At 48.3% G+C, this 71761-nt stretch overlaps 6 non-coding genes across 6 annotated transcripts; all 6 read left to right on the forward strand.

Moving 5' to 3' along the window:
- The first annotated feature begins 12806 nt into the window (after positions 1–12806).
- Positions 12807–12879, forward strand: Trnak-cuu (transfer RNA lysine (anticodon CUU)). The gene has a single exon. It is a non-coding gene; the product is annotated as a tRNA-Lys (tRNA).
- A 1419-nt stretch (positions 12880–14298) lies between these two features.
- Trnak-cuu (transfer RNA lysine (anticodon CUU)) lies at positions 14299–14371 on the forward strand. Its single transcript has one exon. It is a non-coding gene; the product is annotated as a tRNA-Lys (tRNA).
- A 1424-nt stretch (positions 14372–15795) lies between these two features.
- Positions 15796–15868, forward strand: Trnak-cuu (transfer RNA lysine (anticodon CUU)). The gene has a single exon. It is a non-coding gene; the product is annotated as a tRNA-Lys (tRNA).
- Positions 15869–39604: 23736 nt separating this feature from the next.
- On the forward strand, positions 39605–39677 carry Trnak-cuu (transfer RNA lysine (anticodon CUU)). Its single transcript has one exon. It is a non-coding gene; the product is annotated as a tRNA-Lys (tRNA).
- Positions 39678–41126: 1449 nt separating this feature from the next.
- On the forward strand, positions 41127–41196 carry Trnak-cuu (transfer RNA lysine (anticodon CUU)). The gene has a single exon. It is a non-coding gene; the product is annotated as a tRNA-Lys (tRNA).
- Positions 41197–47197: 6001 nt separating this feature from the next.
- Trnak-cuu (transfer RNA lysine (anticodon CUU)) lies at positions 47198–47267 on the forward strand. The gene has a single exon. It is a non-coding gene; the product is annotated as a tRNA-Lys (tRNA).
- The last annotated feature ends 24494 nt before the right edge of the window (positions 47268–71761 follow it).

The following is a 71761-nucleotide window of genomic DNA, read 5'->3' on the forward strand; positions in this document are numbered from 1 at the left end:
TGTAGCCAAGCAGTAATGGGTCGCCATAGCTGCAAATATTAGCCGGTAATATGAAGTGTTGTCAGCTGAAGTCTGATGATGCAGGCGACCGTAAGGCCGAAGTAAGCAGACGTACCGCTAGGCCGCGCCTCTTTAGCTCAGTGGTAGAGCTCTGGTGTAGTAAACCAGGGGTGGTAAGTTCCATCCTCAGAGTAGGTAGAGGAATTTTGGAAATCAGTTGCGCGTCGTGGCCGTATAGCAAACATTGCTTTGATGACGAACAATTAGCGACAGGCGTTTTATTAAGAATTACTCTCAGACGTGATTAAGGCGAATGGCGCAGATAAAGCATTTGCCAAAGCGGTACAGCATAAGGTGGGACGAGGCAGTCTGAATTACATTTTATACATGTATTTCTCACATATCTCAGAGCCTCTCGCGGTCGTCATCGTCGTCGTCGTCGTCGTCGTCGTCGTCGTCGTCGTCGTCGCCGCCGCCGCCCCTTCTGCAGAAGTAGCAAATGGCCATCGTAGCAAATGCGGCGAGGGACGCCCTGCCTTCGATTCCGAATGCACAAAGTGTGTGGTATTGTTTCCCAGTCTATACTTGGCCGGTCTCGTAAGAGGTTGAATGTAACGAATGGCTGGGAAAGAGCAAGGGGCAACGGCTGTGCAGAACGAAAACACAATTCCTCAGAGTGTGAGCGTTTCGAGATGAGTCGTATACAAGTTATAGTTGGTCGTCAGTGACCGTGTGCCCTGTCGCCTTTCGGCACGCTAGCGGCACGGACGTCTTGTTTACGTCCTCGCCGAGCAGCTCGCTCGCGGAGTTGTTTACGTGATTCTGCCGTCTTAGCGCGCTATATTTCATTCGACAGAGAATGGCTTATGCCCACCGAAAATCGACACTGAAGATTAGCTTTGCACCTGAATATGCCCGACCAAAGGCACTCAAAATCGAACAGTTTATCAGAGATGAAGTCAAGATTGACTGCAACGATCTTGTTGGCATCCACCTTTCTATAGTGAGCAGTGTGGTATACGTGAAATTGGTCAACGAAGACATATGTGAAAAAATTCTAGATGCAACTCGAAGTGGTCTTAAGTTCCGTCACACTGATGGACACATCGGTGACGTAACTGTGGAACATGCGGGACTTGGACTGCGCACGATACGTGTTTTTGAACTCCCTTTCGAGGTGCCTTCAGAGGTAGTGGTATCTGCATTCCATCCATATGGAAAAGTGATTAGCCACACAGCTGAGAAGTGGGTTCAGTTCACTACATACCCGGTTCTCAATGGAGTACGGCAGATCCGCATAGAACTAACCAAACATGTGCCGTCCTACTTATATATTGGTGGCTGCCGTGCAATTATTATTTATGATGGACAGCCGAAGACATGCTAGGGATGTGGCAAAGAAGGACACCTCCGTTCCCGCTGTCTGCAGCGCAGAATCACACAGTTACCGCCTGGGGACCTGCCGGCCACGACCGCTCCGACGTCGCTACCGCTGACGTTTGTCGAAGCTCTCCATAGCGACCCCCGACCGCGAACACCACTGGCTCCTACTACTGGTACATCGTCGTCTCCGGTACTGCCTCTGGCTGTTGCGGACGGACCGACGCCCTTGCCTTCTCCTCCCGACGTGTGCAGTGGTGAGCAATCTCAAGGACAGAGGATGGCCCTTGACTCCATGATTGTGCCTACCGATGCTTTTGTGCCTGAACATCCGGATCCCCAGGCGTCTTCGGACACTGAAGATCACGTGCGCAAGCAACGGTCGCCGAAGAGACGTCGAAAACGGCGGATCGCCCCGTCTGACACCTGCAGGACGCAGTCTCAAGACGATGAAGATCAAAATTATCAAGTTGTTCCCCCGAAGGACGAATCTGTGGTGGAAGCACCAACTTGCACTCCGTCGGACGTACAACCATCCTTGCATGCACCAGGCGCTGTACCTATGGACGTTGAACAACAGCTGAGCCAGGACAACTCTTCCACCACCGCCATGACACTGCCTTCGGACTCTGCTGGTACTCCACTGGACGCACACCATCCACGCACCCTTGCGTGGTCTGACGATGTAGCCGACGACACTCCAACTAGTGAGACAGCCGCGAATGCCGCTGCTCCAGCCCACGACTCCTAATCGACAGGGTTACAGGATGGGGATGTGCAGCCTACTGGGACAACATTCTTGTTCGCTGCTGCTCTTCGTGCCTCCATGAGCGTCCCTGTAGTCCCAATTCTACGACAAGCTTACAGGATTGGCTCCATCAATGTCAACACCATTGGCACCCCTGTCAAACTACAATTGCTCCGTGATATGTTGAGGGCGTCGGACCTAGATGTTGCCCTTTTGCAGGAAGTTCGCCTGGCGACGTTTCCTAATGTCTATGGCTATGTTTCCTACCTCACGCCGTGTGCCGACGGTGGCAGTGGGACAGCTATTCTTTTAAAGGAAGGCATTGATGTAGATGACGTGATTTACCTACCATCGGCTAGGGGTCTTGCTGTGACTTTCCACGGTGTTCGAGTCATCAATGTTTACGCTCCCTCGGGCACGGCCAAGCGACGGGAGCGGTCGCGATTCTATTCAGAACAGATCGCTCCTTTATTTGTCGGACGCTACGACCATATTGTTCTTGGCGGCGACTTCAATTGTGTGTTATCCCAAAAGGACCAACATCCCCATTTCACCACATGCCAGGAACTCAAGCTGCTTGTGCATGAACTGAAACTCACCGATACTTGGGACCGCGTGCATGGCGATCGGCCTGGGTATACGTACGTCACCAGCCATTCAGCAAGTCGTCTTGACCGTGTCTACGTGTCCCCAGGACTCGTAACTGCCACGCTTGACGCTGAGTTATGGCCTACCGCCTTTTCCGACCATATCGCCTACATTTGCACTGTTTCGCTCCAGAGGCAGAAGGTGTGGCGCGGTCGAGGCCTGTGGAAGCTGAATGTGGCCCATCTCAAGGATCCGGAATGTAGGCAGGTCGTAGAGACGACGTGGAACAACTGTGTGAGACGCCTTCCAGCGTATCCTTCAACACTTCGGTGGTGGATCGACTGCGCCAAGCCTGCTTTACGTCGTTCTATGATGAATTACGGTCGCGATAAAATGTTATGGCACCGACATACCATGGAATACTATTTCACAATTCTCCGGGAACTCTCAAACCTTGCCCCCTCAGTTCAACGACAGGTTGAAATTCAACGTATTAAGGCGAAGATAATTTCTCTTATGCGTCACCGCCTTGAAGGCACAGTAGTACGCGCAAGATGTCACGAATGTGTACCAGGAGAGCTCCCGTCCATGCATCATGTTATCCGAGAGAAGCAGCGGTGTCGTAGAAAGTTGATCAACGCCCTCGACATGCCAGATGGTCGTCGATTGACGTCCCAGAATGACATCGTAAGAGCCTTTGTGGATCACTACAACGAGTTCTATGCAGCAGAGGACCGGAACGTGGCGGTAATGTCTGATGTCCTCCGTTCCTTGACAGATACCCTGGACGAGTCTGCTGCGGAGATTCTCACGGCGACAATTACGGCTGATGACGTCGCCGATGCTCTTCATAAGGGTGCGGCAAACAAAGCCCCAGGTCCAGATGGGTTCCCGCTGGAGTTTTACCACACATTTCATGACATCATGGGCTCACGCTGGACTGCGATGTATGAAGAACTGATGAACCCTGACTTTCCTCTCCCACCCGAATTCGTAGAAGGCTTGCTTATCCCGATCCCCAAGCCATCGGGAGGTCGAGGAGTGGAACATTATCGGCCGCTGACCATGTTAAATTGTGACTTCAAGATTTTTACCCGGATTCTTGGCGCTCGCATTAGGCGCGTCGTCCCTCAAGTTATCTCTCTGGATCAAACGTGCTTTGGAGGTGATAGTAACATTCAGACGGCACTCAGCGATTACCGTGACGTTATAGCCCTGACCATGACCTGTCGCAGTCGTGGTGCCTTAGTGACAGTGGACTTCGACCACGCCTTTGATAGAGTGAGTCATGACTTTCTCGAAAACGTACTCCGACGGATGGCCTTTCCCCACAGGTTTATACACCTCGTCTTGCGGCTTCTCCGAGGTGCCACGTCGCGGGTGCTGGTCAATGGCCGTGTGGCGGGCCCTATTAACGTCATGCGGTCGGTCCGTCAAGGGTGTCCGCTGTCGATGCTGCTTTTCGCCATTGCCCTTGAGCCACTATTACACGGTTTGAGGAGCCGGTTGACAGGCATAACAATGAGGGGGACTTCTTTCATCTGCCGCGCCTATGCAGATGACTTGGTGTTCTTGGTTCTATCGAAGGATGAAGTGCGAGAGGCACTGGCGTGGATCAACCAGTACGGGGCTGCTGCGGGCAGCCGTGTGAACCTGACGAAATCTAGTGCTATGTCCGTCGGTAGAGGCCTTCCAGCTGAGAGTGTGGCACCATTGCCATTAGTGGACAAGCTCAAATGTTTGGGGATCACCTTCACGCGTGATATACAGCGCACGATCTCATTTAACTACAAACGCCTGCTTCAAGCTATCCGCACGAACGTTCGTGGCAACCTCCTGAGAGCATTGGACATGTTACAAAGGGTGGATTTTGTTAACACTCATCTAGTCTCGCGACTACCCCATTTAGCACAGATTTTACCGATGCCAAAGGCAATGGCACACAGACTTCAGGCGGCGTTCGGCTACTTTGTTAGCGCGGGTCTTATCTTCAAAGTCCGCTACGACACGCTGACACTTCCTCCTCGAGATGGCGGCCTCGGCCTTGTCAACGTCCGAGCGAGAGCAGCTGCCCTTTATGTAAGTACGATGGTTAAATCGTGGATCCGCCGCCGAAACGGATTATCGGGAAGCCTGATTGATGAAGTGGCCCCTCCCTCTCGAGTGGCACCCGTTGCAGTAGCCCATATTTCTTCCCCTCTCTCACATATCCGGACCTTTTTCATCGAATACAGTTATGTCCATGCCGACTTGCCTAGTACCAGACCCCCTATGGCACGTGATGTTTACCGAATCATGATGAGAAATCACACTCGTAATGTTGTGGAAAGGCGATATCCTACGATCGCATGGCCCGTGGTATGGCGTTCTGTACACCATATATACCTAGACACGAGCGCACGTGCGACCTGGTATTTGGTCGTTAATGGAAAATACATGACACAACTTCGTCTACATGCCATAAAAATGACAGATTCGCCGCTGTGTCCTCGCTGTCAAACGCTTGATACGGACGAACATCGACTGATGTGTGGATCTTCTGCAGAGGTGTGGCAGCTGATTCAGAAGATGCTTGCCTTTCTTCTACGTACGGCTCCCCATGCCATTACACCGAAATCTCTTCTGTTCCCAGATGAGACATACTTCCCAAGTACGAAGACCAACGCTGTGATCTGGATAAAAGGTCTCTCGATCTCTTATTTGTTCCATGAAGGTGATAAGAGTGTTCTTGATTTTTGGACATTCCTGCAAGATCGCTTTACTTTTCTCATGCACCATCCGCGATACCGTCAGTACTATGCCAACTTTTTGGGTAGTGCCTTCTTCGATCCCCCCTGCAGCTGGGGTGTCCCAGGTATGAGAAGATGACTTCAATGAGAGTGTGTAATACCAGGACTCAGTCCCATGTACCGGAAAATGCAATATTCTTCGTGAAGACGTGCCTGGAACATGCCTGACTGCCTTGGGATTCGGTGTGCGTCTACCCACAAGTTGGCGGGACGCGGATGCTGCTTTGTCTGTTCTGCCAGGAGGGCGTTTTCTTTAATTCCTATAATTCCCTTTCTATTTTATATGTTACTGATGGTAATTCCACATAATTTTTTTTTTCGCCTGGAGGGCGTCCTATGTGATATGAACAAATATATGTAAAATAAATAAATTAATTCACAAAAAAAAAAGATGGTAGAGCACTAGCCCGCTAAAGGCAAAGGTAAAAAAAAAAAAAAAAAAAAATGGATCAGGCGTCGGACTTCGGATCTGAAGATTACAGACTCGAATCCTGTCACGCTCGTGTTTTTCCAATTCTGAAAAAGAAACATACCGTTTTGATGTAGCAATTGAGCAGTACGAAACTGTCTGAATGTTGCTGTTGACAATTTTTTGCTTGGAGTTGCTCTTGAGCTTGAAACACACACAACAAGACAGGTGTTAACTAGCGAAATGGTCGGCAGGGTGGCGTCAGCGCGAGTTTTGACTGGCACTTGCACATCTAAAACAACGTCGGAAAGTAACTCGTTCGGCTTTTGAGTCACATCAAGTATGTGTGTTAATTTTGACGCCACTAGCTCTGCATGTTGTCATGCAATTCCTTTACCTCTCAGAAATGATTATGAAATAAAAGTGAAGTACGTGACGAGTGTGACGTTAGGAAAGCATTAGGCAGCATGGAGAGTTTCTGTATGGGACCACCCAACCCAAACGAGTAGTGTGTGACGTGCTACCTGGCAGCTATTAACCGAGGCAGCCGGGTATCTCAGTCGGTAGAGTGTGAGACTCTTAATCGCAGTGTCGTGGGTTCGAGCCCCACACTGAGACAAACGGAATTTTGTTCCGCTGCAGATGTAAATTACCGTTTTTCTGATTAACGTGATGTAATGTAAATAGCAACTTTAAACTTTGCCTACGTCTCTGTCAGTCGCAAGGAAACTGTATTTGAAGGTGAAGGTGATTTTGTAGACATGTGTGAAAGACATGTTCTGAAATGCAAGTGTTGTTGTTTGGAGAGCACATCGGTTACGTGTCAGATGTGTAGCCAAGCAGTAATGGGTCGCCATAGCTGCAAATATTAGCCGGTAATATGAAGTGTTGTCAGCTGAAGTCTGATGATGCAGGCGACCGTAAGGCCGAAGTAAGCAAACGTACCGCTAGGCCGCGCCTCTTTAGCTAAGTGGTAGAGCTCTGGTGTAGTAAACCAGGGGTGGTAAGCTCCATCCTCAGAGTAGGTAGAGGAATTTTGGAAATCAGTTGCGCGTCGTGGCCGTATAGCAAACATTGCTTTGATGACGAACAATTAGCGACAGGCGTTTTATTAAGAATTACTCTCAGATGTGATTAAGGCGAATGGCGAAGATGAAGCATTTGCCAAAGCGGTACAGCATAAGGTGGGACGAGGCAGTCTGAATTACATTTTATACATGTATTTCTCACATATCTCAGAGCCTCTCGCGCTCGTCGTCGTCGTCGTCGTCGTCGTCGTCGCCGCCGCCGCCCCTTCTGCAGAAGTAGCAAATGGCCATCGTAGCAAATGCGGCGAGGGACGCCCTGCCTTCGATTCCGAATGCACAAAGTGTGTGGTCTTGTTTCCCAGTCTATATTTGGCCGGTCTCGTAAGAGGTTGAATGTAACGAATGGCTGGGAAAAAGCAAGGGGCAACGGCTGTGCAGAACGAAAACACAATTCCTCAGAGTGTGAGCGTTTCGAGATGAGTCGTATACAAGTTACAGTTGGTCGTCAGTGACCGTGTGCCCTAATGGATCAGGCGTCGGACTTCGGATCTGAAGATTACAGACTCGAATCCTGTCACGCTCGTGTTTTTCCAATTCTGAAAAAGAAACATACCGTTTTGATGTAGCAATTGAGCAGTACGAAACCGTCTGAATGTTGCTGTTGACAATTTTTTGCTTGGAGTTGCTCTTGAGCTTGAAACACACACAACAAGACCGGTGTTAACTAGCGAAATGGTCGGCAGGGTGGCGTCACCGCGAGTTTTGACTGGCACTTGCACATCCACAACAACGTCGGAAAGTAACTCGTTCGGCTTTTGAGTCACATCAAGTATGTGTGTTAATTTTGACGCCACTAGCTCTGCATGTTGTCATGCAATTCCTTTACCACTCAGAAATGATTATGAAATAAAAGTGAAGTACGTGACGAGTGTGACGTTAGGAAAGCATTAGGCAGCATGGAGAGATTCTGTACGGGACCACCCAACCCAAACGAGTACTGTGTGACGTGCTACATGGCAGCTATTAACCGAGGCAGCCGGGTAGCTCAGTCGGTAGAGTGTGAGTCTTTTAATCGCAGGGTCGTGGGTTCGAGCCCCACACTGAGACACACGGAATTTTGCTCCGCTGCAGATGTAAATTACCGTTTTTCTGATTAACGTGATGTAATGTAAATAGCAACTTTAAACTTTGCCTACGTCTCTGTCAGTCGCAAGGAAACTGTATTTGAAGGTGAAGGTGATTTTGTAGATATGTGTGAAAGACATGTTCTGAAATGCAAGTGTTGTTGTTTGGAGAGCACATCGGTTACGTGTCAGATGTGTAGCCAAGCAGTAATGGGTCGCCATAGCTGCAAATATTAGCCGGTAATATAAAGTGTTGTCAGCTGAAGTCTGATGATGCAGGCGACCGTAAGGCCGAAGTAAGCAGACGTACCGCTAGGCCGCGCCTCTTTAGCTCAGTGGTAGAGCTCTGGTGTAGTAAACCAGGGGTGGTAAGTTCCATCCTCAGAGTAGGTAGAGGAATTTTGGAAATCAGTTGCGCGTCGTGGCCGTATAGCAAACATTGCTTTGATGACGAACAAATAGCGACAGGCGTTTTATTAAGAATTACTCTCAGACGTGATTAAAGCGAATGGCGCAGATAAAGCATTTGCCAAAGCGGTACAGCATAAGGTGGGACGAGGCAGCCTGAATTACATTTTATACATGTATTTCTCACATATCTTAGAGCCTCTCGCGGTCGTCGTCGTCGTCGTCGTCGTCGTCGTCGTCGTCGTCGTCGCCGCCGCCGCCGCCGCCGCCGCCGCCCCTTCTGCAGAAGTAGCAAATGGCCATCGTAGCAAATGCGGCGAGGGACGCCCTGCCTTCGATTCCGAATGCACAAAGTGTGTGGTCTTGTTTCCCAGTCTATATTTGGCCGGTCTCGTAAGAGGTTGAATGTAACGAATGGCTGGGAAAGAGCAAGGGGCAACGGCTGTGCAGAACGAAAACACAATTCCTCAGAGTGTGAGCGTTTCGAGATGAGTCGTATACAAGTTATAGTTGGTCGTCAGTGACCGTGTGGCCTAATGGATCAGGCGTCGGACTTCGGATCTGAAGATTACAGACTCGAATCCTGTCACGCTCTTGTTTTTCCAATTCTGAAAAAGAAACATACCGTTTTGATGTAGCAATTGAGCAGTACGAAACCGTCTGAATGTTGCTGTTGACAATTTTTTGCTTGGAGTTGCTCTTGAGCTTGAAACACACACAACAAGACCGGTGTTAACTAGCGAAATGGTCGGCAGGGTGGCGTCACCGCGAGTTTTGACTGGCACTTGCACATCCACAACAACGTTGGAAAGTAACTCGTTCGGCTTTTGAGTCACATCAAGTATGTGTGTTAATTTTGACGCCACTAGCTCTGCATGTTGTCATGCAATTCCTTTACCTCTCAGAAATGATTATGAAATAAAAGTGAAGTACGTGACGAGTGTGACGTTAGGAAAGCATTAGGCAGCATGGAGAGATTCTGTACGGGACCACCCAACCCAAACGAGTACTGTGTGACGTGCTACATGGCAGCTATTAACCGAGGCAGCCGGGTAGCTCAGTCGGTAGAGTGTGAGTCTTTTAATCGCAGGGTCGTGGGTTCGAGCCTAACACTGAGACAAACGGAATTTTGTTCCACTGCAGATGTAAATTACCGTTTTTCTGATTAACGTGATGTAATGTAAATAGCAACTTTAAACTTTGCCTACGTCTCTGTCAGTCGCAAGGAAACTGTATTTGAAGGTGAAGGTGATTTTGTAGACATGTGTGAAAGACATGTTCTGAAATGCAAGTGTTGTTGTTTGGAGAGCACATCGGTTACGTGTCAGATGTGTAGCCGAGCAGTAATGGGTCGCCATAGCTGCAAATATTAGCCGGTAATATGAAGTGTTGTTAGCTGAAGTCTGATGATGCAGGCGACCGTAAGGCCGAAGTAAGCAAACGTACCGCTAGGCCGCGCCTCTTTAGCTCAGTGGTAGAGCTCTGGTGTAGTAAACCAGGGGTGGTAAGCTCCATCCTCAGAGTAGGTAGAGGAATTTTGGATATCAGTTGCGCGTCGTGGCCGTATAGCAAACATTGCTTTGATGACGAACAATTAGCGACAGGCGTTTTATTAAGAATTACTCTCAGATGTGATTAAGGCGAATGGCGCAGATAAAGCATTTGCCAAAGCGGTACAGCATAAGGTGGGACGAGGCAGTCTGAATTACATTTTATACATGTATTTCTCACATATCTCAGAGCCTCTCGCGGTCGTCGTCGTCGTCGTCGTCGTCGTCGTCGTCGTCGTCGTCGTCTTTGTCGTCGTCGTCGTCGCCGCCGCCGCCCCTTCTGCAGAAGTAGCAAATGGCCATCGTAGCAAATGCGGCGAGGGACGCCCTGCCTTCGATTCCGAATGCACAAAGTGTGTGGTCTTGTTTCCCAGTCTATATTTGGCCGGTCTCGTAAGAGGTTGAATGTAACGAATGGCTGGGAAAGAGCAAGGGGCAACGGCTGTGCAGAACGAAAACACAATTCCTCAGAGTGTGAGCGTTTCGAGATGAGTCGTATACAAGTTATAGTTGGTCGTCAGTGACCGTGTGCCCTAATGGATCAGGCGTCGGACTTCGGATCTGAAGATTACAGACTCGAATCCTGTCACGCTCGTGTTTTTCCAATTCTGAAAAAGAAACATACCGTTTTGATGTAGCAATTGAGCAGTACGAAACCGTCTGAATGTTGCTGTTGACAATTTTTTGCTTGGAGTTGCTCTTGAGCTTGAAACACACACAACAAGACCGGTGTTAACTAGCGAAATGGTCGGCAGGGTGGCGTCACCGCGAGTTTTGACTGGCACTTGCACATCCAAAACATCGTCGGAAAGTAACTCGTTCGGCTTTTGAGTCACATCAAGTATGTGTGTTAATTTTGACGCCACTAGCTCTGCATGTTGTCATGCAATTCCTTTACCTCTCAGAAATGATTATGAAATAAAAGTGAAGTACGTGACGAGTGTGACGTTAGGAAAGCATTAGGCAGCATGGAGAGATTCTGTACGGGACCACCCAACCCAAACGAGTACTGTGTGACGTGCTACATGGCAGCTATTAACCGAGGCAGCCGGCTAGATCAGTCGGTAGAGTGTGAGACTTTTAATCGCAGGGTCGTGGGTTCGAGCCCCACACTGAAACAAACGGAATTTTGTTCCGCTGCAGATGTAAATTACCGTTTTTCTGATTAACGTGATGTAATGTAAATAGCAACTTTAAACTTTGCCTACGTCTCTGTCAGTCGCAAGGAAACTGTATTTGAAGGTGAAGGTGATTTTGTAGACATGTGTGAAAGACATGTTCTGAAATGCAAGTGTTGTTGTTTGGAGAGCACATCGGTTACGTGTCAGATGTGTAGCCAAGCAGTAATGGGTCGCCATAGCTGCAAATATTAGCCGGTAATATAAAGTGTTGTCAGCTGAAGTCTGATGATGCAGGCGACCGTAAGGCCGAAGTAAGCAAACGTACCGCTAGGCCTCGCCTCTTTAGCTCAGTGGTTGAGCTCTGGTGTAGCAAACCAGGGGTGTTAAGTTCCATCCTCAGAGTAGGTAGAGGAATTTTGGATATCAGTTGCGCGTCGTGGCCGTATAGCAAACATTGCTTTGATGACGAACAATTAGCGACAGGCGTTTTATTAAAAATTACTCTCAGATGTGATTAAGGCGAATGGCGCAGATGAAGCATTTGCCAAAGCGGTACAGCATAAGGTGGGACGAGGCAGTCAGAATTACATTTTATACATGTATTTCTCACATATCTCAGAGCCTCTCGCAGTCGTCGTCGTCGTCGTCGTCGTCGTCGTCGTCGTCGTCGCCGCCGCCGCCCCTTCTGCAGAAGTAGCAAATGGCCATCGTAGCAAATGCGGCGAGGGACGCCCTGCCTTCGATTCCGAATGCACAAAGTGTGTGGTCTTGTTTCACAGTCTATATTTGGCCGGTCTCGTAAGAGGTTGAATGTAACGAATGGGTGGGAAAGAGCAAGGGGCAACGGCTGTGCAGAACGAAAACACAATTCCTCAGAGTGTGAGCGTTTCGAGATGAGTCGTATACAAGTTATAGTTGGTCGTCAGTGACCGTGTGCCCTAATGGATCAGGCGTCGGACTTCGGATCTGAAGATTACAGACTCGAATCCTGACACGCTCGTGTTTTTCCAATTCTGAAAAAGAAACATACCGCTTTGATGTAGCAATTGAGCCGGCCGCGGTGGTCTCGCGGTTATAGGCGCGCAGTCCAGAACCGTGCGACTGCTACGGTCGCAGGTTCGAATCCTGCCTCGGGCATGGATGTGTGTGATGTCCTTAGGTTAGTTAGGTTTAAGTAGTTCTAAGTTCTAGGGGACTAATGACCACAGCAGTTGAGTCCCATAGTGCTCAGAGCCATTTGAACCATTTTGTAGCAATTGAGCAGTACGAAACCGTCTGAATGTTGCTGTTGACAATTTTTGCTTGGAGTTGCTCTTGAGCTTGAAACACACACAACAAGACCGGTGTTAACTAGCGAAATGGTCGGCAGGGTGGCGTGACCGCCAGTTTTGACTGGCACTTGCACATCTAAAACAACGTCGGAAAGTAACTCGTTCGGCTTTTGAGTCACATCAAGTATGTGTGTTAATTTTGACGCCACTAGCTCTGCATGTTGTCATGCAATTCCTTTACCTCTCAGAAATGATTATGAAATAAAAGTGAAGTACGTGACGAGTGTGACGTTAGGAAAGCATTAGGCAGCATTGAGAGATTCTGTATGGGACCACCCAACCTAAACGAGTACTGTGTGACGTGCTACCCGGCAGGTACTCACATAGGCAGCTCGGCTAGCTCAGTCGGTAGAGCATGAGACTCTTAAACTCAGGGTCGTGGGATCGAGCCCCACGCTGGGCGGAACGGATTTTTGTTCCGCTGCAGATGTAAATTACCGTTTTTCTGATTAACGTGATGTAATGAAATAGCAACTTTAAACTTTGCCTACGTCTCTGTCAGTCGCAAGGAAACTGTATTTGAAGGTGAAGGTGATTTTGTAGACATGTGTGAAAGACATGTTCTGAAATGCAAGTGTTGTTGTTTGGAGAGCATATCGGTTACGTGTCAGATGTGTAGCCAAGCAGTAATGGGTCGCCACAGCTGCAAATATTAGCCGGTAATATGAAGTGTTGTCAGCTGAAGTCTGATGATGCAGGCGACCGTAAGGCCGAAGTAAGCAAGAATACCGCTAGGCCGCGCCTCTTTAGCTCAGTGGTAGAGCTCTGGTGTAGTAAACCAAGGGTGGTAAGTTCCATCCTCAGAGTAGGTAGAGGAATTTTGGAAATCAGTTGCGCGTCGTGGCCGTAAAGCAAACATTGCTTTGATGACGAACAATTAGCGACAGGTGTTTTATTAAGAATTACTCTCAGATGTGATTAAGGCGAATGGCGCAGATAAAGCATTTGCCAAAGCGGTACAGCATAAGGTGGGACGAGGCAGTCTGAATTACATTTTATACATGTATTTCACACATATCTCAGAGCCTCGTCGTCGTCGTCGTCGTCGTCGTCGTCGCCGCCGCCCCTTCTGCTGAAGTAGCAAATGGCCAACGTAGCAAATGCGGCGAGGGACGGCCTGCCTTCGATTCCGAATGCACATAGTGTGTGGTCTTGTTTCCCAGTCTATATTTGGCCGGTCTCGTAAGAGGTTGAATGTAACGAATGGGTGGGAAAGAGCAAGGGGCAACGGCTGTGCAGAACGAAAACACAATTCCTCAGAGTGTGAGCGTTTCGAGATGAGTCGTATACAAGTTATAGTTGGTCGTCAGTGACCGTGTGCCCCACTGGATCAGGCGTCGGACTTCGGATCTAAAGATTACAGGTTTGCATGCTGTCACGATCGTGTTTTTCCAATTCTGAAGAAGAAACATACCGTTTTGATGTATCAATTGAGCAGTACGAAACCGTCTGAATGTTGCTGTTGACAATTTTTTGCTTGGAGTTGCTCTTGAGCTTGAAACACACACAACAAGACCGGTGTTAACTAGCGAAACGGTCGGCAGGGTGGCGTCACCGCGAGTTTTGACTGGCACTTCCACATCTAAAACAACTTCGGAAAGTAACTCGTTCGGCTTTTGAGTCATATCAAGTATGAGTGTTAATTTTGACGCCACTAGCTCTGCATGTTGTCGTGCAATTCCTTTACCTCTCAGAAATTATTATGAAATAAAAGTGAAGTACGTGACGAGTGTGACGTTAGGAAAACATTAGGCAGCATGGAGAGATTCTGTATGGGACCACCCAACCCAAACGAGTACTGTGTGACGTGCTACCCGAGGCAGCCCGGCTGGCGCAGTCGGTACAGCATGAAACTCTTAATCTCAAGGTCGTGGGTTCGAACCCAACGCTGGGCGGTACGGAATTTTGTTCCGCTGCAGATGTTAATTACCGTTTTTCTTATTAACGTGATGTAATGGAAATAGCAACTTTAAACTTTACCTACGTCTCTGTCAGTTGCAAGGAAACTGTATTTGAAGGTGAAGGTGATTTTGTAGACATGTGTGAAAGACATGTTCTGAAATGCAAGTGTTGTTGTTTGGAGAGCACATCGGTTACGTGTCAGATGTGTAGCCAAGCAGTAATGGGTCGCCATAGCTGCAAATATTAGTCGGTAATATGAAGTGTTGTCAGCTGAAGTCTGATGATCCAGACGACCGTAAGGACGAAATACGCAAAAGTACCGCTAGGCCGCGCCTCTTTAGCTCAGTGGCAAAGCACTGATCTAGTAAACCAAGGGTCGTGAGTTCCATCCTCAAAGGAGGAAGTCGAATTTTGGAAATCAGTTGCGCGTCGTGGCCGTGTAGCAAACAGTATCTGTGATGACGAACAATTAGCGACAGGCCTTTTATTAAGAATTACTCTCAGATGTGATTAAGGCGAATAGCGCAGATAAAGCCTTTGCCAAAGCGGTACAGCATAAGGTGGGACGAGGCAGTCTGAATTCCATTTCATTGATGTATTTCTCACATATGTCAGAGCCTCTCGCGGTTCTCGTCGTCGTCGTCGTCGTCGTCGTCGCCGCTAATGCAGAAGTAGCAAATGGCCAACGTAGCAAATGCGGCGAGGGACGCCCTGCCTTCGATTCCGAATGCACAAAGTGTGTGGTCTTGTTTCCCAGTCTATATTTGGTCGGTCTCGTAAGAGGTTGAATGTAACGATTGGGTGGGAAAGAGCAAGGGGCAGCGGCTGTGTAGAACGAAAACACAAATCATCAGGGGTGTGAGCGTTTCGAGATGAGTCGTATACAAGTTATACTTCTGCGTCAGTGACCGTGTGGCCTAATGGATAAGGCGTCGGACGTCGGATCTGAAGATTACAGCTTTGAATGTTGTCACGCTCGTGTTTTTCCAGCTCTGAAAAAGAAACATACCGTTTTAATGTAGCAATTGAGCAGTACGAAACCGTCTGAATGTTGCTGTTGACCATTTTCTGCTTGGAGATGCTCTTGAGCTTGAAACACACACAACAAGGCCGGTGTTATCTAGCGAAATGGTCGGCAGAGTGCCGTCACCGCGAGTTTTGACTGGCACTTGCACATCTAAAACAACGTCGGAGAGTAACTCGTTCGGCATTTGAGTCATATCAAGTATGAGTGTTAATTTTGACGCCACTAGCTCTGCATGTTGTCGTGCAATTCCTTTACCTCTCAGAAATTATTATGAAATAAAAGTGAAGTACGTGACGAGTGTGACGTTAGGAAAACATTAGGCAGCATGGAGAGATTCTGTATGGGACCACCCAACCCAAACGAGTACTGTGTGACGTGCTACCCGAGGCAGCCCGGCTGGCGCAGTCGGTACAGCATGAAACTCTTAATCTCAAGGTCGTGGGTTCGAACCCAACGTTGGGCGGTACGGAATTTTGTTCCGCTGCAGATGTTAATTACCGTTTTTCTTATTAACGTGATGTAATGGAAATAGCAACTTTAAACTTTACCTACGTCTCTGTCAGTTGCAAGGAAACTGTATTTGAAGGTGAAGGTGATTTTGTAGACATGTGTGAAAGACATGTTCTGAAATGCAAGTGTTGTTGTTTGGAGAGCACATCGGTTACGTGTCAGATGTGTAGCCAAGCAGTAATGGGTCGCCATAGCTGCAAATATTAGAATATGAAGTGTTGTCAGCTGAAGTCTGATGATCCAGACGACCGTAAGGACGAAATACGCAAAAGTACCGCTAGGCCGCGCCTCTTTAGCTCAGTGGCAAAGCACTGATCTAGTAAACCAAGGGTCGTGAGTTCCATCCTCAAAGGAGGAAGTCGAATTTTGGAAATCAGTTGCGCGTCGTGGCCGTGTAGCAAACAGTATCTGCGATGACGAACAATTAGCGACAGGCCTTTTATTAAGAATTACTCTCAGATGTGATTAAGGCGAATGGCGCAGTTAAAGCCTTTGCCAAAGCGGTACAGCATATTTCTTCGGCGGAACTCGAGAGAGTTGCGCCCTTCGAGGATTGATTTCCGCAATCGTCGAAGCGATAGGTTTAACAGCAGCAGCAGCAGCAGCAGCAGCAGCAGTTCCAGCAGTTCCAGCAGTTTCAGCAGCGCAGGCACCAGTGTCAGCAGCAGCCGCCGCCCCCGCAGCGCGACTCCTGTCGCCGGTGCAGCCCTTCCTGCTCGCCGTTCTCGTCGCCGGCTGACGCAGTCTGCCCCGTTCGTCGTCATCGCCGCCGCCTCCGCCAGCCCGCCGCCGAGCGCGTCCTCCTCCGCCGCCGCAGCAGCAGGGCGGGGCACCGGACCCCGCTCCCCGCCGTCGCAGCAGCAGCCGCCGCCGCCGTCTTTGCCTTCCTGGACTTGTGCAGTGTAGTATAGTGTTCGTCTTCATCTTCGTCTTCGTTGTCTGTCATCGTTAGTGTTTCTTTTTCCCTCATCCCGTTCAGTTGTTTCATTTCACCATGACCACCCCTACCACCACCGCCTCCATCACAGCCATAACTTACACCTCCCCCTCAGCAGCTACCACCACCATTACTTGGTGTGCTCAAACACCCCCCGCCCCCTACATCCCACCCCTCCTCACCCTTCCCTCCTCAGCTCCCTTTGTCACTCCTTCTCCCCCAACCACCTCACTTGACCCCTTCCCTCCACTCCCCCACGCCACTTCATCCGCTCATGCAGCCCCCGCCAGGGTTGTGGCTCGGAGAGCCACCACCCATACCGCAACTTCAGCAGCACCAGCACCAGCACCAGCACCTGCACCCGCACCTGCATCATCTGCAGCACCGGCCCCAGCACCACTGCCGGTACCTGCCTCCCCCCACCATCTCCTGGTTGCTCCTGTACCCCGCCCCTCTTCCCATCCTGTAAAACGTCCAAGTGGCACCCCTGCCCACTCCACTCCCAAGAAATCGCAGCCCCTTCTTCCACCTTCCCCCAAAGATGCCATGGAAGTCTCCCCGCCGGCCCCTTCTACCGCTTCCTCTACCACCCCCTCCTACAGATACCTCCTTTCCCAATGCGGATCCCTCTCTCCTGGAGGCCCGCAACCTCACCTTGCTCCTCTGCCAACACCCGCACCGTCCCACTTTACCCCCACAGGCTGTCCTCCTCCTTCGAGAATCCCGTCGTCTTCAGTGTGCCTTCCTTCACACGTGTGACCGGGACACACTACGACGCCACCGGTAACTCCAGAGACACATCCGGAACTTGCTCGCGGCTAAGAAACGCCGGGACTGGCGACAGACATGCACCTGTCTTAATGCTACCCTACCTCTTAACTCGTCCAAGTACTGGTCTGCCTTCCGCCGCCTTTACCGGATCTAAACCGCCCCCCTTACTATCCTCTCCTCCATAATGACCGTCCCTTTCCTGACAACCTTAGTAAGGCCAACCATTTTGCCTCCTACCTCACGGATATCTTTACCGTCCCTGACGATCCCCAGTTCGATTATTCCCTCTTCCCCGATGTCCACGATCGAACTGACACCTCTGTCCCTCCACTCGCTCCTGGCTTCCAATACTTGGACAACATTACACACACCGAACTCAATACCCCTATCACTACTCAAGACATCCTAGCTATACTCCGCACCAAACGCAACACCGCTCCTGGTCACGACCGTGTTACTTACCGTCACCTCCGTGAAGCTCCCACATCCTTCCTCTCCACCCTGGCCAGACTGTACAATGTGGTCTTGTCCACCGGCTTCTACCCCGACCTGTGGAAAACCTCCTGGATCCTGATGTTCCTCAAACCTGATAAACCACCTTCCGCTGTCTCCTCCTACCGTCCTATAAGCCTTACCTCGGTCTTCAGCAAGGTCCTGGAATCCATTCTTACCCGCCGCATCCACCAGCACCTCCACCAGCACCGCTTCCTTCTCTCAACCCAATGTGGCTTTCGGCCATCCTTCTCTGCCGATGACCTTCTCTTTCACCTCACTCACCTCCTATCAGAACGACTCAACTCCCGTCGCTCTGCCATCTTCCTCTCCCTCGACCTTGAACGCGCATATGACTGTGTATGGCATTCTGGTCTCCTCTTCAAGCTCCAAACCTTTGCCCTTCCCATAAACTACGTCCGTCTGGTCGCCTCTTTCATCTCCCACCGACCTTCCTATGTCACCATCCATAACATGGATTCCTACACCTTCTACCCCTCCGCCGTTGTGCCCCAAGGCTCCGTCCTTTCCCCTCTTCTTTACCTTCTTTATACGGCGGACATGCCTCCGCCTGCACCCCCCCTACACCTTCTCCAGTACGCCGATGACACCGCCTTCCTAGCCCTCGCCCCCACCCTGCAACGCTCCCAGCACCTTCTCCAATCCCATCTTGACAGGTTCACCTCTTGGTGTAACCAGTGGTTGCTCAAGGTCAATCCTTCCAAGACCCAGGCAATCATCGTAGGCAAAACTACCCCTTCCTTCCGTCTCCTTGATTTCTATCTTACCATTTATGGCCATCCTATTAACCTCATCCCCACCCTCAAGTACCTTGGCGTCACCCTTAATCGTCGCCTCTCCTGGACCCCTCATCTCCGGACAATCCAAGCCAAGGCACGCTCCCGCCTCCTCAAGCTCCTCTCTGGCCGCACATGGGGTCTGGACCCGTCCACCGTCCTCCACACCTATAAATTCCTCATCCGTCCTATCCTTTGTTATGCCCATCCCGTCTGGATCTCCGCCCCTCCTACCTTTTACCAATCCCTTCAAATCCTTGAACGCCATGTACTCCGCCTCGCCTATCGCATCCGCCTCCCTTCCCCCACGCGGATCCTCTATGACCTCATCCTCTTCCCACACCTCCTCCTTTTCCTCGAATGGATACGGATCCTCTACACCTCCCACAACCTTGATCCTCCCCACCCGCTTGTCTCTCCCATCCTTTCCCACCCCAACCCGCTGCCGCGCCTGTACTCCTGTATCCCACCTGCTCTCCATCTTTACACTCTCCACACCCTCTCCCAAGGTGGCTTCCCCCAACTCACCCTCCCCTCCATCTACCCCTCCTACCAACTTTGAGCCTTGCCTTCCCTCTCCTCTCCTCTCCTTATCCTGTGGGCACCCTCTCTCCCTTCTCTCCCTCCATCCTTCCCTCCCCTCCCCCTCTCCCTTGGCTTCCACACACCACCCCTCCCTCTCCCATCCTCTCCCCATTGGCATCAAACCCTCCCCCATTCCCTCCTACCCTCGCCCCTTCCCTCTGGCAGGTCCCCGGCCTTACTCGTGTGACAAGTGCATCACCAACCGCCGGAGATTGTCGCCGCAGTGATTATGCGTTTTGTCGTCCTGTTAGTGCATCCATGTCTCTTGTTCCGTGCTCCATCGTTCACGTGTGCTACTTTGTATCTCTCCGCTATCTGCTGTGTGACTTGCCTTTAACTTGACTGCTCCACAGTGAACGGCTTCTGTTATTTTACTCTGTTTGTCTACTGTTTTTTAACCTCCATGTCCCTTTGTATCTCTTACTGCTTGTACTATGTTCTTGTCTGTGGCCGAAGAGCGGCTTAGTTACGCCACTGCTGGCCTACCTATGTATAGGTATGAAATAACAATAAAGAAAAAAAAAGTACAGCATAAGGTGGGACGAGGCACTCTGAATTAAATTTTATAAATGTATTTCTCACATATCTCTAAGCCTCTCACGAACGTCGTAGTCGTCGTCGTCGTCGCCGTCGCCGCCGCCGCTGCCGCTTCTGCAGAAGTAGCAAATGGCCATCGTAGCAAATGCGGCGAGGGACGCCCTGCCTTCGATTCCGAATGCACAAAGTGTGTGGTCTTGTTTCCCAGTCTATATTTGGTCGGTCTCGTAAGAGGTTGAATGTAACGAATGGGGGGGAAAGAGCAAGGGGCAGCGGCAGTGTTGAACGAAAACACAATTCCTCAGGGGTGTGAGCGTTTCGAGATGAGTCGTATACAAGTTATAGTTGGTCGTCAGTGACCGTGTGGCCTAATGGAGCAGGCGTCGGACTTCGGATCTGAAGATCCAACCCAAACGAGTACTCTGTGATATGCTACCCGTTAGCTATTCACCGAGGCAGCCGGCTATCTCAGTCGGTGTAGCGTGAGACTCTTAATCGCAGGGTTGTAGGTTCGAGCCCCACGCTGGGCGGAACGAAATTTTGTTTCGCTGCAGATGTAAATTACCGTTTTTCTGGTTAACGTGATGTAATGGAAATAGCAACATTAAACTTTGCCTGCGTCTCTGTCAGTCGCAAGGATATGGTATTTGAAGGTGAAGGTGATTTTGTAGACATGTGTGAAAGACATGTTCTGAAATGCAAGTGTTGTTGTTCGGAGAGCACATCGGTTACGTGTCAGATGTGTAGCCAAGCAGTAATGGGTCGCCATAGCTGCAAATATTAGCCGGTCATATGAAGTGTTGTCAGCTGATGTCTGATGTCTGATGATGCAGACGACCGTAAGGCCGAAGTACGCAAGAGTACCGCTAGGCCGCGCCTCTTTAGCTCAGTGGTAGAGCACTGGTCTAGTAAACCAGGGGTCATAAGTTCAATCCTCAGAGGAGGAAGACGAATTTTGGAAATCAGTTGCGCGTCGTGGCCGTATAGCAAACAGTATCTGTGATGGCGAACAATTAGCGACAGGCGTTTTATTAAGAATTACTCTCAGATGTGATTAAGGCGAATTTCGTAGATAAAGCATTTTTTTGTAAAAAAAATTCTTTATTTCCAATAAAAGAATGTTAATTTTACATCTAGCCCACTGCCTTATTTGATTAGTGGGCCAAGTTAGTTATACAAAGATAATTAGCAGCTAACTCTAAGTCCTATGTAGTAACTAGTTAGTCTGTAAGTGATCAGGAGTAAGCAATGGGCAAACGTTATTGTTAGTCTACTACAAACATGTAATCTTAAGACTAGTTACTAAATCCTACAGCGTTACAGTTGTGTCAGCTAATTAGTATAAACTTACTATAGAGCCTTGCTCATTGAGCTAACCCCAATGAGCGTGCCCCTGACACTGGGCAGGCCAAGATGGTAATCGCTGCAGGTTTCTAATAATAATGTCTAAAAACTAAGTCCTACAACTAACTTATCCTACGGTCAAGTCCGGTGCGTTGTCTGGTTCGGTTAGGCTCCACCCCACTCCCCCAGAATCCTGTGGCGCAGCGGATTCAGACTGAGGAAGTCGGCCTTTCCGCGCCCAGGCGGTTTGGGAGTAGGGTATCGAACTCTATCTTTGTCCTGGTTTATCTCTTTCTTGTACTAATATAGTTCTTTCAGGTAGTCCTTTAAGAGTTTCTGAGATACCGCGTTAGCCACTTTATTGATGATATGGAAAGTGTCGCGATGTCTGATTAGTCTATATGTGTCGTTGTGTGGTAGTTGGTCCCGCAGTACTGAGGCCACATCATTGAAAAGGGGGCACTCGTAGACTACATGGTCAGGAGTACCCTCCGGAACACCACAGTCACACGCAGGTGTCGCCTTTTTACCTAATCGACATAGATATGTCGAGTACTGTCCATGTCCAGTGAGGAAGTGGATGAGTCCCCGGGATGGATCGAAATGTGACATTCCCATCCTTTCCCTGACATCTGGTAGGAGCTCAAAGGTTCGACGCCCTGTTTCTTCGTTTTCCCACGAATGTTGCCATAGCAGCTCCCTTTTTTCCTAATCTCTACTTTATTTTCAGTCCTGATGCCCAGAATTTCCTCTGTTTTTTCCAAATTCCCCTTTTTAGTCCAGTACCAAGAGGCCTGCTCCCGAATTTTGTTATCCAAGGGGCAAAGCCCCATTATAACTAACAGGGCTCCTCCCGGTGTAGTTCTGTATGCCCCCACTGATCTCAGAATCATATTTCTCTGCACTCTCCTCACTGTCATGGCGGGCACCACCCTCGTGAGCCTGTGTGCCCAGGCTCGGGAGCCGTAACCCACTATAGATGTTAGTATACTGTTATGATAAAGTTTGATGAGATGTGGTGGAAGATGAAACCGCTTGTGCCCAATGGAGATGAGGTTGTTGAGTACCTGTAAAGCTCTTTGAGTTACGGTTTCGATGTGTCTACCAAAAGTCCACCTTTCATCAATGATGATACCAAGGTAGTGTGTCTCACGTCGCCGGAGAACTGGTGATCCATCTATCCTAACAGTTGGGTTAGGAGCTAATTGTCCATTTAGAAGAAGGTATGTAGATTTAGCCGGTGAAATTTTCATTTTAGTCTTACGGCACCACAGTTGAAGTGTGTTTATTGTTCTATCGATCTTAGGCTCTATGTCTTCTCGGCTACGGCCGCCGACCAGTAGGAGGAGGTCATCTGCGTAGGCTATCACCTCCAGCACTTCATCACTTTGCTGTAATGTGTCTAGTAAGGGTTCCATGTGGATGTCCCAGAACAGCGGACCCAGTACGGAACCCTGGGGACATCCCTTGGTGATAGTTTTCCTTACTCTTGTGCTAGTAGATGATAGCCATACCTCCCGATCTTCACAATAGCTCCTCAGACAGCCATATAGCGGCCCTGGACACTCCTTCTCCCTTAAGCAGGAGAAGAGCGAAGGCCACTACAGGTTGTCGAAGGCGCCACTTATATCCACCATGATGCCAACAACATACTTGTACGGGGTAGAGCCGCAGACCTCGGCCGCCAGGGCGATTGCGTCAGATGCCGATCGTCTAGGCCTGAAGCCAAACTGCCTGTTGCTCATTCCGCACAGCACTCGGTGTGCAGCCAGTCTATCAGCCAGAAGTCTCTCCAGAATCTTCCCAAGCAGATCAAGCAGGCACATAGGTCTGTAAGATTTAGTTTCTGCTGGGTCTTTGTCAGCTCCTTTCTTTATAATTACCACATTTGCCCTCTTCCATATTCGAGGGAACTTTTTCTGCCTGAGGCATTCGTTATATAAATGAGTTAGAGGGGCGACTATCTGGTGGGCCAGGAATTGCACCACCTCCGCCACAATACCGTCTGGCCCAGGAGCTTTTCCTCTCTTCAGGGAGTTTATATGGGCAGCTACCTCTTCTTCAGAGAATGGGTAGACTGCCATATCATTTTCATATGCATTGTTGTTATTCTCCCGCAGCTGCCGTTGTTTGTCTGTCTCATCTGCAGTATCATCAGGCAACAGGGAGTGGAGAAGGACCTCAGCAGTTTCCTGCCAAGACCCCGTCATCCGGTCCCCATGCTTGACGGTTGAGAGCTCCATCGGAGAACGGATTTTTTCCCGGACAAGCCTGTAGGGAACTCCCCATGGGTCTAGTGCTAATTGGTTCAGAACAAAGTGTTCCCAACTCTTTGTTCTAACTTCCCGTAGATGCTTTTGGAAGTTATCTTTGGCTTCCCAGTAAAGCTGCAGCCATCTTTGTCTTTCTGGCCAGACGACACTGCGCTGGTAGTGCCTCCTGAGCCTTCTGACCGACCGGCGCATCTCCTCTAGTTCAGCAGACCATGGTGACGGAGAGGCCGCCATGGCCCTCCTCCTAGTAGGTACGGCTGCTTTGACTGCTCGAGTTATTACTGAAACCACTTCTTCGGCTCTGTTGTCAACGTCAAGGTCTCTGTGGTCGTCACCTTCTGATAATGGAGGAATGTCGCACTCCCCAGCAAGTCTCTCCCAGTCGGCTCTATTGTAATTATATTGTATTTCCCACCCTATGGCCCAGCGGCTCTCTCCATCTCCTATGTTGAAAGTAATGAGATTATGGTCACTTGTAGTGGCATTCTCCACTACTTTCCATTGCTGGATTAGGTGTGCTGCATTTGGCGGAGCCAGGGTCACATCGATGTTTGTGCCTTGGCCACCTCCCGCCGCATAGGTCGGAGGGTTGCCAGGCTTGTTAGCCACCACAAGCTGCAAGGCCATGATGGCCTCTTCTGCCTTCTCTCCATTGGTATCCCTGGTGCCACTGTACCATAGGGGGGATTTGGCATTCATATCGGCAGTCACAAATGCTTTCCGCCCCCGCAACGCCGTGATAGCTGTGGTGAGGTGTGCTAGGTGTCTTTCAATATCATCACCATATTGGAAGTACATGTTGATCACAATAATAGCTCCTGATTGAGACTGCAGCAGTGGCTGGTTGTGAACTGCGTTAGGACTGTAGCCCTTATCAGTTTGTTTGTAATAATTATTGCCGCTTTTGTGTCTTCTCCTCTGCAGACGACTTGCCAGGTCGCAGCTGTGAAAGCTATCTTCCCGTTTAGGGAGTACGGCTCTTGCAGACAGACCACATCCAGTCTCCTCTCCTCCACTTCCCTTCGTAACTCCTGCATGACAAGTCTGCTGTTATGAGTGTTGAGTTGGCCAATGGTGATTTCCGTCATGTAGTTGTCTATGGAGTGTATGTATGAATTCTGTCATGAGGCCATGTTTTGTTCCAGTCAAATGTGATACATCCATTTGCCAGAACTGCTTGTCGATAAATTTCGTTCAGGTCGAATTTTTCACCACATCTGTCAAAGACTTTCTTTAGTAGGTCACGTAGGGCTCCGAAGTCAGTGGGGAGATTCACTGACTTGAGTTGAATTCTGTCCACAGCCTCCATTACCGAGAAGGTGACTCTCTGTCCATATTCATGTCCCACCCGAACCACATGTCTCAAGGCAGTGGTCAGGGTAGTCGGCTGCTCCAGCCTCGCCCGTTGCATGGTGAGTTCAAGGTTTGGATAGACTCTAACTGGATCGACAGGTGGCAGTCTCACTACAGGATCTTTTGTTGCAGCTGGTTCACTTGAACTAGTTATTTTATTTTCTTGAACTGGTTGTTTCGTTGTTATATTTATTTCTGCTGAGACTGCCACAGTCTCTGGTACAGGATGCTGTTGCCATAGGTCTTTAGTCGGCCTTGTTTCCCTGTTTGGGGAGGAGGGTAGCGTGACTGCCAGAGGCCTAGTTTGTGTCCCTCTATCCGTAGTGGTAGAGTCAGTTTGAGTGCCTACGTCTACAGTTCTGGTTGTGGTGCCCATGTGCGACCTCAAGAAAAGCTTGAAGGCACTCGCCCTCATGGCATCCCTCCTCCTTTTGCTTGGGGATTTTCTTTTGGGCATCCTGTTGGCTTTGGTTTGATCAGCCATAGTCTATTCTTGAAATAAGCCTTTGTTCCAGAAGTCTGTAGGTGGGGCAGCTACGTCCCATGGTACCACAGGGTTTTTTACCCCGTCTCTTGCAGGGGATGCAAACTGCCGCAGCCCTACAGTCCTTCCTGACATGGCAATCCTCGCCACATTTCGAGCAGGCCGACCCCCTGGTACAGTGCCTCAAAACGTGGTCGAGATCTCCACAATTGTGGCAACGCGGTACGACCAGAAAGTCGCGTGTATTTATGGCATGAAAGCCGACGTATAGTTTGCCCATTGCTGTAATTTTTTTCCACATTTGAGCGGAGACCTCAGCAACGTGATGGACCACATCACGGTCCCGAGGCCCAGTTTTGAATCTCAAATTGAAATTTGCTTTGAATTCATCTTCTGTCATATCTTCGAAATTCTGAGCCTTTATAGATTTCTGCAGTTCTTCATTTGTCATAATTGTTGGTACATCATATAAGATGACCAATGGGTTCCTTTTCCTTGGTGGCTCGCATTTGACCACCGAGTTTAGTTTTGCATTGCTTAATAGTTTCTCTTTGTCCTCTTCTGATGCGACTTCAACAATAACAGAGTTACTGCTGGGTTTGACCTTATTTATTTTAATTTTGTCTTTTGCTGGATTGATAGTTGTCGTAAGCAATTCCTGGATTCTTTTTACGCTAGTGTCCTGACCAGGCAGGGTCCTTAGGAAAACTGTTGTGTCTGATCTTTTAGTGACTTTTGCAATGGCATCCTTTGTAGTCTGCGGTTTTGGTGGCGCTTGTGCGACCACCGCCGCCCAGGTCTTTCCGGGTTGTTTTCTTAGTCTTTCATTTTCTGTTGTAAGTTCTTCAACGCGGCCCTCAAGCTTGGCGTTTGCGATAGCCCACGCCGCCAGTTTCATTTTTGATTATAGTCAAAGCCGCTTTGACTAATTTTGCCATTTTTGATGTGTTGCTCAAGGAGCAATGTTATTCTTGTGTGTCTTTGTAAGACATTTTCCTCAATTGCCTGTCCCGACTCGTCCTGAGGATCGGGTTCAGACATCACAGAAGCTCGCGTTGGCGCACTCGAATCACTCGTTTCTGGTGTAGCCATCATGAACGAGTGATAAAAAAGGGGGGTGGGAGCCCGTCTCTTGCCCCGGACCGGCTCCTCTGGCATGGGGGGGGGGGGGGGGGGAAGGGGGGGTACTTCTGCAGCTCGCTCACCGACCTCGCCCCTAGGTCAAGAGCACTCCAGAGCTGCTGGGTTCAGCGCGCCGTTTCCAGCGCACTGGTCCCCCTCGGTGACTCCGTCATCGGCGATTTCACGCGACGCACCCCGGCAATTGCACCCCGCACTCCGGAGAGGCGGATGCACCTCTCGCCCTTCGCCGCCTACTTGCCCGAGTTTCCACCTCTCGGCCAGGGACCCACTCCTACTCAGGTGGCCGGCCGGTCCCCCAGGCGTTCGGCGGTCTGGACCCATCTAACCTGGCCCAGGCGATGTTACCACCACCTGGGTTTGGAAGAACACGCCCCGGATACCCAGGGGCGCGGCGAAGCACACTTGCCGACACGCGCCGCGATCCCACGCCGACAAACGAGATCACCGGCATGCAGAGCACCTGTTGGTCTGTGCCCTGCGAAAAGAAGGGACTGATGTACGGTCCCTCGACAGAGCTCCCCCTGTGCCATGCACCCTTCGCTTTCGCATCGGGTTGGTCGCAGCTCTCCCTTTTGTCGCAAGGCAGAATGCCAAGCTTAACGTCTGGCACCACGGGAAGGCGGAAAGAGCCACTTGGGAAGGAGAGGCTATAAGAGACACATAACTTCCCTTGTGAGGTCGAGCGACCAACCTCACGCAAGACAGATAAAGCATTTGCCAAAGCGGTACAGCATAAGGTGGGACGAGGCAGTCTGAATTACATTTTATAGATGTATTTTTCACATATCTCAGAGCCTCTCGCGGTCGTCGTCGTAATCGTCGTCGTCGTCGTCGTCGTCGTCGTCGTCGTTGTCGTCGCCGCTTCTGCAGAAGTAGCTAATGGCCATCGTAGCAAATGCGGCGAGGGACGCCTGCCTTCGATTCCGAATGCACAAAGTGTGTGGTCTTGTTTCCCAGTCTATATTTGGTCGGTCTCGTAAGAGGTTGAATGTAACGAATGGGTGGGAAAGAGCAAGGGGCAGCGGCTGTGCAGAACGAAAACACAATTCCTCAGGGGTGTGAGCGTTTCGAGATGAGTCGTATACAAGTTGTAGTTGGTCGCCAGTGACCGTGTGGCTTAATGGATCACGTGTCGGACTTCGGATCTGAAGATTACAGGTTCGAATCCTGTCACGTTCGTGTTTTTCCAGTTCTGAAAAAGAAACATACCGTTTTAATGTAGCAATTGAGCAGTACGAAACCGTCTGAATGTTGCTGTTGACCATTTTTTGCTTGGAGTTTCTCTTGAGCTTGAAACACACACAACAAGACCGGTGTTAACTAGCGAAATGGTCGGCAGGGTGCCGTCACCGCAAGTTTTTACTGGCACTTGCACATCTAAAACAACGTCGGAAAGTAACTCGTTCGGCTTTTGAGTCACATCAAGTATGTGTGTTAATTTTGACGCCACTAGCTCTGCATGATGTAATGCAATTCCTTTACCTCTCAGAAATTATTATGAAATAAAAGTGAAGTACGTGACGAGTGTGACGTTAGGAAAACGTTAGGCAGCATGGAGAGATTCTAGAGGCAGCCGGCTAGCTCAGTCGGTAGAGCGTGAGGCTCTTAATCCCAGGGTCGTGGGTTCGAGCCCCACACTGAGACAAACGGAATTCAGTAATCCAGCGGCTGCGCTGGAGGTCGGACGTGCCGTGCTGTGTGCTGTGCTGCGTTAGCTCCGCGTGGTAAGGTTCTGCTCTTGCTGCAACGCGTCGCTGTCTATTGTATTTGTGTAGACATGAAAAAGAATTAAGAGATGTCGCAACCGCAACGAAAAGATACTTTGAAATTCACGTTTGATCGCAACTTTGTCCGACCGAGGTCATTTGATGTTGAACAGTGGTTAGAGGATGATGTTAAAATAGGACTTGATGATATTATCGGCATACATTTCTCGATTATGAACAGTGTGGTTTTCGTGAAACTTGCCAGTCCAGAATTGTGTGAAAGGATAGTTCGATCTTGTGGTGGCATTCTGAAATTTAAACATGCTGATGGAAATGTTGGGGAGGTTACCGTTGCCCATGCTGGTCTAGGTATTCGGACCGTGCGAGTCTTTGAACTTCCCTTTGAAATTACAAGTGACCAGATAAATGCTGTTATTGCTCCATACGGGAAAGTTTTGAGTAATATTGCCGAACGGTGGTCTGCTGCACACAAATTCCCTGTTTTGAATGGTGTGCGCCAATTAAAAGTCGAATTGCAGAAGCACATTCCGTCGTTTATAAACGTCTGCGGATATAGAGCTGTTGTGATGTATGATGACCAACCGAAAACGTGTGCTGTCTGCAATTTACCAGGCCACGTTCGTGCAGAATGTGTTCAAAGGCGAGTGGCGCAACTGCCTGCCGGCGATGCCGTCAGGCCCCCTGCTATGTCAACGCTGCCCGTGACATATGTCGCCGTAGCGCGCGGTTTTGCAAGTGCCACTGCGCCCCCCGAAGTTACTACGATTACCGACCCACAAGCGACCGACCAACCGACCGACTCAGGTGTAGCATCTGTAGACACTCAACCCTCCTGCGAAGACATATTTGCTCCTGCCCTTGTCGCCGTGGAATCGCCCAATGAGGCAATGGATACGGACGAGACCTCAGTCGCTTCGGGTAGTGCTCCTCTGCATCCTGGAGGTTCTTTAGGAGGTATCAAAGCGTATCAAGTGCACAGAAAACGGACTCGCAACCAGCCGTTTCTAGTGGTGCTCCTCCGAATCCTGCAGCTGCCTTAGGCACTGACCACAGCCCGTCAAGTGCAATGAAATCAGACCGGCGTCAATCACTTCGAGTAGTGCTACTTTGCAACCTGAGGCTTCTTCAGGTACCGTCCAAAGTCCACCACGAGACGCATCTCCCAAGAAATCTAAAAAACGGAGGATCGCGCGTCAAGGTGCAGAGCAGACTGCACCACAACTGCGTGAACAGGCGAAGCAAATAGGGGGCAAAATACGTCAATCTGCATCTGAGAACTTGCAGTGCAATCAGCAGTCATCTAACGAAGACCCTGTGTCCTTGGATAGTACCTCAGGTTCTGCCAGTTTGCCCTCCGATGACGTAGCAAGTACCCGAACCGAAGATAAAAATCACCAGCAAACACCTGAATATAGTGCACCACTTAATGACGAACCGATGACAGGGCTGTCGAATCCGTGGGCAGACGATGTCGACGACACTACAAAGGAGGACGAAATTATGGACACCACAGGAACCGTTACAGTCACCACGATGGCCACACCACGGGATGACGTCGTCTTGAATGTCATCGCTGCGACGGATACTGTCCCAGACACGGAGAAGCCGACTGATCCCTTCCCAAGTCATGAATATTTCTAGTCTGAACGGTTTTACTGACTTGTGTCCACATGTCTCTCGGGTCAGATTTCTTAATGTTTTTTTCGAAATGACATGTTGCCAGAGTTTTTCCTAATTACACTCCCGTCTTGGCTAACGTAGTTCCGTTGCAGGCATGTAAGATCGCTACGCTGAACATCAATAAAATTTGTAGCCCATTTAATTTACAAAATTTAAAAGTTTTCCTGTATGCAGCTGATGTGGACATTTTGTTTTTACAAGAAGTAACAAACATCGAACTTGACTTCATACAGGGGTATAATGCTATAGTCAATCCTGGAATTGGATGTGATTTGGGTACCGCATTTCTTTTCAAAGAGGGCGTCGTCATTACAGACGTAACAAAACTGCCTAACGGCAGAGGCATTGCCGGCACGCTTTATAACACCAGGATTATTAATGTCTATGCCCCATCTGGTTCTACCAATCGGTGCCAACGAGCACAGTTTTTTAAGGAGGGAATTGTTCCTTTGTTTGGTGTACACTGCACCCATACCATCCTTGGTGGCGACTTTAACAGTGTCATACATGCCAAAGACCAAACTCCGAACTACAACAAATCGCCGGACCTGGAACGTATCGTCACCGACCTCCGTTTAACTGATTCGTGGGAGCAAAAGCACGGCGCGGCACCCGGCTTTACCCACCTCACTAATCATTCAGCGAGCCGGTTGGATCGAATATATGTCTCGCCCAATCTGAAACACCGCATCCTGCAGTCTGAAGTTTGGCCAACCGTTTTTTCGGACCACGCTGCATATATATGCACATTAAATTTGGAACGACAAGGAACCTGTCGATATAAAGGGCCATGGAAACTTAATGTTTCACACTTAAAAGATCCTGCCTGTCGAGAAGCCTTCTCACCACTTGGAGAGCCTGCGAGACCAAACTCATCTCTTACCACTCGACTTTGGATTGGTGGCTCAAATGCGCCAAACCTCAGATCCGGAGATGTTTCATCAACTACTCCCGGGAGAAGAGCTTTTGGCGGAAAAGAACGATAGAATTTTACTTTCATTGTCTCCGAGAACTCTACCTGCAAGGTGCTACAGCTATTGGGAACCATGGGAGAATTAAAAAAATCCAGGCAAAAATACTGACATTAAGGCGACAACAGCTTGAAGGATACCAAATAAGGTCAAGAGCAGAGACTGTGGCGCAAAAAGAAGCCACTTCGGTATATCATGTGATTCGTGAAACTGAACGAGGATTCCGCAAAATACTGACGGAGCTTAAAACTGATATTGGAACCACCTTGACAATGCACAACGACATAAAAGCAGAAATACTAACCCATTTCGACAACTTGTTTTCACATAAAGAGGTAGACGAAAAAGCACAGGACGATTTACTGACCCACCTGCAAGGACGCGTTGGTAACGCGTACGCGGAAGCTCTAATAGCGAAGGCGACCGAAGACGATGTACACTATGCTGTCTATCAAAGTGCAAAAAATAAATCCCCTGGAGCTGACGGCATACCAGCAGAATTTTATCAAGTCTTCTGGGAACATATAAAACATAGAATTACATGCATCTGTAATGAACTTCTGAACCTCAATAAGGAGATACCGAAAGATTTTCGCGAAGGTATGATAGTGTTAATCGCAAAAAAATCGGCTGGCAAGAAAATTGGAAATTTGAGACCAATCACTCTGCTGAACAGTGACTATAAAATTTTTACGCGGCTCTTAGCCCACAGACTTAAAAATGTAATGGGCAAAGGTAGGAAAATTCAGCAGACGCTGTCCGACTACCGCGACATAATTTCAATAGCAGAAGTATGTCGACTAAAATGTGCCATCGTGTCGTTAGATTTCGATAAAGCCTTCGACAGGATCAGCCACTCCTACCTCCTGAAAACGATAGGCGCAATGGGTTTTCCGCCGAGATTCGTCGACCTCATACGACGTTTGGTAACGAATAACTCCTCCAGAATCATCATAAATGGACAGCCTAGCCGGCCAGTCGAGATCGCATGTTCCGTCAGGCAAGGTTGTCCGTTGTCCATGGCTCTTTTTGCCATGGCCATCGAACCTTTGCTCGCTACCTTGACTCAGCGGTTACAAGGATTGCAAATACGAGGAAACAAAATAATATGTAAACCTTATGCGGACGATGTTGGGTTTCTCGTTATGAATGTAGCGGAAGTCGAGACGGCAATGCACATAATAGAAAAATACGAACGAGCGTCAGCCGCGAGGTTAAACAAAACCAAGTCCGGCATATTCAATATCGGATGTGGCATTGGCATGCGCACACACGGTCACTTACGTGAGCTAACAGCCTTGAAATGTCTCGGCATTGATTTCCGAAAAAATATACGTCAAACTATTGCGGCCAACTATAGACAAGTACTAACTACCATACGAGCTAGTGTACGGACACATAGTATTCGACAATTAAATGAAATTCAGAGAGTGTCTTTAGCGAACGTCTCTATTACTTCCAAAGTCAATTATGGCGCCCAGATACTGCCAATACCCGCCGGCATCGCCAAACAAATTATGTCAGCAATAGGCTATTTTGTGAGCCGTGGCCACATATTTAAAATCCAGTATGACACTCTGACGCTCGCCACTAATAATGGTGGCTTAAACTTAACGAATGTTACTAAAAAGTCGCAGGCTCTGTACATCTCCAATACGTTTCAACAATGGAGACAATCCGGCAGCTGTATCGCCGCGCACTTGCTATCTGAAATAGCTCCAGATGACCTCTCTCCACCAATTAATGTGCAGCACATACCGAGCGGACTTTACCATTTACGATGGTTTTTAATAGAATATAGCTACCTACATTCAAGAATTCCGGAAAAAGACATGACAAACGTAAAAGAAATATATGGCAAATTGATGGGAGAAAAGAAGAACAACAAAATAGAACAAAACTATCCATGTTCTAACTGGAAAGTGATATGGGCAAATATTCATAACCGTAACTTAGCTACTCATCTGAAAGCAACATGGTACTTTCTTGTAAATAGGAAAGTTGCAACAAACTCGAAACTTCATACGATCCACTTAGCGGATTCACCTTTGTGTGCAACGTGTAGTTTAATTGATAACGAAGAACATCGTTTCGTGTGTGACAAGGTTAAAGATATGTGGCTGAATGTCCGACGAAAGCTGGCACTCATCCTTCGAACGTCACCTAACGCTATAACGCCTGCGGACTTTTTGACACCGGATGATGTACCCTTTCCTAACACGAAACGCAACGCAGTCAATTGGCTGAAAGCGGCAACGGTCCATTACCTCTTCACGAAGGAAGAGAAAAGCCAAGAGGATTTTTGGATCTATCTGAAACTGAGCATCACATGTTACTGAAGACTAGTAAATATAAAGAAACATACGCAAATTTTTTAATCAAGACCTTGATGTAAAAGAATTAACAAGAAATATCTGCGGACACAGAAGACAAACGTAAGAGAGTGTTCACCACTACTAACTTACTTTTCAATCGTGGAAAAAAAAATTAATAAATAAATAAATTTCTTTTTTACCGGAATTGCCGTTTTTTGAGTTCAACGTTTATTAATTTATTTTTCAAGAAGCCATTATAAATAGTTGCTTCTCACCGAATATGGTTTGTTTTTTAAGCATTTTCAGAGAGAAGAGGCAGTTTCGGAATGCCCTCTGACGTTTCTTTGTCAAGGACGCCTATTTGCTTTAAGTGTGACAACAAAAAACAGCGATGAAGAAGGAAACAAACTGAACATAACTTCTGTTTCTACCTACTGAAGACTTCATTCTTTTTTCACATTATCAATAAGCCCAAAGAAGGGGTACATTAGTTTCTCCACGATAAAGGGATTAACTTTGTCTCATCAGTTTATGGTTATGTACATGGTGTGAGAAGCCGACGCCGATGAAGGCGAATTATGGAGAGCGCAAGGATGGGCTAAAAGGGGTGATGGGAGGCCCACAAAAAAAAAAAAAAAAATAATAAAAAAAATAAAAAACAAAAAAAAGTGGTAGAGAACTGGTGTAGTAAACCAGGGGTCGTAAGTTCCATCCTCAGAGGAGGAAGACGAATTTTGGAAATCAGTTTCGCGTCGTGGCCGTATAGCAAACAGTATCTGTGATGACGAACAATTAGCGACAGGCGTTTTATTAAGAATTACTCTCAGATGAGATTAAGGCGAATGGCGCACATAAAGCATTTGCCAAAGCGGTACAGCATAAGGTGGGACGAGGCAGTCTGAATTACATTTTATAGATGTATTTCTCATATATCTCAGAGCCTCTCGCGGTCGTCGTCGTCGTCGTCGTCGTCGTTGTCGTCGCCGCTTCTGCAGAAGTAGCTAATGACCATCGTAGCAAATGCGGCGAGGGACGCCCTGCCTTCGATTCCGAATGCACAAAGTGTGTGGTCTTGTTTCCCAGTCTATATTTGGTCGGTCTCGTAAGAGGTTGAATGTAACGAATGGGTGGGAAAGAGCAAGGGGCAGCGGCTGTGCAGAACGAAAACACAATTCCTCAGGGGTGTGAGCGTTTCGAGATGAGTGGTATACAAGTTATAGTTGGTCGCCAGTGACCGTGTGGCCTAATGGAACTGATTTTTACTATACTGCGCTGCGCGAACTGGCTGTACAACCGCCGTCGCCAGAGCGACAATCAGCAGTACAACGCGTCAAGGCACAACTGCTTCGTATCAACGCCGTACGTCTTGCGGGTGTGCGGGTGCGAGCGAGGACGACTGATGATGTTCGTGGTGAACGACCTTCCCTCCACCATATCATTCAAGAACGCCGAAGACGCAAGAGGCAGCTCATTACCGAGGTTGAGACGGAGGATGGGCGACGCGTTGACGCACAAATGGATATCGTCCGAGTGTTCACACAGTCATATAAACTTCTTTACGAGAGGGAGTCGCACATGAATGTAGAGGTCAGGGAAGTCCTATCTGACCTACCAGTCTCTCGGAACCTACAAGATGATGCTACGCTCTTGTAGGCGGTGACTTTGGAAGAACTGCGAGAGGCTCTGTTGCGTGGCTCTCCCAACAAAACGCCTGGCCCTGACGGCCTCCCTCTTGAATTTTACAAGCGGTTCTTTGATCTCATGGGCCCAATGTGGGTCAGGATGTACAGTGAACTCCTGGACGCCAATTTTCAGGTACCATCTGACTTTACTGAGGGTCTCTTGATCCCTGTGCCCAAACCCGGCGGAGGCCGTCGCCCTCTTGATTTTCGCCCGTTGACAATGCTAAACACTGACTATAAGCTGTTGACACGCATGCTCCGTGAGAGGCTCAAACCTACGGTAATGGCGGCCATTCACACTGATCAAACCTGCCTCGGGGGCGACACTAATGTGTTTACGACTTTAAGCACCTATAGAGACGTGGTGGCGCTCATGCAAATTTGCTGCCTCCAAGGCGCTCTTGTTGCGCTGGACTTCGACCATGGTTTCCTGCGAGCTGTTATGGAACACATCGGTGTCCCGCGTCTGACGACGTCTGTTGTGCTTCGATTGATCCATGGGGCTGTCACGAGGATTATGATCAACGGCCGTGTCAGCAGATCCGTCCGGCAGGGTTGTCCTCTTTCTGCCATGCTCTTCGCCGTTGCCCTCGAACCAGCTCTTCACGGACTACGGCGACGCTTAGAAGGACTTACCCTCCGTTCCGTAACCTTTCGATGTGGTGCATACGCCGATGATGTGATGTTCTTAGCACTGTCTGGTGACGAAATACACACGGCGTTTTCCTGGCTCCACCAGTATGGGGCGGTGGCAGGCAGTGTGCTCAACCTTCGGAAATCACGCTACATGGAGGTAGGACGAGGAATGCCTGCAGGTCTGGCCGTACCTCTGACAAAGGTCCCGATGCTCAAGTGTTTAGGGATATCACTCCATCGACAAATACAACGCACGGCGGCCTTTACGTATCGTATGGTCTTACGACGACTCCGTTTAGAGGCTCGTCTCAATAAATTCAGATCATTGAACATTTTGCAACGCGCCCAATACGTCAATGTGTACATGGCTTCTCACCTTAACCATTACGCCCATGTACTGCCGATAACGGACACGATGGCTTTCAGGATACAGGCAGTGTTTGGACACGTGGTGAACGATGGTGCTGTTTTCAAGATCCACTTTGTTACGCTTACTTTACCCTTCGACAAAGGCGGTGTTGGACTCACTCACGTCAAGCACAGAGCGCTGGCACTGTATCTCCGTTCCATGAGGCGACTCTGGCTTTCACCAACAGCCAGTCTCCCCGGCCTACTGATTGAAGAAGTGGCCCCACGTACGCTGTACCCACCGGTACCAGTTGGACATTTATCGCCCTCGCTGTCACATATTAGAACGTTTTTCGTAGAGCATAGCTATGTGTTGCGGGTTATATCGGAGACACGGAATCCGACAGCGAAGACTTATTATAGTGCTCTCCAGCACTGGACTCCGGATAACGACATTGTACGGCGCCACCCTACGGTCGACTGGCCACGGGTATGGCGAGCCATTCACGCGCCGTTCTTGTCTACTTTCGTGCGGTCGACGTGGTATGTGGTCGTTAACGAGAAACTTCCAACCCGACAACGACTGCATGCCATTCACCTAATTGACGACCCTGTGTGCCCCCGTTGCACGACGTTAGACACGGACGAACATAGACTGAACTGTGGCCCCGCGCGTGAGTGCTGGAAACTGATCCGCCAGATCCTGGCTTTCCTGCTACGCCGTCCCTACGTTTCGATTTTACCCCAAGAACTCTTTCATCCCGACGCTGTCTATTTCCCTACGACCAGGATGCATGGGGTTAATTGGGTACGAGGAATGGCGATACACTACATGTACCGCGATGGAGACAAAGACGCCCTCGATTTATGGTACTATATGATCGACGAGTTTCTGGTCTTAACGAACAGACAGGATTACCGGACCCTTTTTGCGAACTATTTGGGTTCGTCATTCATGGACCCACCACCCAGCTGGGGTATGCCGGGTGTGAGAAGACATTAACTTGTAGATGTGATCTTTCCACGATTCCCCTATGGTAACAGAAACAGTCTCTGACTGTGTGCAGCGGCCCCGGGCGCTGCAACGATTGGTGGCTGGTGGTGTCCAATGTAATGACGACCGCCCGTTCCTGGCCGCCCGCCTAGCAATATGACCGCGGCGAGCAAGATGGCCCTTTTTAGTTCACTCTATTGGCAACATTTTGCGCATGGCTGCTTTGTTTTTTTTATGCATTCTCAAAAAAAAAAAAAGTGTTAAGGGCCCGGATTCTTAAGCCTGAGGTCTCGTGTTCGATTCCTCCTCTGGCACTTTTTTTTCTTTTGTTTTATTTTGTTGGGTTATTCCACCAATTATTCGGAAAGTTTCTCAATCCTAGATTATATTTAACAAATTAGTTACATTATTGAATAAAAGTTATTTTCTTTTTGTCTAACAACACAACTCATGGCGGTGGATTTTCCAATTTTCATAGTAAAGTATGAGGAGAAAGATTGCCTTTTTAATAAAAAAAATAAAAAAAATTAAAAAAAAATTGGTAGGAAAAAAAAGAAAAAAAAGGGGTAACGTCTAAAAAAAATAAAAAAAAATGGATCAGGTGTCGGACTTCGGATCTGAAGATTACAGGTTCGAATCCCGTCACGCTCGTGTTTTTCCAGTTCTGAAAAAGAAACATACCGTTTTAATGCAGCAATTGAGCAGTACGAAACCGTCTGAATGTTGCTGTTGACCATTTTTTGCTTGGAGTTGCTCTTGAGCTTGAAACACACACAACAAGACCGGTGTTAACTAGCGAAATGGTCGGCATCGTGCCGTCACCACGACTTTCGACTGGCACTTGCACATCTAAAACAACGTCGGAAAGTAACTCGTTCGGCTTTTGAATCACATCAGGTATGTGTGTTAATTTTGACGATACTAGCTCTGCATGTTGTCATGCAATTCCTTTACCTCTCAGAAATTATTATGAAATAAAAATGAAGTACGTGACGAGTGTGACGTTAGGAAAACATTAGGCAGCATGGAGAGATTCTGTATGGGACCACCCAACCCAAACGAGTACTGTGTGACGTGCTACCTGGCAGGTGTTAACCGAGGCAGCCGGCTAGCTCAGTCGGTAGAGTGTGAGACTCTTAATCCAAGGGTTGTGGGTTCGAGCCCCAAGCTGGGCGGAAAGGTATTTTGTTCCGCTGCAGACGTAAATTACCGTTTTTCTGATTAACGTGATGTAATGTAAATAGCAACTTTAAACTTTGCCTACGTCTGTATCAGTCGCAAGGAAACTGTATTTGAAGGTGAATGTGATTTTGTAGACATGTGTGAAAGACATGTTCTGAAATGCAAGTGTTGTTATTTGGAGAGCACATCGGTTTCGTGTCAGATGTGTAGCCAAGCAGTAATGGGTCGCCATAGCTGCAAATATTAGAAGCTAATATGAAGTGTTGTCAGCTGAAGTCTGATGATGCATGCGACTGTAAGGCCGAAGTACGCAAGAGTGCCGCTTGGCCGCTCTTCTTTAGCTCTGTGGTAGAGCACTGGTGTAGTAAACCAGGGTTGGTAAGTTCCATCCTCAGAGGAGGAAGACGAAGTTTGGAAATCAGTTTCGCGTTGTGGCCGTATAGCAAACAGTATCTGTGATGACGAACAATTAGTGACTGGGTTTTATTAAGAATTACTCTCAGGTGTGATTAAGGCGAATGGCGCAGATAAATCATTTGCCAAAGCGGTACAGCATAAGGTGGGACGAGGAAGTCTGAATTACATTTTATAGATGTATTTCTCACATATCTCAGAGCCTCTCGCGGTCGTCGTCGTCGTCGTCGTCGCCGCCGCCGCCGCCGCCGCCGCTTCTGCAGAAGTAGCAAATGGCCATCGTAGCAAATGCGGCGAGGGACGCCCTGCCTTCGATTCCGAATGCACATAGTGTGTGGTCTTGTTTCCCAGTCTATATTTGGTCGGTCTCGTAAGAGGTTGAATGTAACGAATGGGTGGGAAAGAGCAAGGGGCAGCGGCTGTGCAGAACGAAAACACAATTCCTCAGTGTGTGAGCGTTTCGAGATGAGTCGTATAGAAGTTATAGTTCGTCGTCAGTGACCGTGTGGCCTAATGGATCAGGCGTCGGACTTCGGATCTGAAGATTACAGACTCGAATCCTGTCACGCTCGTGTTTTTCCAATTCTGAAAAAGAAACATACCGTTTTGATGTAGCAATTGAGCAGTACGAAACCGTCTGAATGTTGCTGTTGTCAATTTTTTGCTTGGAGTTGCTCTTGAGCTTGAAACACACACAACAAGACCGGTGTTAACTAGCGAAATGGTCGGCAGGGTGCCGTCACCGCGAGTTTTGACTGGCACTTGCACATCTAAAACAACGTCGGAAAGTAACTCGTTCGGCTTTTGAGTCACAACAAGTATGTGTGTTAATTTTGACGATACTAGCTCTGCATGTTTTCATGCAATTCCTTTACCTCTCAGAAATGATTATGAAATAAAAGTGAAGTACGTGACGAGTGTGACGTGAGGAAAGCATTAGGCAGCATGGAGAGTTTCTGTATGGGACCACCCAACCCAAACGAGTACTGTGTGACGTGCTACCTGGCAGGTATTAAGCGAGGCAGCCAGCTAGCTCAGTCGGTAGAGCATGAGACTCTTAATCCCAGGGTCGTGGGTTCGAGCCCCACACTGAGACAAACGGAATTTTGTTCCGCTGCAGATGTAAATTACCGTTATTCTGATTAACGTGATGTAATGTAAGTAGCAACTTTAAACTTTGCCTACATCTCTGTCAGTCGCAAGGAAACTCTATTTGAAGGTGAAGGTGATTTTGTAGACATGTGTGAAAGACATGTTCTGAAATGCAAGTGTTGTTGTTTGGAGAGCACATCGGTTACGTGTCAGATGTGTAGCCAAGCAGTAATGGGTCGCCATAGCTGCAAATGTTAGTAGCTAATATGAAGTGTTGTCAGCTGAAGTCTGATGATGCAGGCGACCGTAAGGCCGAAGTACGCAAGAGTACCGCTAGGCCGCGCCTCTTTAGCTCAGTGGTAGAGCACTGGTGTAGTAAACCAGGGGTAGAAGTTCCATCCTCAGAGGAGGTAGACGAATTTTGGAAATCAGTTTCGCGTTGTGGCCGTATAGCAAACAGTATCCGTGATGACGAACAATTAGCGACAGGCGTTTTATTAAGAATTACTCTCAGATGTGATAAAGGCGAATGGCGCAGTATAGCATTTGCCAAAGCGGTACAGCATAAGGTGGGACGAAGCAGTCTGAATTACATTTTATAGATGTATTTCTCACATATCTCAGAGTCTCTCGCTGTCGTCGTCGTCGTCGTCGTCGTCGTCGTCGTCGTCGCCGCCGCCGCTTCTACAGAAGTAGCAAATGGCCATCGTAGCAAATGCGGCGAGGGACGCCCTGCCTTCGATTCCGAATGCACAAAGTGTGTGGTCTTGTTTCCCAGTCTATATTTGGTCGGTCTCGTAAGAAGTTGAATGTAACGAATGGGTGGGAAAGAGCAAGGGGCAGCGGCTGTGCAGAACGAAAACACAATTCCTCAGAGTGTGAGCGTTTCGAGATGAGTCGTATACAAGTTATAGTTGGTCGTCAGTGACCGTGTGGCCTAATGGATCAGACGTCGGACTTCGGATCTGAAGATTACAGGCTCGAATCCTGTCACGCTCGTGTTTTTCCAATTCTGAAAAAGAAACATACCGTTTTAATGTAGCAATTGAGCAGTACGAAACCGTCTGAATGTTGCTGTTCACCATTTTTTGCTTGGAGTTGCTCTTGAGCTTGAAAAACACACAACAAGACCGGTGTTAACTAGCGAAATGGTCGGCAGGGTGCCGTCACCACGACTTTCGACTGGCACTTGCACATCTAAAACAACGTCGGAAAGTAACTCGTTCGGCTTTTGAGTCACAACAAGTATGTGTGTTAATTTTGACGATACTAGCTCTGCATGTTTTCATGCAATTCCTTTACCTCTCAGAAATGATTATGAAATAAAAGTGAAGTACGTGACGAGTGTGACGTGAGGAAAGCATTAGGCAGCATGGAGAGTTTCTGTATGGGACCACCCAACCCAAACGAGTACTGTGTGACGTGCTACCTGGCAGGTATTAAGCGAGGCAGCCGGCTAGCTCAGTCGGTAGAGCGTGAGACTCTTAATCCCAGGGTCGTGGGTTCGAGCCCCACATTAAGACATACGGAATTTTGGTCCTCTGCAGATGTAAATTACCGTTATTCTGTTTAACGTGATGTAATGTAAGTAGCAACTTTAAACTTTGCCTACGTCTCTGTCAGTCGCAAGGAAACTGTATTTGAAGGTGAAGGTGATTTTGTAGACATGTGTGAAAGACATGTTCTGAAATGCAAGTGTTGTTGTTTGGAGAGCACATCGGTTACGTGTCAGATGTTTAGCCAAGCAGTAATGGGTCGCCATAGCTGCAAATATTAGAAGCTAATATGAAGTGTTGTCAGCTGAAGTCTGATGATGCAGGCGACCGTAAGGCCGAAGTACGCAAGAGTACCGCTAGGCCGCGCCTCTTTAGCTCAGTGGTAGAGCACTGGTATCCTAAACCAGGGGTGGTAAGTTCCATCCTCAGAGGAGGTAGACGAATTTTGGAAATCAGTTTCGCGTCGTGGCCGTATAGCAAACAGTATCCGTGATGACGAAAAAATTGCGACAGGCGTTTTATTAGGAATTACTCTCAGATGTGATAAAGGCGAATGGCGCAGATAAAGCATTTGCCAAAGCGGTACAGCATAAGGTGGGACGAAGCAGTCTGAATTACATTTTATAGATGTATTTCTCACATATCTCAGAGTCTCTCGTGGTCGTCGTCGTCGTCGTCGTCGTCGTCGTCGTCGTCGCCGCCGCTTCTACAGAAGTAGCAAATGGCCATCGTAGGAAATGCGGCGTGGGACGCCCTGCCTTCGATTCCGAATGCACAAAGTGTGTGGCCTTGTTTCCCAGTCTATATTTGGTCGGTCTCGTAAGAAGTTGAATGTAACGAATAGGTGGGAAAGAGCAAGGGGCAGCGGCTGTGCAGAACGAAAACACAATTCCTCAGAGTGTGAGCGTTTCCAGACGAGTCGTATACAAGTTATAGTTGGTCGTCAGTGACCGTGTGGCCTAATGGATCAGACGTCGGACTTCGGATCTGAAGATTACAGGCTCGAATCCTGTCACGCTCGTGTTATTCCAATTCTGAAAAAGAAACACACCGTTTTGATGTAGCAATTGAGCTGTACGAAACCGTCTGAATGTTGCTGTTGACAATTTTTTGCTTGGAGTTGCTCTTGAGCTTGAAACACACACAACAAGACCGGTGTTAACTAGCGAAATGGTCGGCAGGGTGCCGTCACCGCGAGTTTTGACTGGCACTTGCACATCTAAAACAACGTCGGAAAGTAACTCGTTCGGCTTTTGAGTCACATCAAGTATGTGTGTTAATTTTGACGCCACTAGCTCTGCATGTTTTCATGCAATTCCTTTACCTCTCAGAAATGATTATGAAATAAAAGTGAAGTACGTGACGAGTGTGACGTTAGGAAAGCATTAGGCAGCATGGAGAGATTCTGTATGGGACCACCCAACCCAAACGAGTACTGTGTGACGTGCTACCTGGCAGGTATTAACCGAGGCAGCCGGCTAGCTTAGTCGGTAGAGCGTGAGACTCTTAATCACCTGGGTCGTGGGTTCGAGCCCCACACAGAGACAAACGGAATTTTGGTCCGCTGCAGATGTAAATTACCGTTTTTCTAATTAACGTGATGTAATGTAAATAGCAACTTTAAACTTTGCCTACGTTTCTGTCAGTCGCAAGGAAACTGTATTTGAAGGTGAAGGTGATTTTGTAGACATGTGTGAAAGACATGTTCTGAAATGCAAGTGTTGTTGTTTGGAGAGCACATCGGTTACGTGTCAGATGTGTAGCCAAGCAGTAATTTGTCGCCATAGCTGCAAATATTAGAAGCAATATAAAGTGTTGTCAGCTGTAGTCTGATGATGCAGGCGACCGTAAGGCTGAAGTACGCAAGATTACCGCTAGGCCGGTCCTTCTTTAGCTCAGTGGTAGTGCACTGGTGTAGTAAACCAGGGGTCGTAAGTTCCATCCTCAGAGGAGGAAGACGAATTTTGGAAATCAGTTTCGCGTCGTGGCCGTTTAGCAAACAGTATCTGTGATGACGAACAATTAGCGACAGGCGTTTTATTAAGAATTACTCTCAGATGTGATTAAGGCGAATGGCGCAGATAAAGCATTTGCCAAAGCGGTACAGCATAAGGTGGGACGAGGCAGTCTGAATTACATTTTATAGATGTATTTCTCACGTATCTCAGAGTTTCTCGCGGTCGTCGTCGTCGTCATCGCCGCTGCCGCCGCTTGTGCAGAAGTAGCAAATGGCCATCGTAGGAAATGCGGCGAGGGACGCCCTGCCTTCGATTCCGAATGCACAAAGTGTGTGGTCTTGTTTCCTAGTCTATATTTGGTCGGTCTCGTAAGAGGTTGAATGTAACGAATGGGTGGGAAAGAGCAAGGGGCAGCGGCTGTGCAGAACGAAATCACAATTCCTCAGAGTGTGAGCGTTTCGAGATGAGTCGTATACAAGTTATAGTTGGTCGTCAGTGACCGTGTGGCCTAATGGATAATGCGTCGGTCTTCGGATCTGAAGATTATAGGTTTGCATGCTGTCACGATCGTGTTTTTCCAATTCTGAAAAAGAAACATACCGTTTTGATGTAGCAATTGAGCAGTACGAAACCGTCTGAATGTTGCTGTTGACAATTTTTTGCTTGGAGTTGCTCTTGAGCTTGAAACACACACAACAAGACCGGTGTTAACTAGCGAAAAGGTCGGCAGGGTGCCGTCACCGCGAGTTTTGACTGGCACTTGCACATCTAAAACAACGTCGGAAAGTAGCTCGTTCGGCTTTTGAGTCACATCAAGTATGTGCGTTAATTTTGACGCCACTAGCTCTGCATGTTTTCATGCAATTCCTTTACCTCTCAGAAATGATTATGAAATAAAAGTGAAGTACGTGACGAGTGTGACGTTAGGAAAGCATTAGGCAGCATGGAGAGATTCTGTATGGGACCACCCAACCCAAACGAGTACTGTGTGACGTGCTACCTGGCAGGTATTAACTGATGCAGCCGGCTAGCTCAGTCGGTAGAGCGTGAGACTCTTAATCCCAGGGTCGTGGTTTCGAGCCCCACACTAAGACATACGGAATTTTGGTCCGCTGCAGATGTAAATTACCGTTATTCTGTTTAACGTGATGTAATGTAAGTAGCAACTTTAAACTTTGCCTACGTCCCTGTCAGTCGCAAGGAAACTGTATTTGAGGGTGAAGGTGATTTTGTAGACATGTGTGAAAGCCATGTTCTGAAATGCAAGTGTTGTTGTTTGGAGAGCACATCGGTTACGTGTCAGATGTTTAGCCAAGCAGTAATGGGTCGCCATAGCTGCAAATATTAGAAGCTAATATGAAGTGTTGTCAGCTGAAGTCTGATGATGCAGGCGACCGTAAGGCCGAAGTACGCAAGAGTACCGCTAGGCCGTGCCTCTTTAGCTCAGTGGTAGAGCACTGGTATCCTAAACCAGGGGTGGTAAGTTCCATCCTCAGAGGAGGTAGACGAATTTTGGAAATCAGTTTCGCGTCGTGGCCGTATAGCAAACAGTATCCGTGATGACGAACAATTATCGACAGGCGTTTTATTAAGAATTACTGTCAGATGTGATAAAGGCGAATGGCGCAGATAAAGCATTTGCCAAAGCGGTACAGCATAAGGTGGGACGAAGCAGTCTGAATTACATTTTATAGATGTATTTCTCACATATCTCAGAGTCTCTCGCGGTCGTCGTCGTCGTCTTCGTCGTCGTCGTCGTCGCCGCCGCTTCTACAGAAGTAGCAAATGGCCATCGTAGGAAATGCGGCGTGGGACGCCCTGCCTTCGATTCCGAATGCACAAAGTGTGTGGTCTTGTTTCCCAGTCTATATTTGGTCGGTCTCGTAAGAAGTTGAATGTAACGAATAGGTGGGAAAGAGCAAGGGGCAGCGGCTGTGCAGAACGAAAACACAATGCCTCAGAGTGTGAGCGTTTCCAGATGAGTCGTATACAAGTTACAGTTGGTCGTCAGTGACCGTGTGGCCTAATGGATCAGACGTCGGACTTCGGATCTGAAGATTACAGGCTCGAATCCTGTCACGCTCGTGTTTTTCCAATTCTGAAAAAGAAACACGCCGTTTTGATGTAGCAATTGAGCAGTACGAAACCGTCTGAATGTTGCTGTTGACAATTTTTTGCTTGGAGTTGCTCTTGAGCTTGAAACACACACAACAAGACCGGTGTTAACTAGCGAAATGGTCGGCAGGGTGCCGTCACCGCCGAGTTTTGACTGGCACTTGCACATCTAAAACAACGTCGGAAAGTAACTCGTTCGGCTTTTGAGTCACATCAAGTATGTGTGTTAATTTTGACGCCACTAGCTCTGCATGTTTTCATGCAATTCCTTTACCTCTCAGAAATGATTATGAAATAAAAGTGAAGTACGTGACGAGTGTGACGTTAGGAAAGCATTAGGCAGCATGGAGAGATTCTGTATGGGACCACCCAACCCAAACGAGTACTGTGTGACGTGCTACCTAGCAGGTATTAACTGAGGCAGCCGGCTAGCTCAGTCACTAGAGCGTGAGACCCTTAATCCCAGGGTCGTGGGTTCGAGCCCCAAACTGAGACAAACGGAATTTTGTTCCGCTGCAGATGTAAATTACCGTTTTTCTGATTAACGTGATGTAATGTAAATAGCAACTTTAAACTTTGCCTACGTCTCTGTCAGTCGCAAGGAAACTGTATTTGAAGGTGAAGGTGATTTTGTAGACATGTGTGAAAGACATGTTCTGAAATGCAAGTGTTGTTGTTTGGAGAGCACATCGGTTACGTGTCAGATGTTTAGCCAATCAGTAATGGGTCGCCATAGCTGCAAATAATAGAGGCAAATATGAAGTGTTGTCAGTTGAAGTCTGATGATGTAGCCGACCGTAAGGCCGAAGTACGCAAGAGTACCGCTAGTCCACGCCACTTTAGCCCAGTGGTAGAGCACTGGTGTAGAAAACCAGGGGTCGTAAGTTCCATCCTCAGAGGAGGAAGACGAATTTTGGAAATCAGTTTCGCGTCGTGGCCGTATAGCAAACAGTATCTGTGATGACGAACAATTAGCGACAGGCGTTTTATTAAGAATTACTCTCAGATGTGATTAAGGCAAATGGCGCAGATAAAGCATTTGCCAAAGCGGTACAGCATAAGGTGGGACGAAGCAGTCTGAATTACATTTTATAGATGTATTTCTCACATATCTCAGAGCCTCTCGCGGTCGTCGTCGTCGTCGTCGTCGTCGTCGTCGTCGTCGTCGTCGCCGCCGCCACCGCTTCTGCAGAAGTAGCAAATGGCCATCGTAGGAAATGCGGCGAGGGACGCCCTGCCTTCGATTCCGAATGCACAAAGTGTGTGGTCTTGTTTCCCAGTCTTAATTTGGTCGGTCTCGTAAGAGGTTGAATGTAACGAATGGGTGGGAAAGAGCAAGGGGCAGCGGCTGTGCAGAACGAAAACACAATTCCCCAGAGTGTGAGCGTTTCGAGATGAGTCGTATACAAGTTATAGTTGGTCGTCAGTGACCGTGTGGCCTAATGGAGCAGGCGTCGGACTTCGGATCTGAAGATTACATGCTCGAATCCTGTCACGCTCGTGTTTTTCCAATTCTGAAAAAGAAACATACCGTTTTGATGTAGCAATTGAGCAGTACGAAACCGTCTGAATGTTGCTGTTGACAATTTTTTGCTTGGAGTTGCTCTTGAGCTTGAAACACACACAACAAGACCGGTGTTAACTAGCGAAATGGTCGGCAGGGTGCCGTCACCGCGAGTTTTGACTGGCACTTGCACATCTAAAACAACGTCGGAAAGTAACTCGTTCGGCTTTTGAGTCACATCAAGTATGTGTGTTAATTTTGACGCCACTAGCTCTGCATGTTTTCATGCAATTCCTTTACCTCTCAGAAATGATTATGAAATAAAAGTGAAGTACGTGACGAGTGTGACGTTAGGAAAGCATTAGGCAGCATGGAGAGATTCTGTATGGGACCACCCAACCCAAACGAGTACTGTGTGACGTGCTACCTGGCAGGTATTAACCGAGGCAGCCGGCTGGCTCAGTCGGTAGAGCGTGAGACTCTTAATCCCAGGGTCGTGGGTTCGAGCCCCACACTAAGACATACGGAATTTTGGTCCTCTGCACATGTAAATTACCGTTATTCTGTTCAACGTGATGTAATGTAAGTAGCAACTTTAAACTTTGCCTACGTCTCTGTCAGTCGCAAGGAAACTGTATTTGAGGGTGAAGGTGATTTTGTAGTCATGTGTGAAAAACATGTTCTGAAATGCAAGTTTTGTTGTTTGGAGAGCACATCGGTTACGTGTCAGATGTTTAGCCAAGCAGTAATGGGTCGCCATAGCTGCAAATATTAGAAGCTAATATGAAGTGTTGTCAGCTGAAGTCTGATGATGCAGGCGACCGTAAGGCCGAAGTACGCAAGAGTACCGCTAGGCCGCGCCTCTTTAGCTCAGTGGTAGAGCACTGGTATCCTAAACCAGGGGTGGTAAGTTCCATCCTCAGAGGAGGTAGACGAATTTTGGAAATCAGTTTCGCGTCGTGGCCGTATAGCAAACAGTATCCGTGATGACGAACAATTAGCGACAGGCGTTTTATTAAGAATTACTCTCAGATGTGATAAAGGCGAATGGCGCAGATAAAGCATTTGCCAAAGCGGTACAGCAAAAGGTGGGACGAAGCAGTCTGAATTACATTTTATAGATGTATTTCTCACATATCTCAGAGTCTCTCGCGGTCGTCGTCGTCGTCGTCGTCGTCGTCGCCGCCGCTTCTACAGAAGTAGTAAATGGCCATCGTAGGAAATGCGGCGTGGGACGCCCTGCCTTCGATTCCGAATGCACAAAGTGTGTGGTCTTGTTGCCCAGTCTATATTTGGTCGGTCTCGTAAGAAGTTGAATGTAACGAATAGGTGGGAAAGAGCAAGGGGCAGCGGCTGTGCAGAACGAAAACACAATTCCTCAGAGTGTGAGCGTTTCCAGATGAGTCGTATACAAGTTATAGTTGGTCGTCAGTGACCGTGTGGCCTAATGGATCAGACGTCGGACTTCGGATCTGAAGATTACAGGCTCGAATCCTGTCACTCTCGTGTTTTTCCAATTCTGAAAAAGAAACATACCATTTTGATGTAGCAATTGAGCAGTACGAAACCATCTGAATGTTGCTGTTGACAATTTTTTGCTTTTAGTTGCTCTTGAGCTTGAAACACACACAACAAGACCGGTGTTAACTAGCGAAATGGTCGGCAGGGTGCCGTCACCGCGAGTTTTGACTGGCACTTGCACATCTAAAACAACGTCGGAAAGTAATTCGTTCGGCTTTTGAGTCACATCAAGTATGTGCGTTAATTTTGACGCCACTAGCTCTGCATGTTTTCATGCAATTCCTTTACCTCTCAGAAATGATTATGAAATAAAAGTGAAGTACGTGCCGAGTGTGACGTTAGGAAAGCATTAGGCAGCATGGAGAGATTCTGTATGGGACCACCCAACCCAAACGAGTACTGTGTGACGTGCTACCTGGCAGGTACAAACCGAGGCAGCCGGCTAGCTTAGTCTGTAGAGCGTGAGACTTTTAATCCCAGGGTCGTGGGTTCGAGCCCCACACAGAGACAAACGGAATTTTGGTCCGCTGCAGATGTAAATTACCGTTATTCTGATTAACGTGATGTAATGTAAGTAGCAACTTTAAACTTTGCCTACGTCTCTGTCAGTCGCAAGGAAACTGTATTTGAAGGTGAAGGTGATTTTGTAGACATGTGTGAAAGACATGTTCTGAAATGCAAGTGTTGTTGTTTGGAGAGCACATCGGTTACGTGTCAGATGATTAGCCAAGCAGTAATGGGTCGCCATAGCTGCTAATATTAGAAGCTAATATGAAGTTTTGTCACCTGAAGTCTGATGATGCAGGCGACCGTAAGGCCGAAGTACGCAAGAGTACGGCTAGCCCGCGCCTATTTAGCTCAGTGGTAGAGCACTGGTGTAATAAACCAGGGGTGGTAAGTTCCATCCTCAGAGGAGGTAGACGAATTTTGGAAATCAGTTTCGCGTCGTGGCCGTATAGCAAGCAGTACCTGTGATGACGAACAATTAGCGACAGGCGTTTTATTAAGAATTACTCTCAGATGTGATAAAGGCGAATGGCGCAGATAAAGCATTTGCCAAAGCGGTACAGCATAAGGTGGGCGAAGCAGTCTGAATTACATTTTATAGATGTATTTCTCACATATCTCAGAGTCTCTCGCTGTCGTCGTCGTCGTCGTCGTCGTCGCCGCCGCCGCTTCTGCAGAAGTAGCAATAGGCCATCGTAGCAAATGCGGCGAGGGACGCCCTGCCTTCGATTCCGAATGCACAAAGTGTGTGGTCTTGTTTCCCAGTCTATATTTGGTCGGTCTCGTAAGAGGTTGAATGTAACGAATGGGTGGGAAAGAGCAAGGGGCAGCGGCTGAACAGAACGAAAACACAATTCCTCAGTGTGTGAGCGTTTCGAGATGAGTCGTATAGAAGTTATAGTTCGTCGTCAGTGACCGTGTGGCCTAATGGATCAGGCGTCGGACTTCGGATCTGAAGATTACAGACTCGAATCCTGTCACGCTCGTGTTTTTCCAATTCTGAAAAAGAAACATACCGTTTTGATGTAGCAATTGAGCAGTACGAAACCGTCTGAATGTTGCTGTTGTCAATTTTTTGCTTGGAGTTGCTCTTGAGCTTGAAACACACACAACAAGACCGGTGTTAACTAGCGAAATGGTCGGCAGGGTGCCGTCACCGCGAGTTTTGAATGGCACTTGCACATCTAAAACAACGTCGGAGAGTAACTCGTTCGGCTTTTGAGTCACATCAAGTATGTGTGTTAATTTTGACGCCACTAGCTCTGCATGTTTTCATGCAATTCCTTTACCTCTCAGAAATGATTATGAAATAAAAGTGAAGTACGTGACGAGTGTGACGTTAGGAAAGCATTAGGCAGCATGGAGAGATTCTGTATGGGACCACCCAACCCAAACGATTACTATGTGACGTGCTACCTAGCAGGTATTAACCGAGGCAGCCGGCTAGCTCAGTCACTAGAGCGTGAGACCCTTAATCCCAGGGACGTAGGTTCGAGCCCCAAACTGAGACAAACGGAATTTTGTTCCGCTGCAGATGTAAATTACCGTTTTTCTGATTAACGTGATGTAATGTAAATAGCAACTTTAAACTTTGCCTACGTCTCTGTCAGTCGCAAGGAAACTGTATTTGAAGGTGAAGGTGATTTTGTAGACATGTGTGAAAGACATGTTCTGAAATGCAAGTGTTGTTGTTTGGAGAGCACATCGGTTACGTGTCAGATGTTTAGCCAATCAGTAATGGGTCGCCATAGCTGCAAATAATAGAAGCAAATATGAAGTGTTGTCAGTTGAAGTCTGATGATGCAGCCGACCGTAAGGCCGAAGTACGCAAGAGTACCGCTAGTCCACGCCACTTTAGCCCAGTGGTAGAGCACTGGTGTAGAAAACCAGGGGTCGTAAGTTCCATCCTCAGAGGAGGAAGACGAATTTTGGAAATCAGTTTCGCGTCGTGGCCGTATAGCAAACAGTATCTGTGATGACGAACAATTAGCGACAGGCGTTTTATTAAGAATTACTCTCAGATGTGATTAAGGCAAATGGCGCAGATAAAGCATTTGCCAAAGCTGTACAGCATAAGGTGGGACGAAGCAGTCTGAATTACATTTTATACATGTATTTCTCACATATCTCAGAGCCTCTCGCGGTCGTCGTCGTCGTCGTCGTCGTCGTCGTCGTCGTCGTCGTCGCCGCCACCGCTTCTGCAGAAGTAGCAAATGGCCATCGTAGGAAATGCGGCGAGGGACGCCCTGCCTTCGATTCCGAATGCACAAAGTGTGTGGTCTTGTTTCCCAGTCTTAATTTGGTCGGTCTCGTAAGAGGTTGAATGTAACGAATGGGTGGGAAAGAGCAAGGGGCAGCGGCTGTGCAGAACGAAAACACAATTCCCCAGAGTGTGAGCGTTTCGAGATGAGTCGTATACAAGTTATAGTTGGTCGTCAGTGACCGTGTGGCCTAATGGAGCAGGCGTCGGACTTCGGATCTGAAGATTACATGCTCGAATCCTGTCACGCTCGTGTTTTTCCAATTCTGAAAAAGAAACATACCGTTTTGATGTAGCAATTGAGCAGTACGAAACCGTCTGAATGTTGCTGTTGACAATTTTTTGCTTGGAGTTGCTCTTGAGCTTGAAACACACACAACAAGACCGGTGTTAACTAGCGAAATGGTCGGCAGGGTGCCGTCACCGCGAGTTTTGAATGGCACTTGCACATCTAAAACAACGTCGGAAAGTAACTCGTTCGGCTTTTGAGTCACATCAAGTATGTGTGTTAATTTAGACGCCACTAGCTCTGCATGTTGTCATGCAATTCCTTTACCTCTCAGAAACGATTATGAAATAAAAGTGAAGTACGTGACGAGTGTGACGTTAGGAAAACATTAGGCAGCATGGAGAGATTCTGTATGGGACCACCCAACCCAAACGAGTACTGTGTGGCGTTCTACTTGGCAGGTATTAACCGAGGCAGCCGGCTAGCTCAGTAGGTAGAGCGCGAGACTCTTAATCCCAGGGTCGTAGGTTCCAGCCCCACATTGAGAGAAACGGAATTTTGTTCCGCTGCAGATGTAAATTACCGTTTTTCTGATTAACGTGATGTAATGTAAATAGCAACTTTAAACTTTGCCTACGTCTCTGCCAGTCGCAAGGAAACTGTATTTGAAGGTGAAGGTGATTTTGTAGACATGTGTGTAAGACATGTTCTGAAATGCAAGAGTTGTTGTTTGGAGAGCACATCGGTTACGTGTCAGATGTGTAGCCAAGCAGTAATGGGTCGCCATAGCTGCAAATATTAGAAGCAAATATGAAGTGTTGTCAGCTGAAGTCTGATGATGCAGGCGACCGTAATGCCGAAGTACGTAAGGTTACCGCTAGGCCGGTCCTTCTTTAGCTCAGTGGTAGTGCACTGGTGTAGTAAACCAGGGGTCGTAAGTTCCATCCTCAGAGGAGGAAGACGAATTTTGGAAATCAGTTTCGCGTCGTGGCCGTATAGCAAACAGTACCTGTGATGACGAACAAATAGCGACAGGCGTTTTATTAAGAATTACTCTCAGATGTGATTAAGGCGAATGGCGCAGATAAAGCATTTGCCAAAGCGGTACAGCATAAGGTGGGAGAAGGCAGTCTGAATTACATTTTATACATGTATTTCTCACATATCTCAGAGCCTCTCGCGGGCGTCGTCGTCGTCGTCGTCGTCGTCGTCGTCGTCGTCGTCGTTGCCGCCGCCGCTTCTGCAGAAGTAGCAAATGGCCGTCGGAGGAAATGCGGCGAGGGACGCCCTGCCTTCGATTCCGAATGCACAAAGTGTGTGGTCCTGTTTCCCAGTCTTAATTTGGTCGGTCTCGTAAGAGGTTGAAGGTAACGAATGGGTGGGAAAGAGCAAGGGGCAGCGGCTGTGCAGAACGAAAACCAATTCCTCAGAGTGTGAGCGTTTCGAGATGAGTCGTATACAAGTTATAGTTGGTCGTCAGTGACCGTGTGGCCTAATGGACCAGGTGTCGGACTTCGGATCTGAAGATTACAGGCTCGAATCCTGTCACGCTTGTGTTTTTCCAATTCTGAAAAAGAAACATACCGTTTTGATGTAGCAATTGAGCAGTACGAAACCGTCTGAATGTTGCTGTTGTCAATTTTTTGCTTGGAGTTGCTCTTGATCTTGAAACACACACAACAAGACCGGTGTTAACTAGCGAAATGGTCGGCAGGGTGCCGTCACCGCGAGTTTTGAATGGCACTTGCACATCTAAAACAACGTCGGAGAGTAACTCGTTCGGCTTTTGAGTCACATCAAGTATGTGTGTTAATTTTGACGCCACTAGCTCTGCATGTTATCATGCAATTCCTTTACCTCTCAGAAATTATTATGAAATAAAAGTGAAGTACGTGACGAGTGTGACGTTAGGAAAACATTAGGCAGCATGGAGAGATTCTGTATGGGACCACCCAACCCAAACGAGAACTGTGTGGCGTTCTACTTGGCAGGTGTTAACCGAGGCAGCCGGCTAGCTCGGTAGGTAGAGCGCGGGACTCATAATCCTAGGGTTGTGGGTTCGAGCCCCACACTGAGACAAACGGAATTTTGTTCCGCTGCAGATGTAAATTACCGTTTTTCTGATTAACGTGATGTCATGTAAATAGCAACTTTAAACAGTAGCAAGGAAACTGTATTTGAAGGTGAAGGTGATTTTGTAGACATGTGTGAAAGACATGTTCTGAAATGCAAGTGTTGTTGTTTGGAGAGCACATCGGTTACGTGTCAGATGTGTAGCCAAGCAGTAATGGGTCGCCATAGCTGCAAATATTAGAAGCTAATATGAAGTGTTCTCAGCTGAAGTCTGATGAAGCAGGCGACCGTAAGGCCGAAGTACGCAAGAGTACCGCTAGGCCGCGCCCCTTTAGCTCAGTGGTAGAGCTCTGGTGTAGTAAACTAGGGGTGGTAAGTTCCATCCTCAGAGTAGGTAGAGGAATTTTGGAAATCAGTTGCGCGTCGTGGCCGTACAGCAAACATTGCTTTGATGACGAACAATTAGCGACAGGCGTTTTATTAAGAATTACTCTCAGATGTGATTAAGGCGAATGGCGCAGATAAAGCATTTGCCAAAGCGGTACAGCATAAGGTGGGACGAAGCAGTCTGAATTACATTTTATACATGTATTTCTCACATATCTCAGAGCCTCTCGCGGTCGTCGTCGTCGTAGTCGTCGTCGTCCTCGTCGTCGTCGCCGCTTCTGCAGAAGTAGCAAATGGCCATCGTAGGAAATGCGGCGAGGGACGCCCTGCCTTCGATTCCGAATGCACAAAGTGTGTGGTCTTGTTTCCCAGTCTACATTTGGTCGGTCTCGTAAGAGGTTGAATGTAACGAATGGGTGGGAAAGAGCAAGGGGCAGCGGCTGTGCAGAACGAAAACACAATTCCTCAGTGTGTGAGCGTTTCGAGATGAGTCGTATAGAAGTTATAGTTCGTCGTCAGTGACCGTGTGGCCTAATGGATCAGGCGTCGGACTTCGGATCTGAAGATTACAGACTCGAATCCTGTCACGCTCGTGTTTTTCCAATTCTGAAAAAGAAACATACCGTTTTGATGTAGCAATTGAGCAGTACGAAACCGTCTGAATGTTGCTGTTGTCAATTTTTTGCTTGGAGTTGCTCTTGATCTTGAAACACACACAACAAGACCGGTGTTAACTAGCGAAATGGTCGGCAGGGTGCCGTCACCGCGAGTTTTGAATGGCACTTGCACATCTAAAACAGCGTCGGAGAGTAACTCGTTCGGCTTTTGAGTCACATCAAATATGTGTGTTAATTTTGACGCCACTAGCTCTGCATGTTTTCATGCAATTCCTTTACCTCTCAGAAATGATTATGAAATAAAAGTGAAGTACGTGACGAGTGTGACGTTAGGAAAGCATTAGGCAGCATGGAGAGATTCTGTATGGGACCACCCAACCCAAACGAGTACTATGTGACGTGCTACCTGGCAGGTATTAACCGAGGCAGCCGGCTAGCTCAGTCGGTAGAGCGTGAGACTCCTACAGTCGTGTTCCGGCACTCGGCCAGTGCACATCGCGCGTTGACGGGCGGTAGCGCGGGCCAGTGTTTACGTCGCGAGCAGTGCTGAGGTGGAGAGCTGAGCAGCGTGTGCGAGCGCTGTTAACGTTTGTTTCTGTATAACTGTTGTAAGTAAGATGTCGACAATTAACAGAGCGAACAGCGTTCAGTGTGTTTTCGATCGCGCTGCCCTGCGACCGACGGCGTTTGAAATTCATGAGTGGATCTGTGAGGATTTGAAATTGCCTGAAGATATAGTCGACACATTCCAGTTGGACTTTGTGCAGTACTCGTTATTTATCAAATTTATTTCGAGTGACACTTACGAGAAATTCGCTGAGGAGCATGTTGGTGTGAGACCATTCCGTCATAATGATGGCAGTATTAGTAATGTCCAAATCGTGCCTTCGGGATACGGAGTAAGGACCGTCAGGGTATTTAATGTGCCACCTGAGTGCCCTAATGATCTGATTGCACGTTCTCTGTCACTGTACGGCGCTGTTTTGTCAGTTACAAATGAAAAATGGTCGAGTGCCTATCGCTACCAAGTTAACAGCGGGGTGCGCAGTGTACGTGTAGATTTGAAAAAGCATATACCTTCGTATGTTGCCATTGGCGGCTGTCGTGCACAGGTAACTTACCTGTTCGATCTGCCATTCAACTGAACATCTGCGGATGAACTGTACACGTAGACGTCCATTTCAACTTCCACGGGAACCCCCCCAGGGGCTCAGCATTCACTTGCTGAGTACGGGCTTGGCGACCCCGGGGTCCTGAGCTGGGGACTGGTCTGCGCCGCCAGTGTCCTGTCACCGTAACCCCCGGACATGCTTCAGCGACCACCGTACGGCGCGGCGGTGAAATGTTGTGTGCTGCGGGGAATGGTAATCTTGGCTTGACCGCCTGGATTGCGAGGAAGGCCAACCTCTATAAAAACCCCTCAATCTTTCGGTGTGCTCCGCGCCTAGAAGATGCATGGCTGTTGGGGTGGAACAGTCGCAAGCGGGCAACCTCTGGGGCACCTGCCGCACCCCAGTTGTATAAGGCTTACTCAGGCACGCGGGGCTCTGTCTGAGCGGACTTTTAGTTCCCTAGCTGCTCGTGGGACCACAATGGACCCTTCGACCTCTACATTTCCCCCTACCAGTGGCTTGGGTGGGCCGCTGGTAGGAAAACACACCCAATCGAAAAAGCGGCTACGCGCTGCGAGTCCTCCAGGGCCTGGTGTTGCTAGAGATTTAACAGAATGTAGTAACGGAGCACATGCTGATAATCAGAATGTGTTTTTGATTATTAAAAGGAAGGAGGGTAGCTTTGAGAGGGTTTCTCCCTTTTACATCCACAAGGGTCTTGAGGGAATTGCAGGAACACTGAAATCTGTAAAGCGACTGCGCAATGGGACTCTGTTAGTTGAAACTTCTAGTTCCCGTCAAGTCGCTGCCCTTCGGAAAGCAAATTGTCTAGGAGAGTACGCTGTCGAGACCGAGCTCCACTCCACTTTGAACTATAGTAAGGGTGTTGTGACGTGTAGGGACTTGGTGGATATCCCCATAGACGTGCTAAAATCTGAGTGGGCTGACGAAGGAATTGTTGACGTGCAGCACATTATGAAACGAGTCAATGGGGACCTCGTCAAATCTGACTCGTTTATTCTCACATTCAGTTGCCCGAGACTGCCGGAGCATGTTAAAGCGGGGTTCTTACGTTTGTCCGTACGGCCATATTTCCCCAACCCAATGCGCTGTTTTAAATGTCAGCGCTTTGGGCATACTACGTTGGGGTGCAATGGAATAGCCACGTGTGGTAAATGTGGTCAGCCTGCCCATGACGGAGCCGATTGTTCATCGCCTGTGAAGTGCGTGAATTGCTCTGGGAGTCACCCTGTCTGGAGCCGGATCTGCCCCATCTATCTCGAAGAGCGGAAGGTACAGGAGATTAAAACATCTAAGCGCATCCCCTATGGTGAGGCCAAGAAGATCTTTAAGGCCATGCAACCTCCTGTGTTTTCCACATCTTTCGCTTCCGCTCTCAAAAAACCGGTACAACTGGCCACTGTTGCTACACAAACGGAGGTTGCTAGTGTTAGCACTAAAACCTGCGCTTGCCAGTGCACTTGTGCTGCTGCGGTTATTTTGCAACCTGCGGCTCTCCCCGCTACATCGGACAAGGCCGTGGTTGCTGACATTGAGGTACTTCCAGCCTCCCCCCATATGGCGCCTTCTGCCCAGGCGAGTCAACCTCCAACTGTTGACAAGGCTCTGCATTCCAAGCCCCCCAAGACAAAGCCTCAGAAGATGAAGGTTCTGCCACCTGAGGAGACTAGTCAGCGTCGGTCCGATGATGATGCCATCGTGCTGTCTGACATCTCCCGTGGGTCGTCATCGGATCTTATGGACATTGATGTCGACCGGGGGCGATCTTCTCGCCCCAGGAATAAATCTCCGGCCAGTACGGTCTCTCCTCCAAAGCACAGAGGCAGGGTGAAAGTTCAGCCACCCTGATCACTGGCTCCCATATTACAGTGGAACCTGAATGGTTTCAGGACGCATGTGGCCGAATTACAACTCCTCATACGAGAGTGCCCCTTGTGCTTATGTCTCCAAGAGACACATTTTCGGGCCACTGATTCTCCTTCTTTACGCGGCTATACCGCATATCGAAAAGATGATCTGACGGGGCAAAGGGCAAAGGGTGGTGTTGCAGTTTTTGTCCGTGATGTGCACCCCTCATCTGAGCTCCCTCTCGTCACCGACTTGCAAGCAGTTGCAGTTGACATTCTTGTGGGTCGGAGGCTCACAGTCTGTTCTGTTTATTTACCACCTCCGGATGCGATAGACACTGAGGCTCTCATGGACCTTATTAGCCAACTCCCTCGCCCGTTTCTTCTTCTGGGGGACTTCAACGCTCATAATGTCTTATGGGGCTCTCCGACTACTTGCCCCAGGGGTCGCATTCTGGAAAGCGTCATGATGTCTGAAGAACTGTGCCTCCTCAACTCTGGTGCTCCCACTCATTTCTGTACTGCTTCCGGATCGTCATCGGCTATTGACCTTTCCTTTTGCTCTCCAGCACTCGCGGATTCTGCTCTGTGGGAGGCTGCAGCTGACCTCCATTCTAGTGACCACTTCCCCCTCTGGATTCGCCTCCTGGATGAGGCTGTGGCATTACCAGTGCCGCCCCGGTGGCACCTTTGCAGAGCTGACTGGACACTTTTCAGCCAACTGGCTGTTTTGGAACACCGTACCAGCGTCCACGAATGGGTAGACCATGTTGCAGCCGTGATCTCTCATGCTGCTGAATTGTCCATCCCACGGTCATACGGTCATCCCAAGAGGCGTCCTGTCCCTTGGTGGACCACTGAGTGCCACTCAGCCATCCGCGCCCGCCGTGCAGCACTGCGCCGCTTCAAGTGCCGTCCCTCAGCTGACAATCTTGCGGCCTTTCGAGTGGCAAGGGCCAGAGCGCGGCGGGTGATTAAAGAGAGCAAACGACGGTCATGGCAATCGTTCTTGAATTCCATCTCTCGCTCCACTAGTTCTACGAAAGTATGGGAAGCCATCAGGAGGATTTCCGGGAAACTCAGCCAGCTACCTGTCACGGCATTGCTGCATCAGGGATGTCTCCTCACGGCGCCGAGAGACATTGCCCAGACACTGGCCATGCATTTTGCGGAATCTACCGCCACTATTAACTGTGATCCAGATTTCTGCCGCTACCGCACTGCCATCGAAAGGGGTCACTTGGACTTCCGGTCTCTAAATTCTGAACCCTATAACTGCCCCTTCACAATGTGGGAACTGGATTCTGCGCTGTCTGTGGCTCATGATACTGCGCCTGGTCATGATCAAATCCGGTACAGCATGCTGCGGCACCTGTCGCTGCCATCCAAGGAAGTTCTCCTGAACTGTTTCAATATGATATGGTTATCTGGCACGTACCCTGACTCGTGGAGGGAGGCAATTTTGATTCCCCTCCTCAAACCAGGGAAGGACCGAACGCATCCCAGTAGTTATCGGAGTATTGCCTTGACGAGCTGTGTTGGGAAGACGTTGGAACGCATGGTCAACCGCCGCCTGGTTTGGCTGCTCGAGACCAGGCAGCTCCTTAACCCCTCTCAGTGTAGCTTTTGGAGATGTCGTTCCACTATAGACAACTTGACCCTGCTTGAGGCCGCCATCCAGCAGGCCTTTCTACGTAACCAGCATTGTCTAGGGGTCTTCTTTGACATTAATAAGGCGTATGACACTACTTGGCGCCGCCTTATCCTCAATCAACTCCATGAGTGGGGCTTTCGTGGCCGTCTCCCCATCTTCATTCGGTCCTTTCTTTCTCACCGCCTCCTTCGGTATCGGGTTGGTAATGTGCTATCGGATTTGTACGTGCAGGAGAATGGTGTTCCTCAGGGCAGCGTTTTAAGTGTCACCCTCTTTGCCGTTGCTATTAACAGTATCACGTCCACTATCCGGAGTCCTGCCCAATGCTCCTTGTTTGTGGACGATTTTGCTGTTTTCTGTTCTTCCTCCAGTCTTGTCAGTGCTAGTCGGCAGTTACAGCTTACGATAAAGCGCTTAGAGGCATGGACTGCAAAGACGGGTTTTACCTTTTCTGCAGACAAATCTGTGTGTGTTCATTTTAATCGTTCTCGGCGTCTTTTTACCTCCCCTGAATTGCGTCTGAGGGACACCGTTCTTCCTTTTAGAGACACTGTGAGGTTCCTGGGCCTCACTTTTGATTCCAAGTTGTCGTGGTTGCCTCACCTTAAAGACCTCAAGGTGCGGGCCCTGAAGGCACTGAATATTTTGAAGTGTCTGAGCCATCGGTCCTGGGGAGCAGATCGGGCGCGTCTGCTGCAGTTTTATAGGGCTTTCGTCCGATCGCGTCTTGACTATGCTTGCACCGTGTATGGGTCAGCAAGGCCTTCGTATCTGAAGATCCTTGACGCAGTACACCATGAGGGTATCAGGCTGGCCACTGGTGCCTTCCGTACCAGTCCCATCCCCAGCCTGTGTGTTGAGGCAGGGGAACCGCCGCTCGCCATCCGGCGGAAACTCCTCATGGTGCGACGGGTGTGTCATTTCCTTGCCTGTCCTACCTCCCCTGTGTACCCTACCGTTGCCCGACCGCCTATGGAACGTCTCTTTTCCAGTCGTCCCAGGGCAACAAAACCATTTGGGATTCGTGCCAAGCATTTGCTTGAGTCCCTTGGTGTGGAGCGTGTGGCCCCCCAACGACAAGGCTTTACTCGCCTGCCTCCCTGGTTGCTCCAGAGGCCCAGTGTCCTCTTAGACTTGTCGGAGAACCGGAGGAACTGCACTCCGGCGTTTGTTTTTACCTCCTTATTTTACGATATTTTAAACCAGCATCCGGACCATGTACCTGTATTCACAGATGGCTCTAAACAGGGGGACACTGTTGGTTGTGCTGTTGTTTTCCCTGATCGAGTAGTCAAGTTACGGCTTCCTGCGGTGTTTACCATCCTCGATGCCGAATTGTTTGCAATACTGCGGGCATTGGAGCAGATGAGATGTGTTCCCAGTATTAAGTTCCTCATCTGTTCTGACTCCCTGAGTGCCCTTCAGACCATTCAACACTTGTACCCAGCGGATACGGTCGTCCAGAACATCCATGATGCCCTACTCCACCTGCAACGGCAGGGGAAGGCGGTTTCCTTCTGCTGGGTGCCGGGGCACGTGGGTATTAGGGGCAACGAACTGGCGGATGTGGCTGCCAAAGATGCATGTTCCCTCCCTCACGTTGTTGAATGTGCCGTCCCCCTCCATGCTGTAACCTCCCTTTTGCGTTTTCGTGTTATGCATCAATGGGAAGAGGAGTGGTTGGCAGTTTCTGACAATAAGCTGCGTCTGGTAAAGGCCACTACGCGACCATGGCGTACGTCCTACCAGTCATACAGGCGGGATGAGGTTCTCCTCACTCGCCTCCGCATTGGACACAGTCCCTTCACGCATGGTTTTTTACTCCGGCGGGAGGACCCCCCAATCTGCAGTGCTTGTGGCGTCCAGATTACTGTCCGCCACATTTTACTTGACTGTCTTTTATTCTCTGACCAGAGGGCGGTGGTTTCCTTGCCACCGGATTTGCCCTCTATTTTGCAAGACGACGCAGCGACTGTGGTTAAGGTTTTACGGTTTTGTGTCCTGTCCAATCTGTTGCCTCGGATTTTAGGGAGAAGGTTTTAATGTGCTGCTGGGTGACTGGCTCACCCAGTTTTTAGGTAAGAGGTCCGCCAGTCACGATTATCTCCTTGTTTCACTTCGGTATCTGTTCTCTTTTCCTTGTGTTTCCTTTCCTTTTTTAGTGTGTTTATTCTCCTCTTGTTTTGCCTCTGTATGTGCGCATTTGGAACTGCATCAGGCCTGTGTCTTTTAGCCGTTCTCCTTGTTCGGCGTCCGTCTTCGTCCCTTCACCGCCTGTGTTCCTGTTTCTATGCGCTTGGGCGCTGATGACCACGCTGTTTAGCGCCCGTAAACCTCAAACACACACACACACTTCCACGGGAACGTCCTGCAGACGGTAGTGAAAAGCTAGTACCACTATTGAGTGAGGTGGTCGCGGGGACCGTACCACCACCCCGGCAGCCGGAACATGTCAGCGAGGCGGAGGTGCCAGTTCAGGTGGAATGCAGTGCCAAAGACATTCGCGATAGGACGGACGTCGATTCGGCACCGTCATCTTCACCGGGGCAGTTACCGCTGGATACCAACGATGCGCCAGCCACCTCTGAAACTAAGCCGTGTGAGATACAGGAGCGGGTGCAGATCAGTCTGCCTGAACCACCCCTATCGGTAGAGACTGTAGCAGACACGAAGAAAGGCCGCCGAAGGAGAAGCAAAGGGAATAGTAGCAAAGAGGAAAAGTCGAATGATTTAGGACCCGTGCACATGTCAGAAAGTGGCAGCGAGACTGAACCTCAATCTTCTTGCCACGTGCGCTGCGAGGACACCGCGAGGCAAGAACGCATTCGTGAACAAACCAAACACCTGAAGGCACTACTGAGCGCTGAAAGGGATCAGAGCACCGTAACGGCCAAGAGGAAGAGCGAGCAGAGCAGCGAGCAGCTGCAGCAGCGATCTCGCAGGAACTCGCTGACGTCAGTCGCAGCCCCACGTGGTGGCCAGGCGGATGCGACCACGTTGACAGACTCAGCCGGCGGTGGCGGGCAGGGCGGCGCGCGCACCGCGCAGCACCCCGACAGCAATGAGCCGTGGTGGCAGCAGAACGAGGAGATGCAGCAGTAGCTGCTCTCGCGCATGACCATCGCGCTGCGACCTTCCCCTCCCTGGTCCGTTATTGGTTTTGACATTTCGTTTCGTACTCCAAACGTTACCAACGAGTTTGGTTCAAAGCCGGAGAGAAGGACGATGCGAAACTCGCAGCTCATTGTCCTCTGAACCATCATGGGTGACAGCCAAACCTACAACATTACCACACTTAACGTCAATAGAATTCAAAGTGCGGTGAAACTCCGTTCGCTCAATGATTTCTTGTATGGTACCAGCGTTGACATTGCCCTCCTACAGGAGGTAATCACAGCCTTAGAAGTGCCCGGTTACGTTCTTATTGATAACATCAATCTTCAGGATGCAGTAGGCACTGCCATCCTTTTGCGAGACGGTATACCCTTTACGGATGTGCAGCGGCTGCTCAGTGGTCGTGGCATTTCTCTTAGAGTGAATGGTGTGCAGATTGTTAACGTGTACGCCCCCTCAGGTAGCACTCATAAGAGAGATCGTGCAAAATTTTATAAAACCGAGGTTCCCATTCTTCTTAGCGGTTATCGTGAACTTCTCATCCTTGGTGGTGACTTCAATTGTGTGCTCAATGACAGAGACCAAACTCCTAACACGAACAGATGTATCGAACTTGAACACTTAATTCATGGCATGCGTCTTCACGATACATGGGAACAACTGCACGGTGAACGGGTAGCGTACACCTTCGTAACCAGTCATTCTGCCAGTCGGCTGGATAGGATCTATGTGTCCGATGCCCTTCAGCGACACACTGTGAACTGTGACATAGCTCCTGTCAATATCTCCGACCATTGTGCATATCAGTGTTACCTCAACCTACACCGCCAGCCAATTTACCGCGGGAAGGGCTACTGGAAATTGAATGTCAGCCTTCTGCAGGATGCCCAACTTGAAGAGGAGGTGAACTTAACGTGGCAACAGCTCCAGCGGCACCGACGTCGTTACGCTACCGTTCTACAGTGGTGGATTCAGTGTGCTAAGCCTAAATTAGGCCTGACCGTCATGAGCTACGCCCGACAAAAAAGCTTTTGGCAGAAACAGACTATTGAATTTTATTATCGCTGTTTGAGAGAACTGTACAGTCGCACTAACAATCCTTCTGGAGACATCGACGTCAAGATCAAACGATATAAAGCGAAAATCACTTCGGTACAACGCCAACGCATGCATGGCATCATCGTGCGAGCCCACCCTAAGGACGTTGCCGCCGAAGAACGGGCCTCTCTGTATCACATCCTGAGAACGACGAAACGGTGTAAAGCCATGTTGATTGAAGCCGTCGTTGATGACGCTGAGAATGCCATCACGAAGCAACGTGACATCATCTCGCATGTCTACGACTATTATAGTCAACTTTACAAGAAGCAACTCGTTGATGAACGCTCGTGCGAGGATTTTCTTAGGACCTTGAGCTGTCGCTTGTCACAACAGGATAATGCAAAGTTGTAATCTGTTTTCACACAGGACGAAATCCGACTGGCGGTTCACAGTGCAAAGAAAGGGAAATCACCAGGACCTGATGGTCTCAGCGCTGAGTTTTACCAGCGATACTGGAACGTCCTCGGTCCGACACTCCTCGAGATAGCGAATGAACTCTGGCACCTGGAAGTCATACCCAAGGCATTTACGGAAGGTATCATCCTGCCCTTACCGAAAAAAGGGAACAGCAGGAAGGTTGAAAACATGCGACCCATCACACTCCTGAATGCCGACTTCAAAATCATCACCAGATCGATTAAGCTAAGGAAGCAAACAGTTATGTACAAGGTTTTAGGCAGTTACCAGTACAGTGCAATGCAAGGTCGAAGTGCAATTTCAGCTGCCTGCGATTTGAGGGACATCATCTGTTCATATGCTGAAACTAAAGGACAGGGCGCTCTGATCTTTCTAGATTTTGAGAAGGCTTATGACCGTGTACGTCATGATTTCCTCTTTCAAAGCATGAAGAAACTAGGATTTGGACCTCATCTCATAGAATTAATTCGCAAACTTACTACAAACGCCTCTTCACGGATTCTCATTAATGGCCATTTTACAAAAGAAGTTTCCATCGAGCAGTCCATCCGCCAAGGATGTCCTCTCTCAATGATTTTGTACGCCATTGCAGTAGAGCCGCTCCTGAACAACTTAGTGCATAGCGGGATCGGGCTTAGCGTCGAGTCTGTCACTATCCCATGCATTGCGTATGCTGACGATATATGCGTAACTGTGTCATCATCGCAACAACTTCTGTCAGCAGCAACTGTACTACAAACATTCACGTTTCTTTCAGGAGCAATACTCAATAGAACTAAAACCACAGTTTTGCAAATCGGTGGCGGTATCGGAGACATATCCCATGTTACCTGGTGCAAGGTAAAGGGTTCTCACACAACCCTCGGTGTTACTTTTGAAGCCAAACCAGACAAATTCCTGACGAAGAACTGGTCACACATGCTTCATAAATTACGTGCTGCTTTGATGCTTCACTCCGACCGTGACTTGAACATACTACAGAAAGTTAAGACCATCGAGATGACCATTACGAGCAAGATGAATTATTTGGCGCAAATTCTTCCAATCTCCGACCACCTAGCCAAGAGTATACAACAAGCGTTATGTTGGTTTATTTTTAGGGGGCATATTTTCAAAGTTCAGTTCGATACCTTAACCTTACCTTCGTCCAAAGGTGGCCTTAACCTCATTAAAGTACACAAAAAATGTGTCACCCTGCTCCTAAATCGCATCAGGAAGGAGTTTCGTACCCGGCGGACCAGTCTCATCAGAAACCTCATTCTGCGGTGGAAACCTCATAGCTTGGACCCACCCGTTAATATCGCCGGCATTCCACTTTCTTACCGACATGTGCGACTATACTACATGGAAATGAGCTACATTCGACACAACATCGTCGATACCGGAAGCCTGACGAACAGGAAGCTTTATGACCTTCTCATGACAACAAACCACAGGAATCGTCTCGAAGAAAAATATCCACATATACATTGGAGTATAATATGGCGGAATGTGCACAACGACATGTTACCATCGCGCGTCATAGCAGACTGGTATCTCACAGTCAACGATAAAGTAGCAACGAATGAAAAGCTACATAAAATAGGCCTTCAACCAACGCCCAACTGTGACGCATGCGGAAGAGTCGATACGCTCCTTCATAGGTTCACTTGCGGACATACAGAAGAAATTACAACCTTTCTTCGTCAACGATTGTCAGTGATAGACCGTACGACGCCCAGTGGTGTAGAACTTTTAGAGATCACTCAGCCACAAAAACTGAGGTATCCACGAGCAAAAAACAACGCTACAACGTGGATCATGGGCCACACAGCATCGTTTATTATGCAGAATAGGCATGCTACTTTTCTAGACTATTATTCTTACATATAAATTGAACACTTTAAAATAAGCTAACATTGTGACTACAGGAGGTTATTTGGAAATATGCTAAAAATCATAATTAACGGTTAAATGCTTCAAATACAATATTTGGATAGTAGAGGTTGCCAGTTGCCTGTATGTCTGAATCCTATTTGCTTCCTGGGACTTTATTTCTTGCCGGAATTTTAAGATACTATTCAGATGCTCACTAATGCAGAAGGCATTTTTTTTCCTTCCCATTTTTCTCTCAACATTTTCCTTCTGTCGCAGAGCAGCGGAACAAATTTCCTTTCGACAATGATGTGATAGTCTTTTGTGCACCTCAAGAAGACATTTCCTTTCTTTTCTTATATTGCGCAACGGCAGCCTAGAACTCATAAATACTATGTTCATTCTATTTTCATTACAAATCGGAGCACATGTTTATTTTTCCCTTCCTAAAAAAAAAAAGAAAAAAAAAAGAAAAAAAGAAAAAAAAAATCCCAGGGTCGTGGGTTCGAGCCCCACACTGAGACAAACGGAATTTTGTTCCGCTGCAGATGTAAATTACCGTTTTTCTGATTAACGTGATGTAATGTAAATAGCAACTTTAAACTTTGCCTACGTCTCTGTCAGTCGCAAGGAAACTGTATTTGAAGGTGAAGGTGATTTTGTAGACATGTGTGAAAGACATGTTCTGAAATGCAAGTGTTGTTGTTTGGAGAGCACATCGGTTACGTGTCAGATGTTTAGGAAATCAGTAATGGGTCGCCATAGCTGCAAATATTAGAAGCAAATATGAAGTGTTGTCAGTTGAAGTCTGATGATGCAGCCGACCGTAAGGCCGAAGTACGCAAGAGTACCGCTAGGCCACGCCACTTTAGCCCAGTGGTAGAGCTCTGGTGTAGTAAACCAGGGGTGGTAATTTCCATCCTCAGAGTAGGTAGAGGAATTTTGGAAATCAGTTGCGCGTCGTGGCCGTATAGCAAACATTGCTTTGATGACGAACAATTAGTGACAGGCGTTTTATTAAGAATTACTCTCAGACGTGATTAAGGCGAATGGCGCAGATAAAGCATTTGCCAAAGCGGTACAGCATAAGGTGGGACGAGGCAGTCTGAATTACATTTTATACATGTATTTCTCACATATTTCAGAGCCTCTCGCGGTCGTCGTCGTCGTCGTCGTCGTCGCCGCCACCGCTTCTGCAGAAGTAGCAAATGGCCATCGTAGCAAATGCGGCGAGGGACGCCTTGCCTTCGATTCCGAATGCACAAAGTGTGTGGTCTTGTTTCCCAGTCTTAATTTGGTCGGTCTCGTAAGAGGTTGAATGTAACGAATAGGTGGGAAAGAGCAAGGGGCAGCGGCTGTGCAGAACGAAAACACAATTCCCCAGAGTGTGAGCGTTTTGAGATGAGTCGTATAGAAGTTATAGTTGGTCGTCAGTGACCGTGTGGCCTAATGGAGCAGGCGTCGGACTTCGGATCTGAAGATTACATGCTCGAATCGTGTCACGCTCGTGTTTTTCCAATTCTGAAAAAGAAACATACCGTTTTGATGTAGCCATTGAGCAGTACGAAACCGTCTGAATGTTGCTGTTGACAATTTTTTGCTTGGAGTTGCTCTTGAGCTTGAAACACACATGACAATACCGGTGTTAACTAGCGAAATGGTTGGCAGGGTGCCGTCACCGCGAGTTTTGAATGGCACTTGCACATCTAAAACAACGTCGGAAAGTAACTCGTTCGGCTTTTGAGTCACATCAAGTATGTGTGTTAATTTAGACGCCACTAGCTCTGCATGTTGTCATGCAATTCCTTTACCTCTCAGAAATGATTATGAAATAAAAGTGAAGTACGTGACGAGTGTGACGTTAGGAAAACATTAGGCAGCATGGAGAGATTCTGTATGGGACCACCCAACCCAAACGAGTACTGTGTGGCGTTCTACTTGGCAGGTATTAACCGAGGCAGCCGGCTAGCTCAGTAGGTAGAGCGCGAGACTCTTACTCCCAGGGTCGTGGGTTCGAGCCCCACATTGAGAGAAACGGAATTTTGTTCCGCTGCAGATGTAAATTACCGTTTTTCTGATTAACGTGATGTAATGTAAATAGCAACTTTAAACTTTGCCTACGTCTCTGTCAGTCGCAAGGAAACTGTATTTGAAGGTGAAGGTGATTTTGTAGACATGTGTGTAAGACATGTTCTGAAATGCAAGTGTTGTTGTTTGGAGAGCACATCGGTTACGTGTCAGATGTGTAGCCAAGCAGTAATTTGTCGCCATAGCTGCAAATATTAGAAGCAAATATGAAGTGTTGTCAGCTGAAGTCTGATGATGCAGGCGACCGTAATGCCGAAGTACGTAAGATTACCGCTAGGCCGGTCCTTCTTTAGCTCAGTGGTAGTGCACTGGTGTAGTAAGCCAGGGGTCGTAAGTTCCATCCTCAGAGGAGGAAGACGAATTTTGGAAATCAGTTTCGCGTCGTGGCCGTATAGCAAACAGTACCTGTGATGACGAACAAATAGCGACAGGCGTTTTATTAAGAATTACTCTCAGATGTGATTAAGGCGAATGGCGCAGATAAAGCATTTGCAAAAGCGGTACAGTATAAGGTGGGACGAAGCAGTCTGAATTACATTTTATACATGTATTTCTCACATATCTTAGAGCCTCTCGCGGGCGTCGTCGTCGTCGTCGTCGTCGTCGTCGTCGTCGTCGCCGCCGCCGCCGCTTCTGCAGAAGTAGCAAATGGCCGTCGTAGGAAATGCGGCGAGGGTCGCCCTGCCTTCGATTCCGAATGCACAAAGTGTGTGGTCTTGTTTCCCAGTCTATATTTGGTCGGTCTCGTAAGAGGTTGAATGTAACGAATGGGTGGGAAAGAGCAAGGGACAGCGGCTGTGCAGAACGAAAACACAATTCCTCAGAGTGTGAGCGTTTCGAGATGAGTCGTATACAAGTTATAGTTGGTCGTCAGTGACCGTGTGGCCTAATGGATCAGGCGCCGGACTTCGGATCTGAAGATTATAGGCTCGAATCCTGTCACGCTCGTGTTTTTCCAATTCTGAAAAAGAAACATACCGTTTTGATGTAGCCATTGAGCAGTACGAAACCGTCTGAATGTTGCTGTTGACAATTTTTTGCTTGGAGTTGCTCTTGAGCTTGAAACACACACAACAAGACCGGTGTTAACTAGCGAAATGGTCGGCAGGGTGCCGTCACCGCGAGTTTTGAATGGCACTTGCACATCTAAAACAACGTCGGAAAGTAACTCGTTCGGCTTTTGAGTCACATCAAGTATGTGTGTTAATTTTGACGCCACTAGCTCTGCATGTTGTCATGCAATTCCTTTACCTCTCAGAAATGATTATGAAATAAAAGTGAAGTACGTGACGAGTGTGACGTTAGGAAAACATTAGGCAGCATGGAGAGATTCTGTATGGGACCACCCAACCCAAACGAGTACTGTGTGGCGTTCTACCTGGCAGGTATTAACCTAGGCAGCCGGCTAGCTCAGTAGGTGGAGCGCGAGACTCTTAATCCCAGGGTCGTGGGTTCGAGCCCCACACTGAGACAAACGGAATTTTGTTCCGCTGCAGATGTAAATTACCGTTTTTCTGATTAACGTGATGTAATGTAAGTAGCAACTTTAAACTTTGCCTACGTCTCTGTCAGTCGCAAGGAAACTGTATTTGAAGGTGAAGGTGATTTTGTAGACATGTGTGAAAGACATGTTCTGAAATGCAAGTGTTGTTGTTTGGAGAGCACATCGGTTACGTGTCAGATGTGTAGCCAAGCAGTAATGGGTCGCCATAACTGCAAATATTAGAAGCAAATATGAAGTGTTGTCAGTTGAAGTCTGATGATGCAGGCGACCGTAAGGCCGAAGTACGCAAGAGTACCGCTAGGCCACACCTCTTTAGCCCAGTGGCATTCGCGAGTCAGCCGCCGAGCGGGACGGACGTGTGGCGGAGCTGGACGTCTGGCTGTAGTAAACACAGGCTGAGTCGCTGCGTTTGAGGTTAGTGGTGCTGCTAAGCCGCTATTCGTGTTGCACTTGTATTCATGAAGTTCTAGAATGAATAGGTCGAATTATTTGAGGAAAGACACAATCAAGTTTACTTTCGATCGAAATTTCGTTCGACCTAAAGCATTTGAAATTAAAGCGTGGTTTATCGAAAAAGTATTGATTAACGGTGATGATGTTGTCGGAGTTTATCTCTCGTTTGTGACAAATGCTGTGTATCTGAAGATGAAAAGTCCAGAATTATGTAGTTCCATTGTGGATCGTTGCGGGGGTAGCGTGAAGTTTAATCATTCTGATGGGAATGTGAGTGACGTTGCTGTTAGTCATGCTGGGTACGGGATTCGTACGATCAGAGTGTTTGAGCTCCCTTTTGAAATTCCGCCCGAAGAACTTAATGTTGCCCTTCGGCCTTATGGCAGAATTATTTCCAATGTGGCAGAAAGGTGGTCTGAAGCTCATATGTTTCCTGTCTTGAACGGCGTAAGGCAAATTAAGATTGAATTACAGAAGCATGTCCCCTCTTATCTTAATATTTGTGGGTATCGTGCTTTGATTATCTATGATGGGCAACCGCGGACTTGCGCTTTATGCAATTCCACGGAACACATTCGTGCAGAATGTTCACGGAGGCGTGTCCCGCAGTTACCGCGTGACGAGATGCCGAGTTCCGGCCCTGTTGTTGGTATGAAGTTGTCATACGCTGCCGCTGCTGACTTCCGCAGCCGAGGCGAGTCGGTGCCGCCTGTGCGCGGGGAGCCTGCTGCCTCGCGGGCGGTTGTCGATGATACTCCGGCTTCAAGCTCTAGATTTGCGGATGGTCTGCCGATCAGCTCCGCGCCCCTCGAATCTATGCCGACGCCAACTTTTTCCAACTCTCCCACTGTGGTTGCTCGTTCTTCCGCGGACTCGGCCGAAGATCCCCAAATACCCGCAACGGAGGTTTCCTTGCGTCGTCAGGATTCCCACCAACGTGAGGATATTGCCACTAGCTTCCGAGGAGTGGACGCTCCAGGCATCCACTCTGCGGGAACTATGAACGAAGATAGCAATCTGGACATTGGTTTCACGTTGGCGCCCACAGAAGACACTTGCGTCAAGGAAACCACAACGAGCGATAGTGTAGAATTGGAGACTGGGTTGCTACCAGTGGGAGCCATGGAAAAAGATGCGCCTCCTTCTGCCGTTGTGGAATGCGATACGCAGACTTTTGTCCGAAAAAAGGAACAGGCGACGTCAGACGTATCATCCGGTACTTCTCCTGACAGGTCGCAAACTTCATCTCCTGCTAGATCGCCGAAGAGATCTTCGAAGAAAGGCAAGAAGAGGAGATTGGCACACAAAGCAGCAGAGAGTTTAGCTCCTGCATTGCGGGAAAAGTTAAAACATTTAAGGGATAATGAACGACTACGAGAACAATGCCCAGTAGCACGAGTTAACGAGTGTACTGAAGCGGAGATGAGTCGTGCCGATGCAGATGATCTTCAACAACAACCTCGCGCACCGCTTGGCGTCGCACGTTTGCAGACCGGCACTACTATGGATTTAGACCGAACTGTCTCAGGAAAAGGACTTGATTGGGCCGATGCCCAAGAAGATCGCACCGACCACGGAATGGAGATGGACCTGACACATGCTAGTGGCATTTAATTTTTTTTTTAATGTCTATTTTTCTTTCTGACAGACAGAATGGAATGGTACAGACGTGACTCTGCATGGGGTATACTTCATTAGCCAATTTCTTTTACCTGCACCTATGCCAACGGAACTGACATATAATGTGACCACGATCAATATAAATCGGATTCGCAGTGAAACGAAAGTCGCTTCTTTAAAAGATTTCCTTTACCAGTCGGATACTGATATAGCCCTCCTCCAGGAATTTAATGTCCACAACTTTTATGTCCCAGGTTTTCAAGAGATTTTAAATATTGCACCGGAAGCCACATGTGGGACTGCGATCCTTGTCAAAGATGGTATTGATGTGAAGGATATCTGTCTGTTAGAAAATGGGAGGGGCATCAGTTGTAAAATTTTTACTACTACTGTTTTAAATGTATATGTCCCCTCTGGTAACAACGCTAGAGATGATAGGGCTAATTTTTTTAAGAACGATATGGTCTATTTACTTAAGGGGAATCCGGCGGAAGCTTTAATCGGTGGTGACTTTAATTGTGTACTTCACAAAAAGGATCAGCGACCAAATTTTAACTTCTCCAGGGAACTGGCGGCTTTGGTGACAAACATGAAGTGGACAGACGTGTGGGAAAGCAAATACCCCACGTTAGTCAAA

This window comes from Schistocerca gregaria, chromosome 1, assembly GCF_023897955.1.
Source record: "Schistocerca gregaria isolate iqSchGreg1 chromosome 1, iqSchGreg1.2, whole genome shotgun sequence".
NCBI classification, from domain to species: domain Eukaryota; kingdom Metazoa; phylum Arthropoda; class Insecta; order Orthoptera; family Acrididae; genus Schistocerca; species Schistocerca gregaria.